General features: G+C 41.1%; 2 protein-coding genes across 5 annotated transcripts; both read right to left on the reverse strand.

Annotated features, from left to right (window-relative positions):
* Window positions 1–2,792: 2,792 nt before the first annotated feature.
* Window positions 2,793–31,810, reverse strand: LOC129776833 (zinc finger protein 271-like). Of its 3 annotated transcripts, XM_055782716.1 has the most exons (23): window positions 31,671–31,810; window positions 27,996–28,187; window positions 27,317–27,433; window positions 27,087–27,252; window positions 18,649–19,148; window positions 18,509–18,592; window positions 18,311–18,394; window positions 18,172–18,255; window positions 18,033–18,116; window positions 17,908–17,976; window positions 17,773–17,856; window positions 17,621–17,704; window positions 17,481–17,564; window positions 17,296–17,379; window positions 17,156–17,239; window positions 17,016–17,099; window positions 4,225–4,308; window positions 4,086–4,169; window positions 3,946–4,029; window positions 3,806–3,889; window positions 3,597–3,680; window positions 3,352–3,539; window positions 2,793–3,293 (listed from the first exon to the last, which is right to left on the reverse strand). In XM_055782716.1, the coding sequence occupies exons 4-22, from the start codon at window positions 27,149–27,151 to the stop codon at window positions 3,436–3,438; spliced, it is 1,998 nt and encodes a 665-aa protein (XP_055638691.1). In that variant the 5' UTR covers window positions 27,152–27,252; window positions 27,317–27,433; window positions 27,996–28,187; window positions 31,671–31,810; the 3' UTR covers window positions 2,793–3,293; window positions 3,352–3,435. The 3 variants fall into 3 exon arrangements, with proteins under 3 accessions (XP_055638691.1, XP_055638690.1, XP_055638692.1); XM_055782715.1 differs by lacking the exon at window positions 27,996–28,187; XM_055782717.1 differs by lacking the exons at window positions 27,087–27,252; window positions 27,317–27,433; window positions 27,996–28,187 and having other exon boundaries at window positions 2,794–3,293; window positions 31,671–31,806.
* A 5,776-nt stretch (window positions 31,811–37,586) lies between these two features.
* LOC129777803 (integrator complex subunit 1) lies at window positions 37,587–55,471 on the reverse strand. 2 transcript variants are annotated; one of them, XM_055784291.1, is made up of 4 exons: window positions 55,386–55,471; window positions 52,447–55,330; window positions 48,020–49,378; window positions 37,587–39,592 (listed from the first exon to the last, which is right to left on the reverse strand). In XM_055784291.1, the coding sequence occupies exons 2-4, from the start codon at window positions 55,306–55,308 to the stop codon at window positions 37,640–37,642; spliced, it is 6,174 nt and encodes a 2,057-aa protein (XP_055640266.1). In that variant the 5' UTR covers window positions 55,309–55,330; window positions 55,386–55,471; the 3' UTR covers window positions 37,587–37,639. The 2 variants fall into 2 exon arrangements, with proteins under 2 accessions (XP_055640266.1, XP_055640268.1); XM_055784293.1 differs by having other exon boundaries at window positions 52,447–55,326; window positions 55,386–55,456.
* Between the last annotated feature and the right edge of the window lie 16,618 nt (window positions 55,472–72,089).

The following is a 72,089-nucleotide window of genomic DNA, read 5'->3' on the forward strand; positions in this document are numbered from 1 at the left end:
CGTATACAATTCTTTTCGTTTTCACCGTGAAGTGATGTTCGTGATCAGGCCCATCATCTCGCGAAGAAAGCCAAGTTTTGGGCAGAGCAAAAACATCACAATTGAAGTTATGAATTAAAAATTTGAATGTATCCAATTATGGGATAAGACTACGGGGTCCATTCCGAGAGTCGCTCCACGACGTGACAGTCAATTTGCGCACGTGTTTGTATTCCGAGAATCGGCGTAATTAAAAAAATGCCAGGTGCAATGAACTCTTTTCATTTCTCATTGTACTTCCGAGTCACTCGACTCTTAGAATTGGGTGAGAATTGTCATATAACTCAGAAGGGAAAAATGTCACTTATACCGACTTGACTCTCAGAATAACCCCCTACGACAATTCCACTGTAAAACAGTGATATCTCCGACCTCTCTATTTAAATTACACATCAAGAGAGATAATCATTGCAAGGAGGGACCATGTTTGCATCAATTGTTGCAAAATTGTCTTTAATACTGGAAGCATTGAGATGACAATGGTTCTGATGGAGTCGGAAACATTAAAACACTTGAAGATTTAATCCAAAAGGTCAGACAACTTTATAAATCCCGATTGGGAAGTTGAGCTGGACGGAAAAATAGGGACAGTTGGGGTTTTTGATGTCCCCTCGAGTGCTGGGTCGTTCGAAGATGATCTATTCCCACGGAAGCCAGGAGGAACCTGATTTTGCTTGTCTGCTGCACTCGATTTTTTAGGCAAGCTAACAGTGGGTATCACCGGAGGGACTTGTTCTTGAGCTTTTGGAGTGGTCACATTTTTGCGCCGGGGATTCCCTTTGGAAATAACCGTTGTGCCCCCGCTAGCTGTGTCCGCTTCTATTTCGTCAACTGGCAACGTAGCGAAAACATTATGTGAGTTGATTGGTTGTTGTTCTAGAGCCAGTGGAGAAGCGCCCCTCAAAATTTCCGCAAAAGTGCGCTTCGAGCGTTCCTTCAAAGAGCGCTTCTGTTTATCCCAGTGACTCTTGTAAGTTTCACAAGCTGAGAGCTCATGTGGGGATCCCCCGCAATGTGGACATTTATGCTCAGTCGCACTGCAGGATTTCCCTCATGTTGCTCTCTGCAAGTGGCACAGCGCTCCTTGTTGGCGCAATAATCTGCTGTATGACCAAATGACTTGCATTTGTTGCAAGTCATGGGCTTTGTCACGAAGAGTCGCACTGGAAGCATTAATTTATCCACCATAAAGTAGTCAGGGAGGGCGGAACCAGCAAAAGTTACTCGAAACGAGTCGGACGGCGTGAATTTTTTTTTCTTCCCCATTCTGGGAAACTTTTCCAAGTTGATGGCAGTCTAAAATTTTAATTTGCTTCAAAAGGAGCTGTTTAAATCTGCCATATCCCTCTTTTATTATTTCGTTCGTCAGACCCGTATCTGTAATCACCCCCGAAATTTCTACGTTATGGTTGGGCACATATACGCGATATTCTATTACAAAACGATTATCGACAACAATATCGTTAGCGTGCTTCCGATTAGCCACGACAACACGCAGTTTGTTCGGTCTAACCTTTCTAATTTCGACCACGGAGGAATAATATTTGCCAGATCTTTAGAAATTTGAATGACATTCAGAGATTTTCCTTTTGGTTAGGGCCGGAAGAAAACAACCTATGGACCAGATCTAGGGGAAACTTCTGGATAGACCTTGACACGAGTAGAGGAAACAACTGAGGGGTAGGACGAGGTCGATTGTTGAGCGGGATCGGGAACAGTAGGGCTGGCAGGCAAGTTCGGGAATTGATCGGAAGCGGGAGCAGGAGATTGAGGGGGTGAAGAGGAAAGGTTTGCAAATTTTCTTGAGGGGGGCTTGTTTAGGTGGCTTAACTCTCGCTCTAAAGAGACATCCGAGGGGGGAACGCGTTTAAGCGACTTTCCAGCTCCCGTAGATATGGAGGGGTAGACAGTGGATTCAATCTCCATGTCAACAGTTCCTTCTTCATCTGCCATTTAAAGTGGCAGATGTACACTCTTTAGTTAAATTTTCAATTTTTTTTTTGTTTTTTATTTCTTAACCCAATAAACTTAACCTAATAAAATTATGTATACTTATTATGCACGCCTCACCAGCCTCACGCCTGCAGCTGAACCGGTGTATCGCACCACAGCACGATAATGGTGTCGATGACGAGAGGCGATAAATTCACCAGCACACAGCACACAGCGGCCGCGCTGCAGGCCTTCTTCCTCCTGCTTGTTGTGTCCGCTTCAATGCAATCCAGTTAAAATATAGGGAATCCCGTTATTGTGCACAATCACTTCACCAGCCACGAGAATAACGGTATCACTTCAACGATACACGATAACGAAATATATGCGTCCAGCGGCTTCGAACTTAGGAAGACGAATGATCACAATGTTATTTTTCATGAGATGAACAATTTAATAACTATGAAATGTCAAGCGTTTTCTAAACGCCCTAACTGCCTCGTTTTGATTGGCCCGATTTACGATTTTCCCCAACATAGACTTTAAGATCAATTTTGCCGCTTTGCAAATACATATAAGTCGGGGTTATTTTTGTTCCCACCGAAATCTGTTTCTCTAACACGGACTTCAAAACCAAACTGTCTGAAATGCTGATAACCATTTGCTACCATAGCGTCGATTGATTCAACAATATGCGTTGGACGTGCATGTCAAAATCGAAACTGAGTACCTTAAGTTCAACAAATCAAGCAAATTCGCGGTTCGAGAACTACGTATACATGAGAGATGCAATAATTTCAGAGGGATATCTAAAATACAATGATCGTTTGAGAATTCTTCCGTTCATATATTTTGGTAGTCCAAGGCATCATATCAAACGTAAAAGGAGGGTCATCAAATTTACTTGTAACGAAAAACAAAATCTATTACAATGCATGAATTGATCTTACATAGCAATTGTTCAAACTTTGTACATATAAAGCATTCAATGAAACTTCTTGTTTCATTCAATCAATAATTTAATCAATACAAACAAAAAATTACTAAGCCAATGGTAGTCCCACGTCAATCTTGCCTTATCATAGATATAATCCACCTTTTTTTTTCTAGCATAGACCTCCAACAACTGTGATTTTGTGCATGAAATGTCAGACAGTTTGGTATACGCAGTCGTTGTAATTCTAGGATCTGTGCTTCAGGAAATTCGAAGAATCGATTCAAACATGAGCTATGGCCACCAGCTGTATTAATTTCAATGGACAGTGTAGTTCTACGTCTCTCCGGTTATGTCCCCGACATTATCCACCAGTAGGGACATTTATCTGCAAAGAAATGATGAAAGAATGAATGGATCGTTGGATACAACTTTTTCTAACTAACCCATATGAGTTCGAATGTGCATTTTTAGTCTAATGTTTTTTCACACTTTTCACATTTAAGTGGTTCCTTTCATGAAAAATATCTTCAGTCAATGTTTACAAAATACAACACCTCATTCTCACTCGGTTGTAATTGGTCTTTCATCAAGCTTTCGTCCAAATCCAAATCACTTTTTCTTGGAGGTTCATCTGCAAGAAATGGCAATGATGAATAGATATAGTTATAGTTAAACATTCTCTACCAACCCCTATGAGTTCGAACGTGCACTTCGAGTGTGCATTTTCTTTTAAATGTTTTTTCACACTTTTCACATTTAAACGGTCTTTCTCCTGAAATAGATTGTTTCAATAGATTGTAGACGGTATTCACAGAAAATAACAAATACAAATAAAAATAAAGAGTAAAGGAATGACTCTGCTCAATGGTTAACAGTAATAAAACATGTTCTACCAACCCATATGTGCTCGAATGTGGTTCTGGAGTATTGAAGATATTCTAAACGTCTTCGGACAATGTGGACAGGAATAGGGACGTTCACCTGCAAAGGAACGACTCTGTTGAATGCTTCACGGTAGTGAAACGTATTGTACCAACCCGTGTGAATTCGAATGTGCTTTCGGAGCGTTGAAGGATCCCTAAACGCCTTCGGACAATGTGGACAAGAATAGGGACGTTCACCTGCAGAGGAATGACTCTGTTGAATTATCAACGGTTGTAAAACGTATTATACCAACCCGTGTGAATTCGAATGTGCGTTTGGAGCGTTGAATGATTAATAAACACCTTCGGACAATGTGGACAAGGATGGGGACATTCACCTGCAAAAAAAGGGCTTGCTGAATGGTTTATTCGATAGAACAATGTTTCATCAACCCGTATGATCCCGAATGTGCACTGTGAGTTCGTATTTCCGGCAAAATGTTTTTTCACACTTTTCACATTGAAACGGTTTTTCTCCTGGAATAGATTGTAGTCAATATTTAAAGAAAATGGCAAATACATTCAAAAATAACGAAGAAAGGAATGATTCTGTTCAGTGGCGTCGAGTGGAGTTCTTGCACCGATGCGAAGGAGTCTGGTTGCACACCTCCCCCTTCGGGATTTTTATGTTATGGAAACCTTAAGGTTGAAAAGAAACCTTCAAAACTTAAAAATTCAATTTCATTCAAAATATTACAAGCTTATTCAACATATACGAGATGGGCGAGCGCTCACGAGCCGCTCATTTGAGCCGGTACGTCAGAAAGAGCGTACGATCCACGGTTCTTTAAAAAAGAGCCGCGGCTCTCAAATGAACGGCTCTTGAATGAACCACGGTTCTTTTATGAGCCGTGGCTCTTTTTGAACCGCGGTTCATTTGAGAACCACGGTTCATAAAAAAACCGTGTTTCTTTTGAGAGCTGGCTTATTGATAAAGAACCGTGAATCGTACGCTTGTTCTGACGAACCGTGGCTTGCGGCAGTGCGGAAGAAATATATGTTTCCCATGCTGCTTTTCAAGCGGTTTCATTTATCTGTTTGTAAATTTTTTTGAAAGGACTAGACTAGTAGGACACAGTTATTTATGTAAAATGGAAATCCAAGATGGCGGACGTTACAAAATGGCAGACAGTTAATTTCGCCAAAACCCTATTAATTTGGGTATCAAATAAAAGGGCTTACCTAGTAGATCACAGTTATTTATGAAAAATGTTAATTCAAAATGGCCGCCATCCCAGAATGGCGAAATACAGGTAAACTTCGATATAACGTACATTTCACTTTCAAAATTGTACGTTGTATCGAATTGTACGTTATATCGAAGCATAATAAAGTGCCCACAAACGTAGTCTATAATACATTATTGTGTTGCTGTTTTAGTAAAGCTAATGAATAACTTCAATCAGAAGACGAAGCCAGCCTTTCTCATGGTATTTCCCTTCGTACTGTTGATTAAAGCATGATTCATTTAGAATCCGGAATCACAAAACCATCTGTATTTCGGGATTGATTGAAGGTACACAACTTGTTTTAGCATCACAATACAGATAATTTATTGTTCAATCAGAAAAAAAATATTGAATTTTTTTTCCTTAACACTTTGGAAATGTGTACGTTATATCGAGGTAAAATGTACGTTATATCGAGTGACGTTATAACGAGGGTACGTTATATCGAAGTTTCCCTGTATGATTTTTTTTTCAAAACCCCCTCAATATGGGTATCTAATGAAAGGACTTGACTAGTAGGACACAGATATTTATGTAAAATGGAAATCCAAGATGGCGGCCGTTATAAAATGACATACTACTAATTTCGTCAAAACCCCATCAATATGGGTATCAAATGAAAGGGTTTGCCTAGTAGATCACAGTTATTTATTAAAAATGTAAATCGAAAATGGCCGCCACCCCAAAATGGCGAAATATGATTTTTTTTCCAAAACCCCCTCAATATGGGTATCTAATGAAAGAACTTGACTAGTAGAACACAGTTATTTATGTAAAATGGAATTCCAAGATGGTGGCCGTTACGAAACGACAGACAACTAATTTCGTCAAAACCCAATCAATATGGATATCAAATGAAAGAGCTTGACTAGTAGAACACAGTTATTTATGAAAAATGTAAATCCAAAATGGCCGCCACCCCAAAATGGCGAAATATGTATTACTTTCAAAATCCCCTCAATATGGGTATCTAATGAAAGGACTTGACTAGTAGAACACAGTTATTCATGAAAAATGTAAATCCTAAAAGGTGACCGTTACGAAATGGCAGACTACATTTCTTCGGGAAACCCTATCATACCCCTATCATTTATGATAAATCCAACCCGCATATGGGTATCGAATGAAATGATTTGACTAATATAATACAGTTAATCATGAAAATATTTCATTCGAAATATTTTAAAAACGTTTGGGATATAAAACGAGGAGAAAACTGTGTCGTTATCGAAAACTGCTATATTTTCCCGACTGATAATTCGACATGATCAACATTTTATGGATCAAGAGAAATCAGTTCTAGTGATTATAAAAAAACTCTGCATAAATTGATTCCAGAGCTGGTAAAGCGATCTACAAATCTTGAGTCAGACGAATGAGTAGCCTAACAAATACTGCTAGATCCTGGCTTCAAGCAGCAAGGTTTTGGGGATAACAGAAAGTACAACTATGCACACCAGTCGTTGATAAGGATGCTAAAAATGACATCCATAGAACACATACCTACGAAACTACCACAAATCGTTGGTGATGAAGCGTTGTCACCTGTATGGGAGGAGTTTAATGCATTGGTTGGCAATCTTCGATCCTCACATGATCCAAAAGCTATTGCAACATCTATTGTAGATAAACATTTAGCGGAACCACATTTGCTGAGACTAAGCGACCCTTCGTTTTGGTGGAATGAAAGGAAATTTATCTCTCCGCGGCTCTTTCTTTTTTTTGAAAATATTATGTATTCCGGCGACTTCAGTACCATATGAGCGAGTTTTTCCGAAAACAAGACAAGTTTGCAGTGAAAGATGTAGTAGACTTCCATCATATAACATTGGAAAGATAATGTTTATAAATAAAAAAAAAGAATATCATTGTGATGGAAATATTTCAGAGAAAACCTTTAGTAAAGTAATATTTTTACTTTTCTCTGCACTGATTATTGTTTTAAACCTTATTTTTTACGTCTTCCATTCTTTACATATCCGAATAAACCAGTTCTTGAAAAGAGCCGTCGAGACGCTCAAATGAGCCGGCTCTTTTCATTGAGCGCACGGCTCTGAGCCGCTCACTGAAATGAACCGTTTTGCCCATCTCTATACTGTATGGTTCAAAAGATACAGTTTATTAAAATCAATTACAAACATATTAGAAATATTTCTGATCTTGCTCGACTCAAATCCAATCGACATATGCAAATGTGGCAACCTTGTCCCTTAACGCAAAACAAACGTCAAAATAATTCATCCGTATATATGAAGCAATTTACTCTCAAATTAGCAGGCCCGAAAGCAGTTCTAAATAATTGTTAAAATGTGAATCAAAATAAATATTTTATGTTATTTAATTTAAATCTTTAGGAACTATAGTTCTGACATCTACTCAACTATTTTCCTATAATTTTGTCTAGCACTTCCGCTGAAACTTTTTCAGTAATATAAAATCAATGTAAGATAGAGACCGTACTCAAAATAAATGCAACAGACAAAAATGATCACCAAAAAATCATTTTAAGTCGGATATTTTTGAAACTCTCAGGGAATAAATAAGGCACCTTGGACTTAGCGCTAACCATCAAATCCCGTGCAACACTTGCGTTATCTTTTTTACACACTATCATCCACTCTTTCTTCAAATCCTGGTTATTTTTGAGGACCTTCCCTGTTTTCCGGAGGTTGCCCTTCATAATTGCCCAGAATTTTTCAAATGGACTAAGTTCTGGGGAGTTTGGTGAATGTACCTCCTTCGGTCAAAAACAACACTGAACTTTCTTCAACTGGATTTATCTTTAACAAGGCGTGCGTTAACTGAGCTACAAAACCCAGTAAAATGTATCGATAATCGACATCATATTCAATTTGAAATCTTTTGCTTTTGCGAAGCTCGATGTCGTCATATCGAATTGCGTAGCAATGTTCTCACATTCGCACAACTCGATTGGATTTGACTCGATCGAATTTCTGAAATGCAAAATGGAGATCCGCTTGGGTCTCGATTCTCGGATTTCCCAGTACGAGTAATAATAGCTTTTTCAATATCGCTCGCCTCTGTGGCTTCGTATTCAACTGACAAGACCGACAAATTTTTGTTCCAACGCGATTGCGACATAATCGATTTCAAATAGTTCCTGGTAAGCTTAAGCTTCGAATACCTTCCTCATTAGGTGCAACCGATACAGTCGTAGAAAGAATAAAAGCAAGTACGTGAATTCCATTTGAGAGTTTTTTCTCCGTAATCACATGTCTTCGAAATCTTGATATTTCTGTCAGATGCTCTTTCTCCAAAACATCGTAAAATGAAAACAGCTTTCAAGCAAATTTCCAAAATCATCAAAGCGGACTATGGACTATGTATGGTGCAGTCTTCCGAAAAACACTAACGCATGTGCACGCGTAACATGAAATGAAACCATGTTTTTGCTTCACACGAACATGCTTTTCGCTAGTGTTCAATGTCCATCCAAAACACGTCCAATGATGCACAAACATAAACATGGACGGATGACACGCGCCTTGCGATGACGATTTGTGAAAGAAATACAACAAACCCTCCTTTACTCAATGTTCTGCATCTCGATACTCTCCAGAATATATTTATATCATTCTAAGTGGGTGATGGAGGAAAAATTAGCTTTAATGAAAGGTATATTGCACATAGAGACATATCAGTCACCACAGTAAACGGAGAAAAACGCTGATAAAAATTTATTTCACCATGAAACATTGTGGATTTGGATAACCAAGTTTTGGGTAATTTTTCATATATTCTGAACGAAATATGTGATTTATCTTGCACATTTGAATTTACAGTAATTTATGATTCATTTTAAGTGGAACGACTATGAATGTTTTTTTCTTCCTAAAATGACTTGGAAGCGCCTGCTTGGAATGAAAGCGGAATGAGTGAAATGGATGGGAATATACAGGAGGATAAATAGGCATATATTGGATTACTTGGAAAAAAAAGACATGGATGAATAGAAATAGCAAAGAGATGCTCGGGATGGAAAAAAAATCTTTTTTTGGTTGATGAGGATGAAAATGCGAGTTTTAGGATAAAAAGAATGAAAAATAAGTGGGTTTCGAGAGTTGCAATTTTTTATAAGGTAGACGCTGTATGAAAGCTGCATTTGTTTTGCCTTCCGTAATACCGTAATGCTTCAAAACCTGTACAGTTTACTACGATTATTTGGCAACCTAATAAACATAAGACACAATTTTATACGATAGCAACGGGTTCTGGTAAATTTAACGTTATATCTGAAGCATCCCAGCAATATATAATCATTTTCGAAATATGTCCGGAATTATGGACAATGTGCATGTTTAAGTGTTACGGTATTTCAAGAAACGGGCATTTCTCAATGATCTTTAGATAAGCATATATTTTAATTGCTTTCAATATTTGTGCTGTCACAGGAATAAAGTTATATTATACTAGAATACCAATGGATGTACGGAAAAAAGTTACATTCGAATTTTCAAACAGGATTAAAATTGTTGATTTCCACGAAAAACAACTACAGTAGAACCCCGATTATCCGCGAGCGGATGAACCGCGGTTACATAGTAAATCATTCGGCATTCCCGGAATTCGTCAGTGATGCTTTTTTGCTTTGGTCATTGCTTTTACATTAATTGGCCACTGGTGTACACGATCTTGTAGATGGGTAGTGTAATGATTTCTGTATTGATAAAACAGTTTTCATCTTAAAACATCTTTTTTTTTCGTGTTTGCACCTCATTTTAGGCCCATATTGCATTATCCGCGATTTTCGTTATTCGCGATTAGCTTGCCCGATTATTCCACGGATAATCGAGGTCTACTGTATATGCAAAATATTAACTCTATCGGTCTCCATTTACTAGTGTCGCACAGCCATCGAAGTTTGGGTTTATTGAAAAACGAAAAAAATTGTTAAAAATTTACTTTTGACACTTGGTCGTTTTTTCGTCTGAAATTTAGAATTTTGACGTGGGACTACGTCTAACCAGAGTATATGGGGGGTAAAATGGAAACCTAAACACAGAACATGCAGGAAACATTGAAAGATTCCGAATGCTTATAACTCGAACATGTCTTACTGGATCGGAAAGATGTTTGCATAAATTGATAGGGAATGCTTCTACGCTTCTATCGCAATTATTAAAATGTTATTTTTCATTAGATAAACAATTGAAAAATTAAAATGTTTAGCGTTATCTAAACACCCTAACTGCCTCGTTTTAATTGGCCCGATTTACTGTTTCCCTAACACAGCCATCAAAACCAAGCAGCCTGGGAGAAATCGACATTGCAAATACATGAATGTCGAGTACTGAAATGTGAAATGAAACAGAACCAAGATGTCTGGGGAAATCAGCTTTGCAAATAAATGCAAACTGCGAGTACTTTTGTGCAAACTAGAATATGTTTCCCTAACACGGTCTCCTAAACGTAGGAACCTGGGAAAATCGTAATACATGTAATACAATACAAATACATGATATATTCATATCATCAGGCATAGCAACTTCTCAGTATGGACCGGCAGCGCAGACGGAGCGGAGAAATGCTACTGGTGATTGAACCGATGTCGAACCGAAGACGCACCCATACCACGAACTTCGACGTTTGATTTGTATGTATGGTGCTACTCACCCGTGTAGTTCGTGCCCGACACCAGCAAAATATTCTTTTCGAGAATTCCTTCATTCATTTGTCTGAAACGTGCTGTGTATGTCCGGAGTCGTTCCGCTATATATGCGTATACACATTTGAAACACACGCAATAATATTTGTCTTGCATGAAACGTGCCGTGCCGGTTACGCTACGTGCCTGATAATATAATATTACCTTTACATGTCGAATCTCTCCATGCATCATGAAGCAGCGGGATCATACGGACTACGCAAAACAAATGATTCATATCCAATCAATGCAGCAAATCCTAATTTATAGGTGTCAGAGAGTGGAAGCCATGTGAATATTTAGTTAGCTAGATGTAGTGATCCCCGATAATCGTTCGATGATGATTTGTAATAGCAACAAGTTTTGACATGCAAATAAAGCACAACACAGCCACGCGCAACCAAAAAGACAAACTGTCCCATCGAAAAGCAGGGAAACAAACGGCAATTTAACGATGAACGGCATGGATTTGAATTATTTTCTTGGGGAAACTTTTGGGATTTTATTTTGTGCGGTCCCTATCCCCCGCACAAAAAAAAAAGGTTTGCTTGTATGCGTTTCAAACTTGTATACAGGCATCGAAAGTGGTGTACGATGTTGGGTACAGCTTTGATATGCCATCAAAAATTTTTGTTCCTCGCTTCGTATATTCATTTGGTGCCACAAAAGTGAACACTGTCATTCGGTCAAGTATTTGAATCATCCATTCATTTTAGATTATATATTCGTGAATGGTTATTTGCATGACACATTGTTGACGTAGGACTTCGTGTTTGATTTCTATATAGGGGGGTCACTCTACGAAAAATGTAACGTTTATTAAGAGTTTTCAAATGCATATTACGCAGAATCGTTCTCACGATATATGTTATAATGTATACCATTGAACGGTAAATTTATCCAGCATTTTTTTAGCCCGAGACATCAACAGTGAAAATAATAAAACAAGTGAACAATTTAACGAATAAGAGAGGTATGTTTTGCGAGTGGATGCTAAGGTAAACCATGTATTATACATTCTTTCTTCCAACTTCGTTTCCATGAATGTTGTATGTAACACAAATGAAATATTAATATTCTTCAATTCATAATTCTCAATGGCTCAATTCCTTCTATGATAGATTGAGCAGTAGAATCAATAAGACTTGATTGTGATAGTCTGCAAACGAACATTATTTCATCGAAAAAACTACTGCTCCCGATGCCTAATAATAAGAATAAGACAATCGAAAGAGATCACAATACCATAGCTATCAACTAAAAATAAAGCAACTTCATGATTTCATGTGTATTTTACCTCACAATATCACGAAATCGAGAGTATTTTCAACTTGTTTTTTTCGTTTCTTTCCCATAAATTTCATATTCAATGTAATCAATGAAGATATTTTTTTGTTTACCGATTCACATGTACCTCATCTACCTTTCCACCCTGTTATGTGTCCCACTGATATTCATTATTCATTTTAAGATAGACAGTTGAATTTCCTGCCAGAAGCTTATAGTCTTTCTCTGTTCGTTACAAACCGTTTCAAGGTTATGAGTACATACAACAAACGGCCCTTTTGACGTAGGATTACGTCTTTCGGGAACATATTGGGGTACAAATTGGAAATTGAAAATCGTGCACATTGTGAAAATTGTCCAATTTCAAACGCTTATTGCTCAGTTATTCCATGATGGATTGATGAGATTTTTGCGTCAATCAATTTCGGCACTCTATAACAATATTTTACATTGAATAAAATAATATATGTCATGACACTAACTATCGAATAATTGGAAAAACCTCATCCCCTATTCTAACGGAAATACCCACTTCTGATTGGTCGAAATTGACGACACATGCGGTGGCTCATGTACTTACAATTATTGGTCAGTTATTTCCTTATTTATTTACGAGATATTTGCTTCAATCGATCTGAGCACTCCATAACAATTCATCACAATTGAAAGAATAATGTATCGTATGAAACTAACTAGCAAACAATAAAAAAATCTCCAAACGGAAATACCTCGCTCTGATTGGTCGAAATTGAAGATACGGAGAAATCGGCACATCAAAGTAGAGGGAACTTTTGTTCCCACCGAAGTGTTTCCCTAACAGAGACATCAAAACCAAGCTGCCTGGGGGAAATCGGCATTGCGAATAGATGAAAGTAGGGGGAGCTTTTGTTGCCACCGACATGTGTTCCCTAACAGAGATTTCAAATTCAAGGTGTCTGGGGGAAATCAGCATGTAAATACCCTCGTGGTCGATAGTTTAACTAACGACGCACAAATGGATAGTGCTCATTGTAACTAGTGTGAGCATTGCTGATTGCATACGTGTTGGCGAATAAGTAGGGAGTGATGAATGAGTGTTCTTTTTTTTATTTTCGTTCCAATAAGAATCTTTCGATGGATTAATTGAAGAATGATATTTCAATGAAATGAATAGAACTTATGTTTGATAGAATATAAATAAAATTCAAATATGGAACTTTTATGTCGTGAAATTTCATATCAATGTTCAATTGATATTCGCATTGAGGCATGTTGCGTTGAGTTTAAAGCGAAAATGGAAATGGGTTGAGTAAACACTCAGAAAGTAAAAATAATAAATATAATTACGTTTTCCATTTCAAATATATTTCCTCTAAAAATTTTTTTTTCTGGTGATAAAACTTGATAATTGTGTTCGATGATGCTAATTATCTTATTTTACATTGATGAGTTTTTTTTTTCTTTACTTCATCCATACATTACACAGGAGCCGTGCACCCGTGACCGAGTGGTTAGCGTCTCACATCATCATGCCGGGTGTTCGGGTTCGATTCACGTTCTGGTCGGGGAATTTTTTGTCAGAGAAATTTCCTTCTACTTGCACTGTGGTCACGCGTATTCTAGAACTTGCCCCTCGGAATACATTCAAGGCGTGTTATTTGGCTTAAGAAATCTAAACTAAGTATTAATAAATTAATGCATACGTTGAGACGGCAAAAGTTCCACAGGGATCGTTAACGCCATTCAACAACAACATAACACAGGAGCCAGCTCGTCCAGGCCAACAGAGGGCTGCCTTTATCATATCTCATTCTACTTAGGCATATTCTATCGTGATACGCACCATCAAATGACTAATCACCATCTTTCTATCATTATCGCTCGGTTATGGACATTGGTAAAGTGAACAAACAATATCTAACAACCAGACAAAACGGCCCTTATCAGTGCCACCAGATCACTCTCGAAGAGTTTAGCAATGTAATTCTTTAAACATATCTAAAATCAGCATGTAACAGATAGCCTCACGGAATCCTACGTCAACTATGTGGTCGTGTCTCGGACACAACCCTCCCGTGACTTTTTTTTTACTATTTAGAGTTTCAAAAGAGTTAAACTAACAGATTTATGAACAAAGAAAATAATTACATTTAAAATAATCAAGTGTTCTTAAGAATCACAGTCGTACGTCAAACTTCCGTCCGCCATCCGTGCCCCTAGGCTCAGATCCTTTTACTTTTTTTTAATTCAATATTGACCGATATGACCGATTGATATCCGAACACTAGGCACCCTAAACCATACGTTCCATACCATAGTCTCAGTGTCGATTTTTGAATAAAAATCGAAAAAAAATTTTCGGGAAGACAGTAGATCTTGACGTTTTACGCAATTTGAAGACATTTGGAATCAGAATAATTTTTTTGGAAACCCCTTGGGTGGTTTTTCGATTTTTCTGAATTCTCTAGTTTAGCGCACCTGTGTCAAATCAGGTATTCAAATGTTTCAAAACACATAAATAAAATAGTCTTTTTCATGATTTACAGTAGTTTTATAGGATATTTTTACGGATTCACATGTTTTAAAGATTTAATCTGGATTATAACACTTACAAATATTGTAACCATCATGCTTGCGGAACAGTTGGATCAGATTTATACATCTAAATCAGTGATTTTTAACCGGTGGTTAGACACTTCACTCTCCTCTCTTGCTGCCATACAAATGAAACATCGATTTCTGCATTACTCGAGAATTAATCAAGCAAATGAAACCAAATTACCCAAAAAAAAATGGAGGTTTAAAGGTCTAATAACTGTTTCTATGGTGGTTAGACTCTCCTCCCCCCTCTCTAAGGGGGCTGCCTTACAAATGAAACACACATTTCTGCATAACTCGAGAACTAATCAAGAAAATGGAGCCAAATTTGGAATCTGAGGATTTTTGGGTACGAGAAATGTTTCTATGATAACACTCCTCCCTCTTCTGAAATGGAGAGGGGGTCCCATAAAAATAATACACGTATTTCAACAAAACATGACAATTGAAAATTTTCGGAAAACTCTGAAGGAAAATGGGAAAATTCGAAAAATTCAATTCGCATATTTTCTACAATTACATATTGACAAGCGTTAGTTCATTGTCAGTTCATTCGAATTTTGCGCTAACGAAATTGATCTTCGTTCGAAAGTGTAAATGGATTTTATTGTGATAAAACGCACTCCTATATCGTCTTCTATCTATATAAATAAAAATGGATCACCGAATGTGTTGATTAGAGCAAAACTCAAGAAAGGAATTGTCTGTATATATTCTTTCATATTTTCTGTATCAAACATTTATTCCATGTAACGGGGAAACATGTTATTTGTGAATTGTGCTATCAGAATAGCACTAGGAATTTTATAGTAAAAGGTAATTTTGAAGAGTATATTAGAAGATCAATCAATGAACAGTTCTGCGATTGGACCCATGAACGTGCGCTTAGTAAGAAAACGTGAATGTGATAACGAAACATAAATTTTAGGCGGGACGAAGTTTGCCGGGTCAGCTAGTAATGATATGAATTGTAAAGAGCCCTGATATCAATTGACGCTTATTTTGTTCAGAACAGATAAAGCGGATTTTTGCCCAAAATTTTAGACGAAGCACCTTATTTCATGATATGGAAGCATTTCTTCCATGCCAACACCGTGGGTTAAGTGGTGGTGGTATGGTGTCCAATTCACCTCTTATACTCTACACACTGCCGTTGCTTGAGGTGAAAAGGCAATAGAAGCTGTACACCATGTTTGAACATCATGTGAAACGTCGGTATCCAACAACGTATATCCAAACATACTACGAATAAAAACATGTCTCATGTGCAAACACAGGCACTTATAAGACGCGACGCGAGACAAGACATAATACTTATTGTTCTTACTTAATTAAACGAATTAAAATTTACCTTATGTCGACCGGTTTCGAAGCGCGAAGCTGCCCAACTGCGGCACAATGTCCGACTGATTACATCTTTATACGTGTAGCGTAGTCGTCCGAAGATTTAAGAGATAAGTCACTGAATTCTCAGCCCCGTCTAGTTGTACAAGCACGATGTGATGGGTGGATTGTCTCCATTCATCAGCGGCTTCTGGGAGTTGCTGATGAACATTGATTCCCATGCGTTAAGTTGTGAAGATTTTTGGACATATTTAATCAGCTTTGCTTGCTTCCAATCGATTTTATAGTCGAGGCTGGTGGTGTGTGCCGCTAATGCTGATTCGTTTGATTTGTTGTTCTCTACCGCTGTTTTATGCTCCCTTATGCGTACCTTTATTTTCCGGCGAGTTTGCCCGATGTATACAGCGGGGCAATTCCGGCACGGTATTTCGTAGATTTCGTTTTCTCGTCGGGAGGAATCTTGTCCTTCAGATTACACAATACATCACGAAGTGTATTCCCACTTTTGTACACTAGTCCTTGCATTTTGAGCGTGTTTGGGATTTGTGATTTAGGGGTACGAAAGGTAGAGTTATTTTGTTTTTAAGTCGTCTATCTCCGGTTATAGTGTTGTGATGTCTCGTGTGTATTTCTTGCGTTTGTATTTCGGAAAATTCTCTCAACAAATTCCATTCCATATCCATTTACTGTGGCCGTTTTGTAAATTTGTTGATGCGTTGTGGATACGAAAAAAATCTGATTCATACACACTTCGGCAGCAAGAAGGTAAGCCTCGATGTAATGTGTCGGCGCTTAAATATAATAAGTTCAAATACAGGTTCAAATTCATGTTTGTGACACAAAACTGTGAAAACAGCGTAAACTTCATCATCTGGTACGCAGTGTTTGATGTCGAACGCGGAAGACTGGTATGGTGTATGCCCAATGGAGAAGTGTTTCTAAATGTCCCTTACATTCAGAATTTTTTATAAAATTTCGGATCATTCCACACCCCTTAAAATTTGTACCCGAACCCCCCGCACCTCCCACTCGAAGCCACTGACTCTGAAAGGCTGAAAGGCAATAAAACATGTTCTACCAACCCGTATGAAGTCGAATGTGGCATTGGAGCACTGAAGATTTTGCAAACGCCTTCGGACAATGTGGACAAGAAAAAGGACGTTCATCTGCAAAGGAAACACTCTACTGATTCATTCATTGTAATAAAACATATTCTACCAACCCGAATGAGATCGAATGTGCCTGTGGAGAATTGAAGTATGACTGAATTCTTTTCGACAATGTGGACATGAATAGGAACGTTCACCTGTAACGAAATAACAATGTTGAATGGTTGATCAAATAGAATTTTCTGCAACAAACCCGTATGAGTTCGAAAGTGCACTTTGAGTTCGTATTTCCGACTGAACATTTTTTCACACTTTTCACATTTAAACGGTTTTTCTCCTGAAATAGATTGTAGTCAATATTTACAGAAAATAATAAAATAACGAATAAATGAATGACTCTTCTGAATGGTTCCAAGTATTAAAACATGTTCTACCAACCCGTGTGAACTCGAATGTGGCCTTGGAGTACTGAAAATTTTGTAAACGCCTTCGGACAATGTGGACAAGAATAGGGACGTTCGCCTGCGAAGGAATGACTCTGTTGAATTATTCATTGTAGTAAAACGTATCATACCAACCCGTATGAATTCGAATGTGCTTTTGGAGCGTTGCAGGATCACTGAACGCCTTTGGACAATGTGGACAGGAACAGGGCCGTTCATCTGCAAAGGAAACACTCTGCTGTAAAGTTCATTGAATGGTTTATTGGATAGAACTTTGTTCAACAAACCCGTATGAGTCAGAATGTGCACTTTCAATTTATATTTTGAGGAAAATGTTTTATCACACTTTTCACATTTAAATGGGCCATTTCCTGAAAAATATCTTCAGTCAAAGTTTAATAAATATAATACCTCATTCTCACCTATGGGTAATAGGATGTGGTTTTTCATTAAACTTCCGTCCAAATCCAAATAACTTATTGGACGTTGATCTGTATAAGAATGACTTTGCTAAATAGATCATTATAGTAGAACATTTTTTACCAACCACTATGAGTTCCAATGTGATCTTGGAGTGTTGAAGGTTCCTTAAACGCTTTTGGACAAACCGGACAAGAATAAGGACGTTCATCTGCAAAGGAATGACTCTGCGAATAGTTCATCGTAATAAAACATGTTCTACCAACCCGAATGAGATCGAATGTGCTTTCGGAGATGCCTAATATCTATGAATCGCTTCTGACACTGTGGACATGAATAGGGACGTTCACCTGCAAAGAAATTACTCTGTTGAATGGGTGAATGAACGGAATTTCTTCAACAAACCAGTATGAATTCGAACGTGCATTTTGAGTGCGTATTTTCGGCTAAATGTTTTTTCACATTTTTCACATTTAAATGGCTTTTCTCCTGAAATAGATTGTGATCAATAATTACACAGAAAATAACAAATACAAATAAAAATAACGAATAAAGAAATGACCCTGCTGCATGATTCACAGTGATAAAACATGTTCTACCAACCCGTATGAGTTAGAATGTGGCTTCGAAGCACTGAACTTTTTACGAACGCCTTCGGACATTGTGGACAAAAATAGGGACGTTCGCCTGCAAAGGAATGACTTTACTGAATGGATTATTGAATTCGAACGTGCCCTGCTTACATTTACGACGTTCTGAAGGTGAGTGAATTTCATCATGCGAAGCATCCAATTCAACTGTTCTTTGTGTTTTTGTTCCAGCATCTGGTATTGATGACATATTGTCGTCTTTATCCCTTTCGCGTACGATGAATACTTCTTCTTCGTTTCCTCTTCTGATTTGCATTTCGACAGCCTGTTCGATCGGCCCCGAATCCACCGCTGAGTCTTTCTCAAAAAATTTTTCATCATCTGACAGTTCGTTGTCATCAATCATTAACTCTGGATCCATCTTGATGTCAGTCGGTTCGATGTTGGGCAAAATTTGGAAGCAGCTCTCGGGAATGTTGTGGACGGTTATCAATTCTTGACGACATTTGTCGCATGTAGGATAACTGCTCAAATGGGAAGTGGAACTGCTCCACTTTTGCAGGACACTCTCTAGCTTCTGCTCTTGACTAGAGGGAACTAGCAAATGATGGAATTTCTCATTGCACATATTGGAGCAAAAATTGCATTGATCGCTGTTGACATGAATTATATTCGACATCAGTGTCATTTAAGATATCATCCAAAATATGATCATATCAATAACCATGCAGATTTCAAATATTTAATCGATTAACGATACAGTATTTAGTATAGTATAGTAAATATAATATTTAGTATATAGTTAAAGTGACCAGATGGTCAGATGTCTAACGGGGGACACAAAAAACAAAACGTTATGTATATACGTTATGTGAACATAAACCATAGTTTAGAGAGTCTCATTTATTCGTGAAACTCTTAACATGTGTCCTAGTGATTAAACCTGACTTGTAATCACTCAGTTGTGATTTTTCGGTGGTTTAGATTTTGTTTACGCCTCAAAATCTCTCACTCGGTCAGAGCATTTAGGTCTGGCAAGCACGATTCAAATTCTACAATTTTCTTCCAATTATCGAATGGAATGCTCGAAAATTCCAATCCATTTTTCATCGATTTTAGTGTTAACGTATGCATTAAAAAAATGGACTAATTTCGGATGGCGACGAAAAAAAACTACAAAAGATAATTCAATGGAACAAATTTTCCTTAAATGTTAGATTTATTAAGCCTACAACAAAAATGATTCAAGGCTGTTGATTCGCAGGAGCAGCACTGTCAATCAACTTGATGAGTTTTTCATACTGCCAGCTCCACCCCACAGCTAGGGAGTTGGACATTCTGAGGCACTTTGTGTCCGCCAGATATAGCCAATCTGGTATATACAATGACCTCTCACTGTCGCTCCTTAAGCCGGGAGATCGAAGCAACCGGTCAAATGATGAAGGAGAATCTGGCCAAAATGGACATTTTTATGCGGAAGCGTCAGACGAGACCGACCGTATCTGAGCAGCAAACAATCATTCAGAAGGAGTAGCTTGAGGTACCGGTGAAAAACTTCTTTCCGGTTAAAGAAGTGAAAAACTTCTTTTCGTACTCATAATGAAAGACAAAACGTACTTGATGCTAGAATTCAACGAATGCAAGGGACCGGATATTTTACGTTCCCCAGATAAGTGATGGAGACGAATATATCACCCACATCAAGTTCTCCAAGAACGTCATTCTCTGACAAACGAGAACGGAATGTTCAAGCCGCTGGGAGATATATAGTACGGAGTGCTTGCCGAAAGTTGCGAAGGTGATGTGGTCGAACCTGGGATCAGTCCATTATGCCAAATAATCACTGGAAAATTGATCGGCTGGAGATAAACCGCCAATCTTCCCAACATCCCCCGGCTGCGACCGACAGAAAACTTTTGGGCGAATGGCCAAAATGGAGAGACAGGTGTAACCCTGTCTCTTCCTGTCCCGTATACACTAGCTTATTTGACACGTTAAGCACTGATCGAACTAGGGGGCCAAAGATGAACTTTACTTGTGAGTGGAAATAAAACAACTTGTGAGTTGGTCAAAGTTCAGAAAAAAAAGGTCAAGTAATGAAAATTTTATTACATCTATTTATCCTGGTAAACGAACAACGGTTACTAAGGTTGCTCCAGGATACTACCTATCAACTACTTAGATCGCAGGTTACTACTCCAACACTCCTCCTTAACCTACGATCCCGGTCAATTTCATGAATTGAATATGTTTCTGTTTCGCCAAAGCCTTTGTAAATTTATCAGCCGGATGTTCGTGCGTAGGGATGTAGTGGAGCTTGATGTCACCTTTCTCAACAACATCCTTCACAAACTGGTAACGGATAGACACATGCTTCGTCCGGGGATTACATCCGTCGTTGTGAGTCATACATATTGCGGATTGATTGTCGCAAAATATCGCTATTGTCTGCTCACCGTCAATCTGCAGAAGAAGCTGCTGCCACCAGAGCGCCTCTTGTGTCGTTCTAGATAATGCGATGAACTCCGCTTCACAAGAAGACAAAGCCACGCATGAATGCCGCTTCACATTCCACGAGATGGCTCCTCCCATCTTCTTGAACACTTATCCCGTTGTTGATTTGCGCGTATCAGGATCTCCTCCCCAATCCGCATCTGTATAACCGGTCAACTGGGGATCGCCGTTCTTCAAGTACATTAACTTCTTGCCACATGTGCCACGAAGGTAACGCATAATACGTTTTACAGCCTCCTAATGCTGTCTTCCAGGGTTTGCAGAAAATTGACTCACCAAGTTAACTGCAAACGCTAAGTCCGGTCTGGTTGCTTATGCTGCATACAATAACGAACCAACCACTTCCTTGAAGGAAACCTCTTTCATCTCTTCTACTTCTTCCGGGGTCTTGGGGCACATCGACTTGTCTAGTTTATTGCCGGAATCCATTGGCGTTGCAACAGGCTTCGAATTCTCCATGTTGAATCTTTTCAAAACATCCTCGATGTAGTTTTTCTGATCGAGGAAAAGCTTTCCGTTCACTCGATCACGAGTTATCTGCAGTCTCAGGCAGAACTTCGCCTCGCCTAGATTCTTCATTTTGAATCTGGAATTCAGGAAAGATTTCAGCTTCTCTTTGGCTTCTGCATCATTCGTGAACACTAGAAAATCATCCGTATAGATTGTTACGAATAGCATCTTTCCGTCTTTCTTGAAAGTGAAGTACAGGCACTGATCTACACTGGAACGAATCAGTCCGAACTCCTTCAACGCTTCATCCAGTTGTGTGTTCCACACCCTGCTTGACTGTTTCAGCCCGTACAAAGCTTTTCGCAACTTGCACACCTTCGTGGGATCACCAACGTAGCCTTCAGGTTGTTCCATGTATATCTCTTCATCTCTGAGCTTTCCTTGCAGAAATGCAGTTACTGCATCAAGCTGCTCGATGTCGAGATCGTGTTGAACTGCCAACGCCATCAGCAAACGAATGGTAGAATATCTCACCACCGGAGAGTAAACTTCATTGTAGTCAACACCAGCGCATTGGGAACATCCTTTTATAACTAGCCGTGCCTTGTACCTTTCGATATCGCCATCAGCACCTCGTTTAGTCTTGAGAACCCATTTATTTCTGATCGCCTTCCTTCCTCGCGGTAGATCAGTCAGAACCCATGTACCGTTTTCGTCTAGCGCTCGAATTTCTTCGTCCATGGCCTTCTTCCAGTGCTGATGGTCCGCTCGATTCAATGCTTCAGTGTAGCTCGTTGGATCTCCGTCGTCCGCAACACCCTCATTGTCGGAATAATCATGTTTGCACTGTTCGGAAAGATTCTGTACAGCAGTTGAACTAAAGCATACAAAATCTGAATACTTGCCAGGAAATGAGCGCTCCCGACCGCTGGGCCTCAACCCTTGCTGCTCGTCAGCTGATCTTGAAAGTTGCGGTGGGAGCGCAAGATTAGGCACCACATTATTTGCAGAATGATCCGAAATGTTAGCCTGATCTGGCACAATTGCATTCATCGGTACTGCAACTTCATCTTGAATCCTTGGCGGAACGCCACCTCGCACGTCGCCGGCATTCGTTTCAACCCAAGTGAACAAATCCATGAACTCAATAGCTTCTTGTTGATCTTTCTTCAGCATATTTGATGGTCGTCCTTCATCCAAAATCACCACATCGCGGCTAATGATCACATCTCCAGAATCAGGATTGAAAATACGATACCCTTTTGAATTGTCTGCATACCCGACGAAAACACCTTCACAGGACTTCACATCGAATTTTCTCCTCTTCTGTTTCGGTACATGAAACATCGCACGAGATCCAAACAGCTTCAAATGCTTTAAATTCGGCTTTCGATTGGACCACGCTTCTTCGGGTGTAACCATACTCAAGGATCTGGACGGACTGCGATTCACAAGATACGCCGCTGTAGAAATAGCTTCTGCCCAAAATTTCTTTGGCAATTGAGCATCATTCAACATACAAATTGCTTTTTCGACTAAAGTGCGGTTCATCCGCTCGGCTACTCCATTTTGTTCTGGTGTATACGGACAGCTTGTTTGATGCACAACTCCGTCTCGGTGCATATTTTTCCGCATTCTTGAATTGACATATTCCGTTCCATTATCCGTGCGAAGTACTTTCAACTTTCTGCCCGTTTGCCGTTCGACGAGTGACTTGAACTGCTCATATACTTCTGCCACATGACCTTTCGATTCCAGACAGTACACGAACACTTTTCTACTTGCGTCATCGATGAAAGTTAGAAAGAATCGACTTCCTCCAAGCGATGGAACTTCAAGAGGACCGCATACATCTGAATGCACCAAGTCCAGTAGGCCTTCTGCCCTCGTGCTACTTGCGTGAAAAGTGTCTTTAGCATGCTTTCCTTGGAGCCAAGCAATCTTGAAGAGCTTCCTTCTTCAACACAATACCCTCTGCCATTGACATCAACTTCACCATACTCTGCTGATTGATATGTCCCAATCGTCTATGCCAGATATTCGAATCCACCATCAGGAAAGACTTCTCCTTCTTTTGGTTCAATCGATACAGACCATCTTCTTCCGTCACTGAAGCAATCACATCGCCATCGTCGTCCAAAACTTCACATTTCGTTGCCGTAAAAACGACCTTCAGACCTTTCTTGCAAATCTTGCTGATGGATAGCAAATTTGTAGCCTAGTCAGGAACTAGCAGTACGTCTTGAACTTCGATGCTTCCTACTTTGAGATCTAGCTCGACAAACCCTTTTGCAACGGACTTTATCGACTGATTATTTGCTGTATCAATCGAGTGCTCCAAACGTTCTTGCTTCTTGAAACCTTCTTCACATCTGGTCATATGACTACTTGCAGCTGAGGCGAAGTACCATTCTTCTTCTTTTCCTCTTCCAACAGCTAGCATCGCGTATAAAACCTTGCCTTTGTTCTTTGTTGGTTGCTTCTACGGACAATTTGCTGCGAAATGTCCGGGTTTCTTACAATTGAAACAATTTCCGTTCTTCTTCTCGGTCTTGGACTGTCTCGGTTTTTGATTCTGCTTGGTATATAACGCGCCCTCTGTTCCGGAGCTTTTCAACGGCCACTTCACGTCTTGAAGTATCTTCGCTTTCACGGTGTCGACCGTGAGCTCAATCCCTGAGGCTTGCAGTCCCATGATCATGGGGTTATAGTATTCTGGCAATCCTTTCAATAATAGCGATGCCAGCCACTGATCATTTACCTCGAATCCGATTTCACTCAGGTTTTGAGCAGTTGTTACCAGTTCGTCGACGTAGTCTTCAACGGAACCAATTTCCTCTAACTTCACCGACGTCAACTTGTCCAACAATCCGAAACGACGAATTAGTCCATTGTCCTGAAACGTTTTCTGAAGCTTTTCCCACGCTTCTTTTGCCGTATCAACGTTCTTCGCCAGACTATAATTATTCTTCTCCGAGTTTAGGCAAATCGCAGCTAACGCTCGTTCGCTCATCTCGGGATCGACCTCTTGACCTTGGGCCTGATTCTCGAATACACTTCACGGTGGAAACGAAATAAACGGCACGCCATTGAACTACGTTTTACGAGTTAGTGAAGTGTCGAAGATAATGATGAGTTTTCAGGCAGAATGAGCACTATTCAAATAAAAAATCATTAATGAAAATTAACCTCTTCGTATCAAACTGGTATTCAATGTGAGTGGAAAACTTAGTTTTCTTCGTGTGATATAATAATCTCATACACAAATTTAATCTGAAGATAATTTGATTTTATAATGATAAATTTAGTGGGAAATCAATCTCGCATCCAGATGTCGACACCGTACTGTTGTCATCGCGAATGCGTTTCGTACCGTTTCCATCGTGAAGTGTATTCGTAGTGTATTCGAGAATCAGGCCCCTTGAGTTGGCTTCACTGCTCGCCAGGAACCTTCTCTTATCAGGGTCATCTTCATTGCGAAAGCCCATGAAGCATAGTTTTCACGTCCACGCAGCTTCTCCATGTTTGAAAGATTTACAGGGTTTCCAAAGGCACGAACAACACCTGCGGGCCGCACGCCATCACCACCAGCCGGTAATCCTGCGCCACTGTTTGCCGTCCTCGTACTTCCGCTCGTATTACTTCCAACACCACTGCTCTTGGCGTGTCTCTCGGGATCATGGTTTCGGAATCGAAAATAAGCTTCTCTTAATATTCAGGCTATGGCCAGTTCTGGGCCCATAACCACTTGTGAGTGGAAATAAAACAACTTGTGAGTTGGTCAAAGTCTGAACAAGTAATGAAAATTTTATTACATCTATTTATCCTGGTAAACGAACAACGATTACTAAGGTTGCTCCAGGATACTACCTATCAACTACTTAGATCGCACAACTTTTCGTCTGACTCACGTTGGTCCCTGCGGTTCAATAGGGGACTTTTATAAAAAAACATTTTCTAATTTTGTTGCTGTCGTTTCCATTTGTCACTCTCTAAACAAAAAGTCCACTGTCGGTGCGATGAAACTAGCTCAACGTATTAATCTTTGGATGCATTCGAAGATCTCTTGAACAGTCTGTCAAATAAAAGTTTTTTTTGTGGTTCATCCATTTAATAAAATCAACATGATCAAATTGTAATATTGAAATATATTGATATCGCGGGACATTTTCGTTACTTTTGCCAAATGCAGGACGTAATCTTACGCCGGACATTTTGTTGAAATGCGGGACTGTCCCGCGTAACGCGGGACGTCTGGTCAGTTTAATATAGTACATTTTTACCAAAGCATGTTTTGTTATAAAACCAATTATATTTCTTCAATATTGGCTCAATAAAGTATAGCATTTTAATGAACAATAGCCGTTCACTAACAGGACTGCTTTTGACGTAGGACTATGTCTTTGATTTCTATATAGGGGGTTCACTCTACGAAAAATGTAACGTTTATTAAGAGTTTTGAAATGAATATTACGCAGAATACATTCACATACACCATCACCGGCAAATTTGACGTCGGCAAAATAAGTTCAAGAGAATAGTTGACGGGACGATGACGGTGACGCTGTTATGTAGCGCACTTTAATGTACGCCTTGTTATAGATAAGACCAGTTGAAGATAGTTCAGTTAGCGAAAGACTTCTGTATACGGCGGGTGAAAAACATTTAAGCGAGTGTCTTCCGGGCTGCGGCAACATGGGCAATTGTACAGCGAAAAAATATATCAATAAAATATATATACTAGGAGGATGGCAGCGATTATCATGCGTAGACTTAGGGCGATTACACATTATCCGGTTTCTGCCGGACCGGTTTCAAAAAGCGCCGCTGGGTTTGGACGGATAACCGGATAACAATGTGAAAGACACTTCTCACTACACAAAACCGTACATCTCTCACAAACGCATACATGCTTTTATTTATATAGTGGATTAACAGGTAAACATTGCTGCAAATATTCCGGTTACATGCAGCTGACTGCATGTGCACCTTGGTGAGCACATAGGGACAAATGTTGGAGTGGCACACCAGGAGCATGGTCAAAGTGAGACCAGGCCTCACGGATATTACGCATATACTGCATCATATCGGCGTTCATACCGTACCTATCGTAAATACTTCCGCCCCACTTCAGAATACTTTTACAAAAACTAACTTTAATCCAGTTGTGGTTTACTCATTCATACGCATAATTATTTTGTTTCCATGCTTCCACAAATAGCATGATTTATTTCACACGTTGCCACATATTTTTTCAACAGTCTCAGAAACACGGTTAGATAAAAGTGCAATTTGATGAGCCAATAATAAAAACATTCCGTAACAAGCCAGGAGCACTATTGTAAATATACATCAATAATGTGTTCACTTTCTGTAATTATCATGGAATTTTCCTGCAAGAGAATGTATGTCATCCATTCATTCTAGAGTGTTTTTTATTTCACTATTACAATAAAAAAAAATACGATTAAAATAACATTATAATTCGTTCAAACACTATTCCATTGCTGCTTCCGCAGATCCTCGTCCAAGAACGCGCTCAACATATGCCTCCTGGGGCAGGGGCAGCTTCTCGAGCCCATTTCGCATCACAGCTATCAATACGCGGATCCGGGGCAAAGAATTACCGAATCAGATAAGCTGGAATTTTGTTCTGGCAGAACCAATGCTTTGGCATCGGGCATGGGAACATTTTGAACTTGAGTGCCTCGGTCTCGTCGTTGATCGCGTTCCGGGTCAGGTAAAACTAGAATACCCAGAAATTCAGGAATAATTTCAAATAAGGGATGTTGCCTGTGAACAAAAAAATAGAAGTTAATTAAATAACTCGATCTGCTTGTCGAAAGACACCACTCACCGTTAATAACACAGTCCGTGGCAATATGCTCAATGATGACATCGTGCACCTGTGACCATTGCTTCTCTTTGAACAGAAACTTGTATCACAGAATTTGTTCCACAACACTGGTAGTTGCTGAAGAAGTGAAATAAAAATTTCAGCATTCATATCACTTGCAAATTATCAATTATCAAAATTATTATTGGTTTCAAAATCAATAAACAAACGTTAATAGCGCACACATACTATTACATGGGACGAAAAATTGCCTGAATTGTACTAATACTAACAGACATGGCAAACAACTGTCAATTCGTGTTGATGGCATGGAGCTTCGTGCTCCGCTTTTGGAAAATGATAGTGATAATGGATTTTCAGGTGCAGTAAACTCATATACAAAATAAGAATTATGAATGAAAATAAACTTTTTCTTAACAAATATGTTATTTATGTGATGAAGTAAACGTTCTTTTGCAAGTAGGGAAAAACCCCTGAACAAGAATTGTGTTTAATAATGGTTTTATATTATAATGATGAGTTTTTGTGAAAATATCAAGAAAAATATACAGAAATGGTTAAGTAAGGGTCAGTACTACGTGTTTAAAGTAATGAAATAACATGATGTAAAAATTTTCATTAAAAATTGAGCAACTTAAAACTGTCTTAAGGTCTAATAATCTTATAGAGGATGATTTACTTTCCCAAACTGATGTGTCCACCAGCCGTCGATACTATGCTACTGTCATCGCGAATAATACTTGTCCGGTCATCGGACAATGCAGTCGCAGTAGACGGCTGCATCACGGCGCCGTGAAGAGGTTGATACGGTCGAAAATTGCCATTCGGGTTTCAGACCGGTCCGGCAGAAACCGGATAATGTGTAATCGGCCTTATTGAGATCGGCATTACATCGCATCACAAAAATAAAACGGAATGAAATTTTAATAATCTTCATGACTCATATTCAATTCTTAATAACTCAATTTCTTCTATGATAGATTGAGCAGTAGAACCAATACGACTTCATTGTGATAGTCTGCAAACGAACATTATTTCGCCGAAAAAGCTACTGTTCCCGATGCTTTAGAGTATGTCTAACAATAAGGATAACACAATGGAAAGAATTCACAATACCATAGCTATCCATTAAAAATAAAGCAACTTCATGATTTAATGTGTATTTTATTTCAAAATATCACGAAATCGTAAGTATTTTCAACTTGTTTTTTGCTTATTCCTTATAAACTTCATATTCAATGTAATCAATGGCGGTATATTCCTTTGTTTACCGATCCACATATACTTCATCTACCATTCCACCCTGTTATGTGTTACACAGATATTCATAAATCATTTTCAGTTAGACAGCTTACAAACTGTTCGACGGTTGTGAATACATAAAACAAAGGGCCCTTTTCAGGGCTACTATTTGAAATTTCAAAAGAGTTAAACTACCAGATTTCTGAACAATGAAAAGAATTACATTGAAAATAACAACTGTTCTGAATAATCACAGTCCTACTTCAAACTTCCGTCCGTGCCCCTAGGCTCAGACCCTTCTACTTTTTAGTTGATGTCATATTCAATGTAAAATTTTGCTGAGGGGTAGTCGAAAGTAATTTGAGATGTAATAAAAATTGATTGATTGATTTATAGAAAATATTTTCCCCAAATTATATTCCATACCTGTTGTCGGACTCAATGGGCCTGATTCTCGAATACACTACGAATACACTTCACGGTGGAAACGGTATGAAACGCATTCGCGATGACAACGGTACGGTGTCGCCATCTGGATGCGAGATTAGTTTCCCACTAAATTTATTATTATAATATCAAATTATCTTCCGATGAAATTTTTGTGTGAGATTATTATATCACATGAAGAAAACAAAGTTTTCCACTCACATTGAATACCAGTTTGATACGAAGAAGATAATTTTCATTAATGATTTTTTATTTGAAAAGTGCTCATTCTGCCTGAAAACTCATCATTATCTTCGACACTTCACTAACTCGTAAAACGTAGTTCAATGGCGTGCCGTTTATTTCGTTTCCACCAGCCGTATGGCACCCGCCATGTTTTTGATGCCAACATCTCACACGTTAGAAGTATTTGTTTTCTTTAATAGCGAATTCGTTTTTAAAACTGAGTCAGTGCCACACTGACTCTGTAATAAAAAAACGTTTTCAGTTTCACGAATGCGGTGGTTTGTTGGTGTGCGTTATATAGTCTGATTTGTTTATATTTGCGACGACAAATGTAGTGTCGACGTCTGGTGGCGATATTAGTGATTCTGAGGTAAATTATTCTCTATCAGATAAGAAGGGCCAAGTGCAGTGTAAAAATATAAAAGTTTGAATGACATTTTTTACTTCATATTGTTTGATTACCTAACACATGTAGTCCTGACACTCACTTAACCATTTGTCGTAGCATTTCCTGTTTGTTCCACAAATAATTACTATCATAATATAAAATCATCGTTAGACACAGTTTTCGTTCAATGTTTCTGCGATATCGGAAAAAACCCTCTTATTTCATCACGTAAAATAAATATTCGATACGTTAAAGTAAATTTTCATTCATAATTTTTATTTTGAGAGCATGTTTATTCCTCCTGAATATCCATAATAATTTTCGCCTCCCAATGAAAGCACACGGAGCTTAATGCCGTCTACACGACTATACTCTTCAAAATCAGAATCCGAATTGGATTACGATTCCAATAATACAACAGCAAGAGCAGTAGCTTTTCCATTTTCATAGTCTTCATTTCTATATTTTCTAAAACAATACTCGGAACTTGACAGTTCAGTATAGTTGTATTGGTGAACCCGAGTGCCAACCCGTGAAGCATCTCAGTGCGAAACTAGCAGCTTTCGGGGCGAACTAGTGCGACACTGAGTGCGAAACTGAGTGAATAAAAAAACGTTTTGACAGCAGTTAGTGCGGCACTGGGGTTGAAACTGAACAAAAACGAATTCGCTATAAAACAGCGATCCGCGTTGACGGCAGTGAGCTTCGTTTACTAGTTTAGGGGGGCGTCAAAGAACAGCTGATTTTCAGTCGGAGTGAACGTTTTCAAAATTAAAATTATGAATGAAAATTAGCTTTCTCATATCAAATTAGTATTCTGTTTAAATTAAAAACATTTTTGTTTGCAGGTGGGGAAAAAGTCTCATATGAAAATTGTTTATGAAGACAACTTTATATTATAAAGAAAAAAATCAGCAACAATGTTGGAATTGTATGACCATATGGTTGAATGAAAGTCATAAATACGTGTTTCTAATAATTAAATAACATAATGTGAAAATTTTCATTCAAATTTTAAAATTTGAAAACCGCTTCGTGTCTTCTAATCTGGTAGAGATTACACTAACGATTTTGGGACCCAAATTATGACTCAAACTTGAAGTCGCCACCAGACGTCGACGTTATCGCGAATTACCAATTTACCACCATCTGACATACCCTGATGTCGATGATGAACTTTTACAGCAGAGGGATAGTGAGATAGGCGGTGACGGTAGGTAGAGTGAGATAGCGATAATCGTGTCATACACCTGGTTTCCACCGTGAAGTGTATTCGAGAATCAGGCCCAATGCAAAACTTCCAAAATGATTAGTGGAAACCTTTTGCTTATCCAATTTTACGATACAGTGTACAATGTTGACGTCTAGTGGCGGCATTCGAGGTTGGGATCCAAATTATTCTTTATCAGATTAGAAGGCCCGAAGGCAGTTTTAAAATTTAAATCAAAATATTCACTTGTTATTTAATTACTCAAAGCACGTAGTCCTGACCATTACCTAATTTATCCTATTCCTACTGAAACTTATAGTACGAAATGATCTCAAGACAAATTTCCTTAGAGGATTATCTCATCACTTGCCGAAAATTGATTTTCGTTTACTTAGAATACGAATATGATTGGGAAAAAATAATTTTCATTCATAATTCTTATTTTAAAAGTGTGTTCATTCCATCTGAAAATCTATTAGAGCCCCCGCAGACTGCAGACTAACTTGTCGGTCGATAGTTCAGTCGGCTTCTTAATCAGTACGGAGAGGTATGCATGTGCGCACATTACACCGATTCAGTTGGGTCGGTTTTCGCATCAGTAGGCCGATCCGACCAAACTGTCGGCTGAAAAAAAGTCTGTAGTGTGCGGGGGCTCTTATTGTCATTGTCGATCCCCAAATTTAGAATACAAAATTCAATGCCGTTCTCGCCCAGTCGGCGAACGACTACTATACTGCATATCAACAGACATAAAACACAAGAAAGCAACATCGCCGTAAACGTAGTGATAAATTTCGCCTTGCGATGGTGTGGTTTCCTAATCATTTCCCCAATATACTTACAAATTGTTGCAAATAAACGCCATTCCACGTCTCCAGTTTTATTCATTAAAATGATATCAAAGCTTTTTACTTCACAGAAATGCTACAATTGTCTATACTTCTGGAGCAAGCAAAACAAACTTGTTTGCGATTTGTATCACTTGAGCAGTGCTGCAATCTATTATCGCCAATGTCAGAAAAAGCCCGACCATGCACTCTTAGGAAAAGATGGTACATATGACAAATTTTATAATAAATATTACCAATGATTGGTCATTTTTAACAATATGAATTATTCGTACATATTACGCGATAAAAATGGTAAACAAATGTTAAACCAGCCAGTATAAGAGCCCCCGCACACTGCATACTTTTTATCGGCAGACAGTTTGATCGAGCTGGCCTGTTAGTGTAAAAACCGACCCAACTGAATCGGTGTAATGTTTGCATATGCTTATCTCTCCATATTGATTAAGTCGGCCGATCAAACTATCGGCCGCAAAATAGTCTGCAGTCTGCGGGGGCTCTAACCCAGTATGAAAAGTCGGTTCAGGTTGGTTTAACATAAGTTACAGTTACAGTTAACATAAGTTACAGTTCGAAGTAATGTAGTAATGCAAATGTAGTATTTGCAGTAATGATTGTAATATTTTGTAGAAAATAAATGAGTGTTTTTTTCATGCTAATAAAACAGAATTTTCTCTGCAACGAATATTTTCGAAGATACAGATTTTTGAAAGGAAAAGTACAGAAGAGAAAGATTTGTTCTATAACAATTTGTTCTTTGTTCTATAATCACCATAGTTCTATAATCACTATCTTCTTGTACGAGCGTAAGAAGATGGAAGAGCAGCACACAACCACTCTATAGTGTAGCGGATTAATCCACTGGAGAGTACGCTCTTGCAGGTGCGTACAGGTAAAATAACAGATATGGCTTAGTGCTGTGGTTCGCTGAAAAAAAGTGAACCGATGTGAAACATGCGTGTGGATTATATGTCGAATAGGGCTCTTGCTACACATACATGTGGAGCATATGTTGGGCAAACATCGCTTGTTTACGTTCGTAATTGCTTTGCAGCAGCAGTGGATTTGTTATCAATCGGCATCTTGTTCTTGATTTAAATATAGATGCGGTATTTCTACTAGCGCGAAATTGTTAACAACATTAACATAAACTTTGTGAAACAGTTAAGTAAGCTATTTCTTGAACAAAAGATTTTGTACGCATACTACTTAATTTATTAGCACTCATTTTGCAATGTTCATTAAGCGACTTTCCTTCTAGATTTGGATCGAAATTGGCGGAAAAAGGTTTATCAACATGTTCGGATCAAGATTAAAGTTATAGAGGCTCATGCTCACGTTCGAATGTTTTTTTGTATTTTCCATGAATTGTAACTGATGGATTTTCTCCGTTCCCGATCAATTTGCTTATAAACATATGTTAATTCTCCGCAGAGCAACCCGGAAATCATAACTGAGGGTTGGTTATTCTTTCTGACTGAATATATCATGAATTTGAACATAGTCAACCGCTATCTGCACACGAATGTTCATTATAGTTTATTTCTTCATGAGATCAGCATTCCAGGGTGAAAAGCAAAAAGCCTACATAAGAACACACTTCTCCTAATCTGGCTATACAATTGCAATGTGTAGTTTGCGCTGTTCCTGTAGAACTTTTTGAATAATCAATCTGCTTCCATTGATATGAATCATAGCCATAAAAGAAATTTCAAATTTTCTCCGTGTATTTCTCCGCTAAAAGTAAATATTTCTATGTAAAGACACATCGCATGTTATTAATATAGAGTAGCGCGTAATTTTGGTAACTATTGCGCTAAAATAATTATTTAAACAAAGCTCAATGTTGTCGATCAATATAAATCCTATGCAGTGATTTCTTTTGTCTGTCCAACAGATTACTAATACATATGCACGCTGCATGCGCCCTACAAGATTGCACTCTTCAGTGTACTCCTCAGTGTGACAGAGTGTAGATCAGCGCGCCTCAGTGCTGGACACAGGTTTCGCACACTCGAACTCCCAAGAGTAAGAGAGTGTGACTCACTCTCTTTATACATTCGACGGTGAAAGGAAAAGTGCATGGTGAGTGATGACTGTATCCTCAGTTTGGACATAAAAATCGCGCGCGGTGTATCATTTCAGTGAAAATGCCATCACTACCCACAAGCTCGTTCTCTGACTCCGTCGTAAATACATTACGAAATTATCTGAGCAGTTGAAAATGCAAAGGTTCTGCACAACGCAAATAACGTATAAGCGTACGAACACACTGGACGGCTCTCCCGCGCGGATTTTGCAATGACAGACCACCGCGGAGCCTCGATAATGGAATGTATATGACAAGACGGGTCTATGATACTAGGTGAGGCCGTTTCGTCACTAAGTTGGTTAGGGGAGCGGTATATGAAAACAGTACGGAAGAAAGCAGAAGAAGAATTATTTGCTTGTAGCGTGAAAGAGACAGACTGATCACGAGCGAGCTTCGGCACTAGCGTATTGTGTTTTGTTTACAAACAAAACACAGTAGACTTCCAAGATGGCTGAAAAGTGGTTTTAGCAAGTTGACCCACCTTAGGATATACTTCTACGCGCCTTGGTGTATGATATAAAACACACAAGGCGGGGCGGGTGTGTACGGTTCCAAAATCACTGTTGTACGGTTTCCCATTCGCTGCGGTGGCTCGATGGAGATGATGCGCCGCAACGGTTTTGCCAAGACGGGTCTATGGTACTAGGTGAGGCCGTTTCGTCACTAAGTTGGTTAGGGGAGCGGTATATAAAAAAGTACGGAAGAAAGCAGAAGGGGATTTTTTTTCCTTGAAGCGTGAAAGAGACAGACTGATCACGAGCGAGCTTGGGCACAAGCGTATTGTGTTTTGTTTACAAACAAAACACAGTAGACTTCCAAGATGGCTGAAGAGTGGTTTTAGCAAGTTGGCCCACCTTAGGATATGCTTCTACGCGCCTTGGGTTTTGCTAGAGTATTAGGGTGGGTTTAGACTAGTGATATATTCATGTGAAGAAATATGATGAGATTTATAGAAATCGCATCAACCGTTTACACTAGTGTGAACTTCTATAATGAATATATCCATATTTTCGGTGAATTTATTCACCTGAAGTAGAACTGCATCCAACTTTAGTGATTTCTCACCAGTGAGAAATTTACAAGCGATTACATATGCTGAATTTATTCAAGTTATATATACCTCGAATAAGTGTATCATATTTATTCTCACCCGTTTACACCCATTTTCACGTGAATAAATCCATCTATAGCTATAGATCTCCCTAATGTAAACCCGCCATTAGTGTTTATGCGCTTTTGAAAGGTGAAAATAAAGCAAGGCAATAACAAATGTACTCTCAGGTGAGCCAATACGTGAAAACCACTCTGCGGTCATGTAGCTGCGGATAATCGTATTCCATCTAAATTGTCGAGAAATGCAATATTTCAGATGTTTGTGATCAAGTTCTCTCTCCCTCTTGCTCAGGTAAACATCCCCTCTTCCGTTTCACATCATTCTGTCGTTATATACCGCCCCTCTAATCCGCGTACTGTCCAAACAGTTGTACCTTGTACCATAGACTCGTCTTGCATCCGTCTATAAAAATATAATAAAGGCAGATAGTGAAACCGTCGATAGCCGCTGAATGTGTTTTACATCAAGCTCCTGCTGCGACTTGTCATTGTGAAAACCGCGCGGTAGAGCCGTCTAGTGTGTTTCCACGCTGAGCGTTTCTCGCGGGACACAGTCCGCGTTGACCGAGATGGAAAATGAAAGGTGGGAAGATTTTTAAATCTGTGACGTCACAGATTTTGTTTATGTATGTTACTTTTCTTATAATAGTCCACTACATAGGAAAAGTGTTGTAAAAAGTAAAAATAAGCAGATGAAATGAACAAATTAGTATTTTTTCTTAAATCAATGCTAGCGTTCAAAATCATAGGGGCCCAACTGAAATTTTAGCAGAAACTGAAATTTCAGTATTGTTGAGGTGTTCTAAACTTTATTTCAATCTTATTTTACTTCTCGTTACATCGACCAAAAACGTAAATGAACAAAGTCAGAGTTACAAAATCGTTTTTTCCTTTGGCGGAAAACATTTTACAGCGCATGAGAAAAAAGTAGCAAGTTTTTTTTCCGCGTAAAATGCACTTGAAAAATAAATTGAATAGACTCCATATGACCTAAATTGAGACGAAAAGTTTTCTGCTTCCGTCCTAGTTTTAGACGAATGAAGTGTTCAGCACCCTAATTGTGGAAAAAGGAATTACAATTGCTAACAAGAGATAAACTACCATGAAGATGCTCTAAAATCCAAACATAGTAAAAATTAGAATACTAATTCTGATATAAAAGAAATAACAAAAATGAAACATTTTGGTTCGTGACATGTTCTGTTTATTTTTCAAATGATGAATGTAACGCGAAAAATAGTTTTTGGAAATATGTAATTATTTTCTGTATATCCTCTTTCAACGTTATTCGTTGACACATTCAATTTTGTACCATTTGAGTAACTGACTGTTATGCCTGGTATGTGAACTTCTTATCTTCCTGGCTACTAATACAATCAAAGTTTAACACAAGCAAAACCCGTGAATCTTCCCACCTTCTATTTTTCATCTCGCGCGTTGACGGCATTGAGCCTCGTATTACGAAATGGTGGAGTAGGCATAACAATATAGGTTTGCAAAAGATATGAACACACTTTCATAATAAAAATTATGAATGAAAATTATTTTTTTTGTCTTATTTATTTATTTTAGGCTCATTAGCATTTTAGCTGTAACAGAGCCGAATTCTAATCGTGTACATGTCACATGTTTATCATATATCTATAATTGGCACATTACACAGTTGCCATTTTTCGGCGTAATAGTATTCCTTCTTATCTTCCATTATCTTGTTAGACCACTGGACAGCGGAGACAGTTGATTGATCATTATTGAGTTATTTATAGAACAGCAGCCCGATGTATCTTGCAGAGCAGAGAAGTTGTATGGATGAATCGATCTTATTTGTTGCGTGGACGTAATTATTCTATAATAACACAAAGATGGTCAAGGAGGGCCCTGAGTTTTGAACTCACGATCGATCGCTAACTAAGCAAAGGCGCAACCAATGTGGCTACGGAGACCCCCCGATGAAAATTATTATTCACAATCAAATTAGTACTCTATGTATACGAAAATCACTTTTGCTTGCAAGTATTGGAAGAATATCATACAAAAATGATTTCAAAAGATAATTTTATATTATTATATAATGGTGAGTTTTGGTGAGAATATCTGAAAATTCATTGAAAATAGTTTAAATTAGGGTCAGAACAACGTACTTCTAGTATGTGAATAATGCCAAGAAAAAAAATCCATACTAATTTTAGCAATTTAAAACTGCCTTAGGGCCGACTATTCTGATGGAGATAATACAAGGGACAGACATACAGCTGTACTAGCGCCGTACGTGTACAGCGTTATACTTATGACAGACATACAGCTGTACTTGCGTTGTACTTCGAAAATTGTATGTCTGTCACCATGTACAGCGCTAGAACCATGCAAGCAACTCGGTACAATCGCTGTACCTGTACCGACCTGTTTTACCGCTGTACATGGCTACAGTTGTACTGTGCGCAGCGCCATAGACGGTTAGTGGAGGGTAGCATGAACAAGCAGAATCAAATCACTTGATAAACGTTCTTTTCATTGACTTTCTTTTAAGTTAATAACTCAGATTGGAAACTTTTTTGTTGTGTTTGATAGTTTAGACACTAAGTTGATTCTAAAAATTATTTCGCCGTGAACTGTAAAAGGATATTACAGTTCACGGCGAAATAATTTTCAGAATGCCGTGGGACATTCGAATACAAACAAATCAAATAGCAACAATAATTTGGTACACTTAACTTTATTAATCCCCCGCGCAGATACATCACTGTGATCTGAGGTCCTCTCAGCACGCATGCTGCTTCTTGAGGGCCAGTACGCAACGTCTAATCGACGGGTAGGTGTTGATCTTGCAGCTGATGCCCAGATTGAACATTGTCGTCATGATTTGCGGCGCGTACTCCTGCAGACACAACACATATTCGGTGGCCTTGTCGAGCGCCGTTTGAACCACGGCCACGTCTTCGTGGTAAAGACACTGCACAAACGACGTTAGCGCAGTGCTGTTGGTGGAAAACTTCCCCGGACTCTGCTTGAGCCAGCGTGTGACCAGTCCGTGAGCCGTCTGGCGCACGGCGCCCGATGGGTGGACAAGAAAGCGAATAATTTCGTCAAAAACATCCTCTAGGAGGTTAGGTCGCTTCACTGTTAGTGCATCCACTTCGAGCAGTGGGATGGAAACGTCCTCTATGTCGCGCGATCGGAGAGCGTGTGACAGCTCAAGCCAGTGCTGGGGAAGTATTTCGTTCTTGATGTAAGGGGACATCATGACAACGACTGTTGTGTGGTCGTTCGGATGGCTTGTTTTTGGCTTGATATCCTTAGAGGTTCCTTGCGAGGGTTCTTCCGGTTCGTATTTGATCGCTGCTACCGAGGAGGACGACTGCCGTATTCTAAGCATCGAGAGACCTTGTACCAGCAGTTGAAGCGATTGAAGGTCGTAGTGCTGCTGAGCAAGATCGTTTAAGAGTTCGTAGTAATTAAGAATGAACGCGATAGCTGTTTTCGAGTTAGCGCCAATATAAGCTTGAAGGAGCTCCATGAAACGGTATATGAGCGTGTAGGTCTCCTTCACATTACCGTGATTCCTCAGTAGAGCAAAGTAGCAATCGAGAGCATTCTGGAGGCCAGATTTATAGCTGTCGTCGAAAACGAGCGGTTGAAGAAGCTCCAGAATCCCAATAACTTGATGGAATAGATGAAAATGATACTCGGATCGCAGCACATGAAGATCCATATGAGCTCTTCCCTGCAGCAGCGTGGCTAGAAGTGATAGTTGTCGCAGCATCAATACCGGATGGGAAGCGGCCAGCTTTCTCACAATCAGTTCCATCTCGGCGGACATTTGCTGGAAGTCCCGTGGGTTCGTGAGACAAGTAATCGTCGTAATGATATAGTAGGCAAATTTATCTCCAACGCAGCCCGTTGCATTCCGAACGTCGGCATCGTAAACACCGTCGATATGGGGCATTAGGAATTTCATCGGTGGAATGTTCAGATACAACTGTTGAAGAAACTTCTTCGAAGAATTATTCTTCTTTTCCAGCGCATATCCAACCATAGCATGTAAATGTTCCGATTTGCGAACAATACACTGAAGTAGAAGTTTAACTCGTTGACACATTTTCTCTTGATCGTCTTCCGCCAATACGTAATCGACGAAGGTTTTAATTTGCCGCTCGTTGAACGTTACAATATACTCTATCTGCTCATGCTTGGGAACCGACTTGTCTCTTCCCTGCCAAAGTTTCGGATTTCTTGTCATCGTATCGATAAAATCCAAAACCGAACATGGATCATAGTTTGGGTTGAAACCCTCCATTAGAATATCCACCGTCTGGTGAAGAGTGGACCAGCTGGTCTGATGACTCATCAGCGAGAGAAGATAGGGTCGAAATTGGGGCAGCGTTCGATTGAACAACAAATCCATTTGAATCTCCTTGTTTACGTGAATCAATTCGGAATCGGCACTAGCTAGCCAGTCCACCAGCAGACCTCGTTTGTCGAACTGCAGTTCGGGATTTTCCAGGGCGATTCGTTTGCCACCTTTGAGCAGGGTGGAGATAACGTTAAGCATCTCATCCCGGCTTGTCTGGCGGAGCTGCTGTTTGCCCTTGTGTTCCACTTCTGAAGCTTTGCTGGTGGTCAAAACTTGCAGTAAAGTCTGCGACTGGCTTTGAACCTGGAGCGTTTCCTTCTGAGCAACCTTGATAAGCTGTTGGCGTTTACCCACGAGTATCTGAAAATAAGTTTTTGTGTAATCATTTGCAGCGAACCAAAAGGGCCTGGCTGGGTAAGGAAATAAAAAATTCACCCGAACTAAATCACCAGCTCTATGGAAAATATTGTATAGGGTAGCAAATGAGATGTTTTAGCTATTTTTGAACCTTTATGCCTATGAATCTATGGTGAAAACGTACTTTAATTTTTTTGGCACGCCATTCTCAATAGCTTCGAGATAAAAACTTGAAAAAAAATACTGAAAGTGCATATAACTATGGTGTATCGAGAAATATTATCAAAAAATGTTCATCAAAAATTGAAGTACTAAAAAAAATTAATAATCGATTTTTTTTTAAGATTCAAAGATTCAGTTTTACTCTAATTCGTATTTCAATGTATTCCTACACATTTTCAAAATATGTGTGATTTATTTCCTGAATTTTAACAATGTTGCGCGGTACAAAAAAATATATATTTCCAAATTTTGATTTTCTTTTTAATTTTGAGCAAGCAAACCATTTATCACGACAATGTCATGCGAAAACAGAATAGAAACTGAGAGAGGTTGGCGTCGACATCATGCCTCATACCGTATGACTCATACGCACTTTATATATAGCACTTTATGTTTAATTTTAGGTTATGATTTCTATACTCATGATTTTTTATGCTGGCTACAAAAAGGCGACCATCTTAGCAACCCCTTGAGTAGAAAGCAGTAGATCATAAAAAATCCAAATCCAAGATGGCCGCTGTTAGAGGCGAATGAACTGCAAAGTTTAAAGCCTCTTAAAAATAAAGAAAGAAAGAAGAATGGCCGCAGTCACAAAATGATCAATTTTTTTTTATTAACTCCAACTCCCGTATATCAGTTATATGGATATGAAATGGAAAAATATAATCATCAAAATCATAAATAAACCAATTTAAAAAAAAAGTTCAAATGTACTAATAATACAGCTAATGTACTAAAAACTAGAAAATAAAATAATTTTAAAAAATTCCCCCGCTCCCAATAATTATTGTATTATATTAAAAGAAAACAGTCGGAAATTCGACAATATATTAGTCACATATCGTAAAACATTCGAAAAAAAACTATGGTCTTTTTCCTTCGTTACTTTGTAACTATCAGTCCCAGTAATCAACGTGTTTCTTACGAGAAGTTCAATGTCAGTCCTTAGAAACCGACACGGGGCTCAACGTGTTAAGTTAAACGGTTTCATTGTGATTAAACATACTAATAATACAGATAATGTATCAAAAGCTATAAAAAAATTAAGCAAGTAGCAGTTAGCAGTCAGATGAAGCGCGGTCATCTGTGTGGGAGGAATTCGATGCATTGGTTGGCAAACTTCAAGCCTAAGGGAAAGACGGGGTAAGACCGCCCGGTGGGGTAAGGCGGACCACTTCTAGTTTTATCAGAAATCCTCAGTACAGTAGAACCCCGATTATCCGCTAAATAGTCAGGCTAGGTCACCGCGGATAATGCGATATACGAGGTGTAAACACGAAATAAGTATATTTCAGCCTGAAAACTATGTTTTATCAATAAAGGAATCATTAAACTATCCATCTGTAAGGTCGTGTGCACCAGTGGTAAAATAATATAAAAGCCATAACCAAAACAAAAGAGCAAGTCTTTAAGTCACACTGACAAATTTTGGGGAGCTCTATAGAATTACTATGGAACTCGCTTTCGTGGATAATCCGCACCGCGGATCATCCGCTCGCGGATAAACGGGTTCCACTGTATTTTGGAAAATATGCTACGCAAGAAGCATTAATAGCATATTTTTGTCATTTCGAAACACCTTGCAACACTTAAGTGCACGGAATATCAAAATTGTAAACAAAATAAAGTTTCCGTCCATTACGGTTGCAAGCGATCTAATTTTCAAGGTAACCAAAATAAGGATTCCTCCAGCAAAAACTGTATATTCCGTTAGTTTCCATTATCCCAGTCCTTCTGTAGATTGTTCCGGTTCAGCCTGCGTGAAAAGGTATGTAAAATATAATATAAAATGCGCGTAAGGTGCAAAAAAATGCATGTCGCGGATGTAATGGACGTAAGATAAGCTGAATATGGCTAAAGCGAAAGTGGATAACGGCATGTCGATCAGGACAGCATCAGTAAGTTTTGGAAGACATAGAACCACCAAAAAATCAAAGGCAATAAATCACGGACGATGAAGCTCGGATCCATTGATCCAGTTTTTTCCACTACTCAGGAACAAGAACTGGTGGAGCATTTGCTGCAGCTAGAGAATCGATTCTACGCCATCACAATGCGAGATGTCAAGGAACTGGCATTCGAACTGGCTGAACGAAACAACATATCGAATCGGAACTAGAAATACCTACTTCGGGTCATTCAGACTTCACGTGAACATATTTTGAGAGATTTTGAGGCCCACGTAGATAATCGTCCTTATAAATACCGAAAATTTGGTACATTTTTCCCGAATATTTTTAAAACTCTGCACGTGGAATATGGATGGCCTTTTCAGAAGCTTGTGTGTAGTTTATGAACAACTCTAAACATTTAGCACTTTAGCACTAGGCTAAACTGTTTGAAAATAGCATCGCTCCGTCTTACCCCATCATGGTCCGTTTTACCCCGCGGGTGGTCTTGCTTACCCCGTCAGCAAAATAAAAAGTATTTTTTATCATTTCAAAAATTAATGAAAAAACGCCAAAAATGTTATACAATCAACTGTTACACATTTTTTAGTAGTAGATTATTATATACTCAATTATATGCAGCACAACAAATAGGGCAGATTCTGAAAGACGTTTCACTGAAAATTGGTTTTCTTAGGGGGGCGGTCTTACCCCGTCTTTCCCTACATGATTCAGAAGCTGCTGCGAATGAGCGAATGAGTGAATGATTTTCCTCGATTACAGAATATGTTTGCAGTGAAAGACGTAATAGACTTTCATCAGATAACATCGAGAAGATCATGATTATAAACAAAAATATGCAATGATCATGATTGTGAAGAAAACCTACAATAAAGTAATATTTTTGTTATTCTATGCACAAATTAATGTTTTAAACTTTTATTTTACGTCTTCCTTCTTCACAGATTTGGATATATCGCTTCTTGAAAAGAGCCATCGATAGCCACTTCAGATAAGTATTTACTAAACAATGCGTTTTAATGTGTATTTCCCTCTTTTTTCCAAAAATGACTTCACAAATTAATAGCTTTCAAACCACTGAACGGATTAAGATGATCAACATAGCAAATTAAAGCATATTAGCTATCCTTTCTTGGAAAAATATTACGTTTGCAGAAGATTTGGATTTTGTTTTAGTAATTATTGATTGTATTTGTTTTTATGGTTTTCATGGTGTCGATACATAGGGCACTATATATATTTTTTTTCTGAAAACTGAGGAATTTTTTACATAACATATCCAAAAACAAGGGAGGCGTTATTTTTTGTTCTTGATTTATAATTTTTAAAAATTCACCGATGGTACGAAAAATAATTTTTCCTCTTTTTCTTAAATTTACTTTTTTTTTAAAAAAACATCACTTTTGAACTGCTGGGCCGATTTAGATGACCGATATATCAATTTAAAGCCAATGAGTTGGTTTGTCATGTCGTACTTTGGTTTTAGTCGCATGAATGTAGTCTATTCGCATAGGAATATTAAACGAAAACTGAAAACATGTTAGCTTTGAAAAATCATAACTCGAAAACGAAAAAAATGTTACCCCTCTGATATTGACGTAGGACCACGTCTTTCATTTCTATACCGGGGTGTAAAATCAAAGTTTCGAAAACGAAAGCGTTACGCCGGAGACCGAGATTTTGAGTGTTAATAGCTCCTAAACAACTGAACGAAATGGTATGATAAACACTTCATTCGAAAGATAAAATGTCTACGCGTTCTATACTTGTTACTTTCTGATCCAAAAACTTGTTTCAATAGTCTTAAATTTGCTTTCAAAATAGGCTATTGAAATCACCAATCGGTATATAAGCGAGCGCCGCTCGGAAATCCACTCAGTTCTAATTGAACAGCGATTGGAGCATGTTGTCGCTGTTGTGGTGAAGCTCTTCATTTATCATGAAAGCGCGGATGAACGGTGTCACCAAGAGCCTGTTTGTGCACCTTAGGCCAGAAGGGAATCCATCAGGAGGAGAGTGATGCTACAAACGGATCCCCGGGAAGATCTCGAAGCAGCCGCTACACAGACACACATACACGCACGGAATTCTTTCCGTTTGGATCGAGAAAGATCCGGAAAATAATCTGCCAGTTCCTCTAGGAATTTAAAAATACATTCATGTGAAAGAGTTAATTTGAATGTTTTCTATCCATGTAACACTGTGACCAAATATGTTTCAATCAAGTGCTATTAACAGATGGTTATCGAGTTAGCATTAACCACTGGTGGGCTTCCAGTATCGAGGAAAATGTGGAAATATCTAATCGTTACTGAAAATAATCTGCCAGTTCCTCTGGGAATTTAAAATTACATTCATGTGAAAAAGTTTACTTTAATGTTTTCTATCCATGTAACACTGTGACCAAATACTTTTGGTTTTCTGATTTTTCAATCAATCGCAATCAACAGGATAGCTTCTGAAGATTATTCTTCCCCAACAGTAGGATATTTCCGTATCCAATATTGGATGCATAAAACCATGTGCCTCAAACGTAACGCTCTCGTTTTCGAAGTTCTCCAAATATTCATTCATTCAGAATGAATTCAGATTCAACTTCATACAAATGATCTCTAAATCAACGATAGTCCTACGTCACCCTTGCGGTTATACCATAGATATAACCCACTTCCTGCTTTTGGATATGTTATGTGAAAAAGCCTCAGCTTTCAAGAAAAAAAAAGAAAAAAAATTATGCCCTTGGTCCCGAAACCATGTAAACTAGGAGAACTAATCAAACAAATTGAACCAAAATTTGCATATGGAGGTTTTAGGAAACAATAAATGTTTCTATGGTGCTTCGACACACCTACCCCCTCTCAAGGGCAAGGGGGATGCCACACAAAAGAAACACAAACTTCTGCATAACTCTAGAACTAATCAAGCAAATGAGGCCCAATTTGGGATGTGAAGGTTTTGGAAAATTCGAAAAATTGTCACTCTTTAACGCTCGTAAAATTTAGTTATGAGAAAAAAAAGTTTTCACTCAAAAACGAAATACATTGAGAAAAAATATAATTCATCAACAAAATTCATTTTTTTATGAATAAATGTTAGAATACCAAAAATAAATCAGGACACTCCAAAAGCATCTCAAAATCAGGACATATCCTGCTAAATCAGGACAGATGGTACCTCTAATAGCGAATTCCTTTTTCAAAACTGAGTTAGTGCCACACTGACTCTGTAATAAAAAAACGTTTTCAGTTTCACGAATGTTGGTGTGCGTTATATAGTCTGATTTGTTTATACAGGTAAACTTCGATATAACGTACATTTCACTTTCAAAATTGTACGTTGTATCGAATTGTACGTTATATCGAAGCATAATAAAGTACTCACAAAGGTAGTATATAATACTTTATTGTGTTGCTTTTTTAGTAAAGTTAATGAATAACTTCAATCAGAAGATGAAGCCAGCCTTTCTCATGATGTTTCCCTTCGTACTGTTGATTAAAACATGATTCATTTAGAATCCGGAATCACAAAACCAGCTGTATTTCGGGATTGATTGAAGGTACAAAACTTGTTTTAGCATCACAATACAGATATTCCATTATTCTATCAGAAAAAAAAATTGAAAAAATGTTTCCTTTACACTTTGAAAATGTGTACGTTATATCGAGTGACGTTATATCGAGGGTACGTTATAACCAAGGCGCCTCTATATGTACCAGGTGAAACAATCATATGAAATGCACTTTCAGCCATATTGGAAATGCTGTCGGTATTGTTTACAAACAGCATCAGAAAGCTGCCGGCGGCTCTCTAAAAACTGCTACGACGCTTATTCGAACGATGCCTACTATGTTCGGGTTTCGCGAATTTATGTGAAAAAGAAAGAATGATTTTGTAGAATTTCATTCTCATATCCACTACTCTTGCATGTGAAAATGCAAAAATGGCGTATCCTAGCAATAACAAAACAAACAACCCCCGCTCCACAAACCGTAATCCCCTTCTTATTGAAGTGATGATGTTGCTTCACCTGTTCTACATTTATGCAAGCGCCTTGGTTATAACGAGGGTACGTTATATCGAAGTTTCCCTGTATTTGCGATGACAAATGTGTAGTGTCGACGTCTGGTGGCGATATTAGTGCATGGGAGATATTTTTTTTTCTATCAGATCAGAATTTCAGAAAAAAAACCGCGTATTCCATCACATGAAATAAGTATTCGATACGTTAAAGTAAATTTTCATTCATAATTTATGTTTATTTCACCTGAAAATCCATAATTATTTTCGCCTCCCAAAGAAAGCAAACAAAGCTTAATGCCGTCTATGCGAATATACTCTTCAAAATCAGAATCCGAATAGGATTACGATTCCAATAATACAAAAGCAAAAACAGTAGGTTTTCCATTTTCATAGTCTTTATTTTTAGATTTTTCCAAAACAATACTCGGAACTTGACAGTTCAGTTTAGTTGTATTGGTGAACCCGAGTGCGAACCCGTGAAAAATCTCAGTGCGAGACTAACAGCTTTTGGAGTGAACCTAGTGCGAAACTGGGTTGAAACTGAGTGAATAAAAAAACGTTTTGACAGCAGTTAATGTGGCATTGAGTTGAAACTGAACAAAAACGAATTCACTATAATTTAGTGGATCTGTATCCACTGTAATGCGAATTAGAGTAGTACTGAATCTTTAAATCCCAAAAAAAAAAAAAAACAATATTTAAGTTAAATTTAAGGTAAATGATTTTGGTTTGTCCAGTCGAAAATATGATCATGGTTTGTCCACTTTTTTGAATGCTCTAGTTCAGCGCACGTGTGTCAAATCAGGTAATCGAATGTTTCAAAACATAAATAAATTTGTCTTTTTCATTATTTACAGTAGTTTTATAGTATATTTTTACGGATTCACATGTTTTAAAGGATTATGAAATCCACCTTCTATTGGTGTCAATGCGCCCTTCATTTGAGATAACTTTTAATCAATCACCAGATGACTATTTGGAACGTATTCAGACGCTTTCTGGATTATAACTTTTACAAATATTGTAAACATCATGCTTACACACTATTTGTATCATATTTACATAGCTAGAACATGGAACTAATGCATTTCGATGACCTCAAATCTGATCATGATTTCGCGCATAGCAGAAATGAAGTTTCTCTGTGTTGAGGTGAACACTTCCCTAGAGAAGACAATATTCTGAAGAAAGTCTAAATTATGAATGGATCAATATGATGACAGTAAACTCAATCAATGAGAAATGCAGCATCTACATAAAAATTCGAATTTTTCCATTCAAATATGGTGATTTCTAAAACCGGACAAACCATGATCAAAGGTGGACAAACCTTGATCATAATTTCTTCTTGAGGAAAAACGTTCAAAAAGGTAAAAATTTGAATAATGTCAGCGCCTTATGGTATAGGGGGTCTCCGTAGCCACAAAACTCAGGGCCCCCATTGACCATCTTTGTGTTGTTACAGAATAGCTACGTCCACGCAACAATCATCAGCGATGGAGATCGATCCACGGTCGAAATAAGATCGATTCATCCATACAACTGCTCTGCTCTGCAAGACACATCGGGCTGCTGTTCTATAAATAACTCAACAATGGATCAACGACTGTCTCCGCTGTCCAGTCTCAACTGGATAATGGAAGAACAGATAGAAAACTCTTACGCCTAAATGGCTACTGTGTAAATTTGTACCATTTGCAATGGTATAGAAGGGAATACTCTAACGCCGAAAAATGGCAACTGTGTAATGTGCTAATTATAGATATGATAAATATGTGACATGTGCACGATTAAAATTCGGCTCTGTTACAGCTAAAATGCTGCTATTGAGCCTAAAATAAACAAAAGGGATAAAAAAACGCCTTATGGTAGTTTTAGCTACTATAGAGTTGGGGCTTTTCAAAAAACCCAAGCTAGTCTTGATTCTTGATGTGATTTTCATAAAGAAAAATCGATTTGCATTTACTAGTTGAGTGAAAACACCCTAAATCGGAGAAACCAAGATTATTTACCCTATTTCAATTTTTGATGAAAACAATTTTTGATAATATTTCTTGATACACCATAGTAAGATACACTTTCAGTATGTTGTTCAAATTTTTATCTCGAAGCAATTGAGAATGGCGTGCAAAAATTGAAAAATACGTTTTTCACCATAAATTCATAGACATAGGGATTCAAAAAAATAGTCAAAATATCCTATTTTCCGTAGAGCACCTGATTTGGTTTGGTGGCATTTTTCACATCCTCACCCAGCCAGGCCCTTTGGAAACAATACCTGCAACAACACTGTGTTTGATGTCGGATTCATATATTTGATGATTTCGTCCAAAACATGAAGGAGAAAATTTAAGTTTTCAAACTTTTCCGGTGCGATATCCAGCAGCGAGCGAAACAAGCAACACATCTGCGGATTTTGTATCCAATTCTTAATCAGATACTGTCCCTGGGAGCTTTTAATCAGCCGTCCGAGATAATTCAGTACCTTATTCGCGGTGTACTCCTGCGACTTGGCGGACTTTCCCGCACTTGTCAGCCGCTGAATCAGCTTGCGATACTTAGCCATGTTTGGTTTGCTGATAGCGGGATGCGTCAGAACAATCTCCACAGCTTCCTCGATTTCTTTCGACTTGGAACCAGACCTACTGTGCTCGGAGACAGTCCTGGTTCGGGTTTTATCGCCCAGATCGATGTGGAGCGGCTCCATGACCGTCACGTTCATTATCGGAGGATCCCCGATAGGTCGATTCTCTAGCTCTAGTGCCTGAATCGAGATGTGTCCATTTTTGGCACCTCTGGCTTGTTGAATCTCTACCAGCTGCGCCAGATAGTTTTTGTGCATGATTGCATTGTTCACGGCATCGAACTGTTCGATTACAGCTCGATCCAACAGTGCCAACAGTTTCGACATCGAATTAATGGGTGTGCCAAAGTTTTGCACAAAAAGCACGATCTGATCGGGTGTTAAACCTAGCAGCGCAGCATCCACCAACCGCTCGACGTTACTTCGTATCATTTTCAGCTTCAACCAGTCCGGCAGAATCTGCACCGGTTCGGATGTGTCGATATTGAAGGCTTGCGGAGGGGGCGCTCCCTCCGGGAACCAATAGTCCAAAATTTGCGACGCTACCGGAATATAGGTAGAATGCGTTAACAGTATCACGAAGGCTTGAATTATGTTGAGGTGAATGTGGCATTGGCTCTCGTCCGCAAATTGCACCAGCAGTAAATCCTGGTACTCCGCGAAGGCCTGCGTTATTTTGAATTCCCTCAACTTGATGAGGAAGTTGTTGAACATAACGAACAGACAGTTGAGCGTTTGCACCCGTGCCTCGCTCTGATCGATCGCGGTAGGAATGATGTGCGAGAAGATGGTACTGCGCTCTACAATCAAGTGTGACATATCCATCACGTGTTCCAGCATATCCGGCTCCGAGTCCATAGAAGTATGGGCTGCGATGAATTGTATGTAAACCATGACCAGTTCGGGTGAGTTTTCGACCTGGCAGGCAGCTCGAAGCTGTACCACCACGTTAGGCCGAGCGTAGATAAAGTGGGGAATTACTGGTAAATATCGGAGCAACCAGTCGGAATTGTTGCTCTCGATGGGTATCGATTCGTTTGGATCTTGAAAAACCTGAAACAGAAGAAGAAATTGAATTAATTTTATTTATCTATTATTCATTTATCTAACATCGTCTAAAGAAAATCTGCATCACTTTCTGCTTTTAGAAAATTCCTTGAAACCCATCAGATGTTTTTCATATGAAGATTGTTTCTGACCGATGCTGTTAATCAGTTTCTGTTTAAATAATTAAATCAAACCTCGAGCCTGCATATCAAATTACACGAGAATAGGAAGGATAAAAGGAATCCCATATGAAAGTAGCTCAGATTATACTGATCACGAGGTGGATAAATTCGGGGTTTCAATGAGTTAAAGAAGGTATTATTAATCAACAAAATTGTAGAAATGGTTCTTACAAAATGATTCCAAACATGACCTATACTAAATGCTTCTCAATATTCAAACGAGTGAGACAGAGCTAAGAAAAAGAAAATGCGAGATGTTCATTATTATACATAATAGTAATATTTTATCTCTAGAGTAATTTATAGAAAGAGAAAATGAAATTACATTTCCATATGTTGAACAAATACATTATTCACGGGCAACCAAGTATTCCTCCTCATCTTTGAACCAGCGTTTGATTCAGCAAATGAATCATGGGATGAGTCCGAATAGTTGGTATTGAAATACCGAATCATCGAGATATAATCGCAAACTTGTCTTTCTAAAACATTAATTAAAAGCTTAATTAAAAGGAATATTATCTCATACACTGTATTAAATTTACCTACATAACGTTCAAACGTCCGAAATTATGCAACCGATTTGAAGTTCAAACGCAACTGACATGTCTCTTATTAACGAGAATGAACTCTTTCACTTCACGGAGTTTATTTTTACACGGAACTGTCCGTGACAATGATGATATGGATGATATACACAAAAAGATTAAGTGAAGTGTAAGTGACGTGAAAGCGTATGTGACAATGGTGTTCGTGATCAGGCCCTGCTTGATTTAGCCTTCATCACTGAGCCCGATGTTGTTAATCTTCTTGAGCCATCAGCACCACTACTGGAGATAGACCAACATCACAGGCCGTTCATCATCAATCTGGACGTTCAATGCAACTCGATCGTAACGTCTGATCACGAATCTTCTCCACAATCGAATTTCAGGCTTTGTAACTACGGCTCATTAAACGACTTTTCTATTACCGACTGGCAACAAATTGTAACCGGAGACTCCGTAGATGTATTGGATGATCGTCTTCTTCTTCTTGAATGGCACTAACGTTCCAGTGGAACTTTTGTCTTCTCAACGTAGCATTACTTGCGTCATTTTTATTAGTAGTACTTGGTTGCGATTTCTATTCCGAATAACACGCCTTGAATGTACTCTGAAAGCTCTAGAATACGCGCGACCACAGTGCAAGCCGGAAGAATTTTCTTTGACGAAAAATCCCCCGGCCAGAACGGGAATCGAACCCGATATCTATGCCAAATTACACGAAACCGGTTATCCACGGGTTCCTCCCCAACGACGTGTGGCGAGGCGTACTTCATGGCAACCCTGGTGGAATTCTCAGTTACGCAACTAACGGAATGTACTGCGTAAGTCGCGCAAACGATATCTGAATAACCGAACAATCGATAGTGAAAACAGCCTCAGACAGCTTCCTAAAGGTTAGCCACGAAGAATACGCCAAACGAACGCAAACAAACCTGAAGCAAAAACCGGTGGAGTTGTAGAAGTTCGTCAAATCACAGTGGTCTAGTAACCATATTCCGGACAAAGTGGGATTCAATGGGATCACTGCTAGTACTTCTCTTGAACAACACGAATTCACCACCATTGCTTCCAACGAGTATCAGTCGCATACAGAAAAATGACTTCAACATTACAACACAGCAGTTCACACTAGTTGTTGTCATGAAAACCCTGGAAAACATTGATGCATCAAAAGGTCCTGGAGCAGATGGCATTCCTCGGCCCCTTTTGAAGTATTGTGCTAGACCACTTGCTTAGCCGATTTCCTGCCACGCCGATAGCCACGATTGCTCCAATTCACTAAGCAGGAAATCAAAATCAAGATCGAGAATCACCGTGGAGTATCGCTTTTCTGGGGGGTCTCCGTACCCACATTGGTTGCGCGTTCGCTCAGTAAGCGATCGATCGTGAGTTCAAAACTCAGGACCCTCATTGACCATCTTTGTGTTGTTACAGAATAACTACGTCCACGCAACAATCATCAGCGATGGAGATCGATCCACGGTCGAAATAAGATCGATTCATCCATACAACTGCTCTGCTCTGCAAGACACATCGGGATGTTGTTCTATAAATAACTCAACAATGATCAATCACCTGTCTCCGCTGTCCGGAAGAACAGAAGGAAAACTCTTACGCCTAAATGGCTACTGTGTAAATGTGTACCATATGCAATGGTATAGAAGGGAATACTCTAACGCCGAAAATTGGCAACTGTGTAAGGTGCCAATTAAAGATATGATAAACATGTGACATTCGGCTCTGTTACAGCTAAAATGCTAATGAGCTGAGTTTCTGAGTATCTAAAGGCGCGTCCACATTATGCCGAATGATGCCGATCGGCCTATACCAGGCGGCATATTCGGTTCGTTATGTAATGAGGACGCCACATCGGGTGCACGAAGCCGAAGCCTCATCGGATGTACGAATCCGTCACGAACACACGAAGCACAATGTCGTCAACGCTAATTTACTTCGTTTTGTTTTGGTTCGACTTTCTCGAACCGGACCCACTTGTTTCGGGTTGGGTTCGGTTTGTTTCGAGTCGGTTTTCGGCACGTCGGGCGGTACGTCCACATTTACTCGGCTTTACCGGGCGGCCAAGGCCGCTCGGCGTAATGTGGACGCGTCTTAAGTTTCAACACGGGTTTGTCTAGCACCGATCTACTACCACAAAATATAAAATTGTATAAAAAAAGAAACACCAGATAGTCAAACCAGAAGAGCCCACCGGGTCACGTGGGGCCCCGAGCCGCATGTTGAGTATAGCTGTGCTAGAAGATGACTCTTCATCCTCTTGATTCAAATCAAATAAATAAAATTAAAAAATTACATCGAGTCAACAATCAAACACCGGTGCGCTTACCTTCAATAATAGCTTCAGTCCACGTATTGCCGATTGGCGGGCCTGGTTCGAAAACGATGACAGCCGCCTCAAGAAATACTCGAGAACCTCGCAAATCGTCTGATGATCGCCACTTTCGTCCTGAATCACTTTCTGCAGATAGAGCAGCAGCTCCGCCTCACGGCTGTTCTCCACGATGACGGTGCCCGAGTTTGATAGCAAAAATTCACACAAACACTGGACGGGGAGATGGTTGAAATCACCATCACTGTTCTGCACCAAATCGGCCAACCACGGCATCGATTGAGAGGTTCCATGTCGTTGAATTATTTCTAACAGCAGGTCGGGCTTACGGCTGCGACACAGCAGATGGCCCAGCCGATGAGTCACATTCAGAGATTGGATCTGTTCCAAAACTTGGTTGGGTGGACGACGCGCTACGCCACGGGGATCCATCAGTATAAGCTGCGACAGAAGCAGACTATTCTGCTCCGTGATGATATTGGAAGCGAGGTGATTCTCGAACTCCAGAATTTGGCTCTTCTCGGCGGCAGCAACCTGTAGCTCCTCGTCCGAAAGTTTCGTGGGACCAATCTGGTTGGTGATGCACATTTCCATCAGTGTGCGCAGCATTGGATATTGCTCCCAACAGAATGACCCAAACATAGAGGGATTGTGAGCCGATATGAGTAACAGTATTATCCATGTTTTCCAATACAGGGAGGAAATGGCCAAATTCGGAGGCTCATAGTTCTGGGGTAAGACTATATTGTCCGGATGGTGATATTCGGACATTTTAAACAGCAGATCGATTATTTCTAGATTCGCCACTTCCAGCGGCGGATAATCGATGTGTCGAAGAGATCCTGCTCGACGAACAAGCTGCTCTATAATTTCCATGGTGTCTGGTATAGTGAACGGAATTTCCTTCGTAATTCCTATCAAAATGATACGCAACATTGAGTTCTGCTGGAGAGGAATTTCCGATACCACTCTCAGGAGCGGAGCACGTTCAGGCTCAGGGGGCCACTGATCCCCCTTCGCATAGGCTTCTGGGGTATCTAGCAGAAGTATTTTGTGGAAAGCTAGTTTGAAATCGTTCGGAGAAGGTTTGTATACGATTGGAACGACTTCATGCATCCATGTCAGGGCATCGAATTGAATCAGTGACATCTGTTGATAGAACGTGGTCAAAGCAGGGAAACTCTTCGGTTCCCTTCCGCTTCTGATTGACGCGTTAGCTTCCCGGACCTGGGGAGACACCGAGAGAAACATGCACAAACAAACCAGATCAACGATGGAATGAAAAATTCGGTCACGAAACTCTGAGTTCGCCACTTGTGGAGTCAAATCCGCACGGTTCGTCAACAATGCCTTACAAAACACCATCAAATGGATATCGTAACGTAACATTTTCACCAATTCCCGAAGGAACACCCTCAGTGTTCGCAGGACATCTTCACGCTGCAGTAAACATTCTTGATAAATCTCAGCGAGGTGTCGAGCCGATTCGTTCGGTTTAGCCTGAAACATAGTAGCAAGCATACCCATGTTATTAGGATTACGCGCGTTCGAAAGTTCGTTCTGGACCACATATTTCAGCATTGTGGTTAAAATCTCCGATTGGCAGTTGATCATCTCTTTTAAGCAGATCATGAAAATGTTTATCAGCGGTTTAGTTTTGAGTCGCATCTTCACCAGGTTTGATAACACCTCGTGATCCTTTGTGCTTTGACCAGTTACATTATAGCAGATAAAAGTCAACAATTCCTGTGCAGGTTTCATGAGCTTTCCATTGTGAATCCACATCTCTAGACGTGGTATTGCGAGTGCTCTCACCTCCGGAATTCCACAAGCAAGAGAAAGATACTTCAGAAAGGTTCTTGTCGAACAATCGGGGGCTTGTCTTCTATTCAATTGATCTTTCGCCCCTTCAACGATTAATTTCTCCACCTGATCTTGAATATGTACGAAGCGTGGAGGATTCGCATCTGGGTCTTTTCCAAGTGCGTCACCAAACATTCCACTATCCGTCGAGTGTTCGTCATCAATGGAAAGATTATCTCTGGTGTTCGGATTCAGGGTACTCAGCTCAGGTTGAAGCATCCATTTGGGTGGAATTTTACTACCGAACGCAGCTACGCAATTATCCGTAAGTGGTGCACACTCCTCGTAATCGACCCAAACTCGGTCGTTGATAGCATCGTCGATGTATGTCCGAATTACATTCTCTGGCCATTGTTTCTTATCGCTGTATCCTCTTGCCAGCAGATTACAAGCCAAAATATGAACCGTTGGGTTGTTCCGCCCTTTGAACGAGTTTTGACTGTCCCTCTTCAATACCGATAGCAAGGCAGCCGTCACAGTTTCGTTACAGAATAAATGAGGCCGTACTTTCGCCAAGTAGAGCAGGGACAGAGATAGAATCGACTCGGATTTAGATTTGGGAGACACCAGCAGTTTGATGGCGCCACAAATGTACCCTACAACGCTGTCACTGTCTTGTTGATCGATCGCAGTCAATACCGAGGACACTAGATCTACCGAGTCACACTCCAGTGCCATCTGCTCCCAGTACTCTAGCACACTACTAGAACTCGAACTGTCTCCTCCTGATGAAGATTTGCTAGTTCCCGGCAGTATCGACGTTAGCGACGAGGAACCGCTGGAAGCAGCAAGCTTCATCTTCTTGGCAGCGACGACACTAGCGATTGCCGAAGCTTCCCGCTTCCGTTCCGACACTCCACCAACTACGCCCTTACCCTTTCCATCATCTCGTGAGCTGCCACTCGATTTGGACCCCAAGGCGAAAAGTTCGCTCTGGGGTAAGCTGATAGGTTTTTTCGATGACCGAGCACTTGAGCTCGGTTTGTTACGATCCATAGCTTGTTGCTTCCGTTGCTATCTGCAATAATGCAACGAATAAGTGATGCTACTGCAGCAATTGAAAATGAAAATACCGATTTTAACTAAACCGTCCGTGTTTATCTGGTGTTTACGACAATTTCTCGTTCCAATTTGAAAAGCAATGCCGTAAAAGGTGGGCTGACAGTTAAAATACACTCAGAAAATTGTTCATCGAATATAACGCACAGTGATACAAACGCGAATTCGTACGCCATCTATCAAATTTCTTTTCACTACTTTTAAAAGTCGAAAACATTTTTTCGAAACATTCTACATATTTAGATAAAATCATAGTGTCACATGAGAGTAAAAAGGTATGCAGAAAGATGCTTTTTTATTTTTCGAAAAATGGTTCTATATTAGTTCTAGATCTAGATTATGTATGAAAAATACCTCATATTCGTAGGGTAGTTGAAATTTTATTTCGATTTCGATGGCGTTGATCAATCTCAGGATTCCATTTTTAGAATGAGTAGGGATACCATCTGCTCTGATTTAGCAGGATATTTGTCCTGATTTTTATATGCAATTCAATTTTATAGACGAATCATTATTTATTTAATTTTTTTATATTTAGTTTTTAACTTTCTCATTGGTGACTGGTTTTGGCATTTTCTACAAGATCTGTCGGAAAAATCGGAAAATTTTCGGAAAACTCTGAAGGCAGGACGGAAATTGAATTCTACAAATACATCATGATAAGCGTTGAAAGTCTATTCGATGTTTGCCCTAACGAAATTTATTTTTGTTCGAAAGTAGAAATGGATTTTCAGGGTAAATAACACTCTTATATCTTCTATCTACATAAATAAAAATGGAAGGCCAAATGTGTTGCTAAGCGCGAAAAAATTATTTTGTTGTATTCGTTTCTTCTCGTAGATCAATGTTATGTTATGCTTGAAATTTTGAAAAGCTTTGAGAGAAAATGTGAAAAAAATAATTCCCATATGTTTTTAGTGACATCGTTGTTAGTCCAATTGGATTTCGCGAAATTGAGCTTAAGCTAATTAATCAAGTGAAGCAAAAATGGCAATTAACAGGTTGAATAACACGTTTTAAAAATAATGAATGAAAATTTACTTTTTTGTATCAAACAGAAAAACAAATAAATCAAAAATCTTGAGCGAAAATTGTGTCTGAAAATAAATTTCTATTATAGTTCGCCGGATCAGCTAGTACACTACAGTGTCGGACAAAACATAAATACCACTGCTCAAGCAAAAAAAGAAAGTGACAAAGCTTTGAGAAAAAATAATCCAATCCATTGCTTCAATATATTTATAATAATTTATTTGCATTGTTCAAGAAATTTATAACATCTGTAGTTAAAACAATAGTCATTCATTAAAATATGCCTTTTAAGCATACTTACCAACGAAAATGACGCAACAAAATTTGGGAGCAGTTTCTCGTTTCGGCTGTTTCGAGTGTTGTTTCGAGGTATTTTGTGTTTTTTGGTAAGTATTTGTCATGTAAACAAGAAGTGTGTAAGGTTTTAATTCTCGAATTTTAGTTGCATTCAATGAAAAATGGGTCGCGTGTATAATTGCACGGAAACACAGCGGATGGTCTTCCGCAAAATGTCCAAGGCAGGCAACAGCCAACGCGAAATCGCAGAGTACCTGGGACGATCCAAAGCCTTCGTGTTTAATGCCCTCCACGACCGTAAAAAATCCGAAACGAAATGGCATGAAATGAAGTTGAAGAACAAATACCAAAGTGAGGTATGTGATTAATATATATTCTTTTTTTTTTGTACCGATAGAGAAGTTACGATTTTTCATCTTGTTCTCATTTGGCATTTGGCAATGACATCCAGAAATATCAAGACGGGTGCCAAGCGTATTGACAAAGCATCGTGCAGCCGTTTCCGAGCAACAAATCAAGAGCCAGAAATCAATTAAGAAATTCGTGAGTATTTCGAGGAAGAGACGCTGTCCAATGTTTTGATGTTTCCGGAACAGATATTCAGTTTGGACCAAATAGCGATAGGTACAACATCTAAAAAGGAACTGGTAATTAACGGAATTAGGAAAATGATGTTTTTGCCGGATGAAATTAGGACCAAATGGTGCTTTAAGTAAATAACGTTTGCATTTTAAAATGGACAAAAATTGCCGATTTTTCATGGGTTTACCTTCACACGCACTGACGAAAATACATATGCAGCATCAATCATCAATCAACCCATGAGTAACCCATGAGTCAGCAGAAAAAAATTGACAGCACTACCAGTCGAACTCTAACCGTGATGACCAAAACAGTGAAACTACTCCGTTCAGAAGTGTGATCAAAGAACGGTACCCCGCCGCGTCCAATACGTGCAGCACTTTGTGGACGCCGGATACGTTCGTTCCGGCATCTACAACATCTTGGCACTATTGGACAACAATCAGAGCATCAAAAGAAAACTGGGTTCCGGACAGCCGACGACCCTGAGCGACAAGAAGCTCCCAAGGATGCTGAAGAGGAAGATCGATGGAAAAGATGCTATATGCGTGCGCTTGGCAACCGGCTTGGTGCAACCGGCCAAACAGTGAAAAAGTACTTTTCGAACATGGTCATACATGTCAGGAAGAGGAAGTCCCGTTCAATGGTCTCGGAACTGCTGGCAATGACGCAGCGGCAGCGGCTGAATAAGATGGTGAAGTCGATTTTCCCGGCGAATCGCGACGTGGCGTTGGTCATGGACGACGAGACCTATCTCACCTTGGGTGGCAACGACTGGCAGGGCACTTCGTATTTCACTTCCCCCACAATAGAAGTGAGCTCCGAAGTGAAGTTTATTTCACACACCAAGTTCACCAAGAAGGTGCTGATGTGGCTGACAATCAGCAAGAAGGGGATGTCAAAGCGATCTTGCAATTTTTGATACCATTTTTATAATACATAGCAGTACTCTCGATTTTTCCTCCAAATGGACCTCAGTTTCTGTAATCACTCTATCATCGGTCTTAAATTTCTTGCCAGCGAGCATTCTCTTCAGGTCTGCGAACAGAAAATAGTCGCTGGGAAGCAGATCTGGAGAATACGATGGATGCGGAAGCAATTCGAAGCCCAGTTCATGCAATTTTGCCATTAAACACGAAATTCGTATTTTTCCATTTTTTGCACAATAACAAAAGTTTCTTCACTCTCATTGCTGCAACTCACAAACCAACCCAGCAAACATTAATTCGTATAATTTTGCACGTGCCAAGTCTTACAAGAAATCCGAATAAATCATAATCGCATATAATATCAATCGAAGTATTGGTGTGTTGCAAAAGTTTTGGAAAGGATGGATCAATACTTATGCACTGCTTTCGGGGCCACATGTATATATTAAACAGTGGTCGGTAAATGGCTGAATACAGCGAACATATAACTCATTATGATGATCCATTTATGATGGTAGCCTATGATTCAGCAACTCCTATCTCTACCTCCCCGTGGTACCGACTGGGATACGAGCAACCTTCGGAAAGATCGAGTAACCAACCTCGGTGGGACCTTAGGTCGTATGCAGACAGAGAAGGGGGCACTCGGGCCCCAAAGCTTAAGGTGTGTATACGATCCGTGCCGATAGCTGAATGGTGGAAGGGGCGATACAAATATGAAGCCGCGAACGGACCCTGTGGGGTACCGGGGCAAACCTCACAGTAATGTTGCCCTTGCTGTGGTATGGCAGGGTAGTCCACAGTCGACCATATATTTTCCCTAGCGACTCGTGGGAACCACATGAAAAGCAAAACCAACCCAATGCGAAGATCGAAGCGTATTCATCACCCTAAGAAGTGTCCTTGTTGTGTTAACTCAGTGGCATCGTCGTCCTCATCGTCGTCCTCATCGTCATCATCGTCCTCATCATCATCGTCCTCGTCCTCGTCCTCGTCCTCGTCCTCGTCCTCGTCCTCGTCCTCATCGCTATTCCCTTCTCCGGTTATAGATATAAATCCGGATGAAGAATCGAAGAGCGAGCAGCAGTGGTCTGACCACCCATTAGCACCGTCATCGCCATCCGAAATGACACAAGACCCACTGTACGAAGAATCGAAGAGCGAGCAGCAATGGTCTGACCACCCCTTAGCATCGCCATCGTCATCCGAAATGACACAAGACCCACTACACGTGGAATCGAATAGTGAGCAGCAATGGTCTGACCACCCCTTAGCAACGCCACCCTTATCAGTATCATGGGAACCACTAGCATCGTCATCCAGAGTGATGCAACTACCCCAGTCCCCTTCTGTAGACATAGAGTCGTTTGATACACAGCAGACGATCCAATTAGACTCTCTGAAAGAACTCAGAGTTGTCCTAGAGCCGATAGATGCTAGTCAATATGATATACAAACCATAAGACTATCTAGAACTGAAACAAGAATGTTCATCTTGCACCACTACGACATGGGTGATTCAGTGTCGGACACCCTCTTGGCATTGAATTCCACATATGGACAAACTGTTACTCGTAGAACGGTTACGATGTGGTACAAAAGGTTCGATACCGACAGGAACTGCGCGGATCGTCCACGCAAAGGCCGTCCGAAGGCAATCGATAACACAGCAACACTGCTTGCTGATGTGAAACAAAACAGCCAGCAATCTACGAGGTCTATGGCCCAGAAATACAACTGTTCGGCAGCGACTGTTATGCGAACGTTGCATAAACTAAACTATGTGCCAAAAAGAATGGGATACCACCCACACAAGCTAGACCCAGTCAACCTTGCAAAGCGGGTGAAACTAGCCCAACGACTACTCAGACAAAGTGAACGAGACCAGGGTATGCTCGATAATTTGGTCACTTGTGATGAATCTAAGATACCCATGTTTGCGCCTCACAGAGGCATACATTGGATCGTAAAAGGCGCCATGCCGAAGACAATCGCCAAAGACAGGATGAATCGCAAGTGGAACATGCTCTGTGTGTTTTGGGATCGACGAGGCATTATACACTGGGAATTGCTAGACAAGGGTGTATCTGTTAACCGTAAACGATATCAGAAGCAGCTGGAAAAGGTGGCTGGTATACTGGGAGTGAGTAAACATAGGCCGGTACCCCTACTACACGATAACGCTCCGTGCCATAGGGCACATGAAACGATAGATAAGGCGAGGAGCCTGGGATTTAACATATTGAACCATCCTCCTTACTCACCAGACATCAGTCCATCGGACTACCATTTATTCAGGTCATTGAGTAATAAGCTTAGGAATAAACTCTTCAGGACTAAGGACGAGATGAGCGCATTCCTAAAAGAGTTCTTCGATAGCAAGCCTCCTACGTTCTATGCCAGAGGCATAGATTCCCTACCTGCGAGGTGGAAGCGGGTCATAAAATACGGTGGTAAATACTGCTTCTAGGTCAGTGTTATGTCATGTATGTTATGTGTTGTGTATCGTCCAATAAAAAAGAGAGAAGCCCCCCTAAATGTGTGGGGCTTCTCTCTTTTTTATTAAATTCCCCTGCGCCTTAATCTATGCAACACGCATTACATCTGGTTCTACGGCTAAGTCCCAGAAACGAGGTCATAAGTCGAAAAAATTCTAAGTCCGAACAATATTCTAAGTCCAAGAAATATGTTCCCGGATCACCCCCCATCGGAATCCGACCCACACCCGGCACTGGTACTGATTACGGTGTCCCAAGTTGCCCCGATCGAACGAGGTGTCTCTGCTAGCGGTATAAGCTGTGCACCATGTCCTGGAATGCAAAGTAGCATGTTTTGGCAAAGTCCCCCCCCCCCAGCACAGCACAGCACAACAGTTTGTTCAATTTCTCACTGCGCGACCCAGCACGCAGTACGTGTAACAATGCCCCATCAGCATCGGCGCGGCACAGTAGCTTGTGCAGTATTGCCCTTGCGATGCGCTATGTGATGGGCGGGTGCGTCGTGTCCCGTAAGAGAGAAGTCCCACCGTGGTAGCTTAGTGCTGCCCGCGCTGGCTGCTTCTCTCTTTTTTCATTAAATCGCATTGCGCCTGGTAGTATGCAATCGTGCGTGTGTGTGAAATCATCCCATGGCCGGGAATAACAACTGTCAAGTGTTGTCCCCCAGCACAACACAGCACACAACAGTCTGCGCGAGCCAACGCCCGCAGTACGCAGCATCGGCGATAAGTACGATAATGCTATAACACCAAGTGCGTGTGTGAAGCCATTCCCCTCGCTGGATATTACTTTACTTTTTTTTTATTTCATCCTGCGCCTGGTAGTATGCAACCGCGTATGTGTGTGAAACCATTCCATGTCCTGGAATGACAAGTCTCAAGTGCACAACACCCGCACACCAGCACCCGCAGTACGCAATGTGTAAAACACTGCCCCGCCGACAATAACACTAAGTCCCAGAAAGCGTCCAAGTCCCCCCAGCATACAGCACACAACAGCGCTGCGCGAGCCAACCCCCGCAGTACGCAATGTGTAAAACACTGCCCCGCCGACAATAACACTAAGTCCCAGAAAGCGTCCAAGTCCCCCCAGCATACAGCACACAACAGCGCTGCGCGAGCCAACCCCCGCAGTACGCAATGTGTAAAACACTGCCCCGCCGACAATAACACTAAGTCCCAGAAAGCGTCCAAGTCCCCCCAGCATACAGCACACAACAGCGCTGCGCGAGCCAACCCCCGCAGTACGCAATGTGTAAAACACTGCCCCGCCGACAATAACACTAAGTCCCAGAAAGCGTCCAAGTCCCCCCAGCATACAGCACACAACAGCGCTGCGCGAGCCAACCCCCGCAGTACGCAATGTGTAAAACACTGCCCCGCCGACAATAACACTAAGTCCCAGAAAGCGTCCAAGTCCCCCCAGCATACAGCACACAACAGCGCTGCGCGAGCCAACCCCCGCAGTACGCAATGTGTAAAACACTGCCCCGCCGACAATAACACTAAGTCCCAGAAAGCGTCCAAGTCCCCCCAGCATACAGCACACAACAGCGCTGCGCGAGCCAACCCCCGCAGTACGCAATGTGTAAAACACTGCCCCGCCGACAATAACACTAAGTCCCAGAAAGCGTCCAAGTCCCCCCAGCATACAGCACACAACAGCGCTGCGCGAGCCAACCCCCGCAGTACGCAATGTGTAAAACACTGCCCCGCCGACAATAACACTAAGTCCCAGAAAGCGTCCACGTCCCGGAATGCAAAGTGTCAAGTGTTGGAAAAGTCCCCCGCACAGCGCACACAACACAACAGCGCAACAGTTTGTTTAATTTGTCACTGCGCGAGCCAACGCCCGCAGTACGCAGTATGTGCATCGGTCCGGCACTGGTATTAAGTCCAATTCGATAACACAATAACACCAAGGCAACATCGAGGGTAAGAATGCGCGTGTCAAGTGTTGGAAAAGTCCCCCACACAGCGCACACAACACAACAGCGCAACGGTTTGTTGAATTTCTCACTGCGCAAGCCAGCACTCGCAGTACGCAATGTGTAAAACACTGCCCCGCCGACAATAACACTAAGTCCCAGAAAGCGTCCACGTCCCGGAATGCAAAGTGTCAAGTGTTGGAAAAGTCCCCCGCACAGCGCACACAACACAACAGCGCAACAGTTTGTTTAATTTGTCACTGCGCGAGCCAACGCCCGCAGTACGCAGTATGTGCATCGGTCCGGCACTGGTATTAAGTCCAATTCGATAACACAATAACACCAAGGCAACATCGAGGGTAAGAATGCGCGTGTCAAGTGTTGGAAAAGTCCCCCACACAGCGCACACAACACAACAGCGCAACGGTTTGTTGAATTTCTCACTGCGCAAGCCAGCACTCGCAGTACGCAATGTGTAAAACACTGCCCCGCCGACAATAACACTAAGTCCCAGAAAGCGTCCACGTCCCGGAATGCAAAGTGTCAAGTGTTGGAAAAGTCCCCCGCACAGCGCACACAACACAACAGCGCAACAGTTTGTTTAATTTGTCACTGCGCGAGCCAACGCCCGCAGTACGCAGTATGTGCATCGGTCCGGCACTGGTATTAAGTCCAATTCGATAACACAATAACACCAAGGCAACATCGAGGGTAAGAATGCGCGTGTCAAGTGTTGGAAAAGTCCCCCACACAGCGCACACAACACAACAGCGCAACGGTTTGTTGAATTTCTCACTGCGCAAGCCAGCACTCGCAGTACGCAATGTGTAAAACACTGCCCCGCCGACAATAACACTAAGTCCCAGAAAGCGTCCACGTCCCGGAATGCAAAGTGTCAAGTGTTGGAAAAGTCCCCCGCACAGCGCACACAACACAACAGCGCAACAGTTTGTTTAATTTGTCACTGCGCGAGCCAACGCCCGCAGTACGCAGTATGTGCATCGGTCCGGCACTGGTATTAAGTCCAATTCGATAACACAATAACACCAAGGCAACATCGAGGGTAAGAATGCGCGTGTCAAGTGTTGGAAAAGTCCCCCGCACAGCGCACACAACAAAACAGCGCAACAGTTTGTTTAATTTGTCACTGCGCGAGCCAGCACTCGCAGTACGCAGTGTGTGCATCGGCCCGGCACTGGTATTAAGTCCAATTCGATAATACAATAACACCAAGCCAACATCAAGCACAGCACAGCACAACAGTTTGTTTTATTTCTCACCCGCAGTACGCAGTGTGTATAACATCGACAACGGCGCGTACATGACTATTGAAAAAAAAAAACAACACATTCACACATTGGTCACACATCATCATCTTTACCTACGGGAAAACTGAAACTGTTGGAAAAAAGTTCAACTATTGAAAAAATGTCAACTATTGAAACAAGTAACCAACTATTGAAACAACCAACACCTTAGGCACGGCCCAAGTACAAGTACGAGTTCAATAGTAGGGTTACCCCCCATCGGAATATGACCGACACCCGGCACTGGTACCGATTGCGGTGCGTGAACATTTCCCGACCCAGCATGGTGTCTCGGCTAGCGGTACAAGTCTATCCAAGGCACTCCTATAACGATGCCCCCAGTGTGGTATATACCCATACCGAGGCAACGTTGGTATGACCATGTTTACACTATTGTGGGGAAAGTTGGTGAGTGAAAAGTTTGAGGCATAACTTGCGAAGCTTGTATGGATGTTCGGTAGTACGATGCCGTACGGGTGGGGTCAAGTTACTGTCGGTAGGGTCGAACGTCTATCGAATCCAGTGAGTCTGGTCGGCACCAGGGAGGGTAAACCTTTTGAGCTTGTATCGAATCCAGTGAGTCTGGTCGGCACCCGGGAGGGTAAACCTTTTGAGCTTGTATCGAATCCAGTGAGTCTGGTCGGCACCCGGGAGGGTAAACCTTTTGAGCTTGTATCGAATTCAGTGAGTTTCGTGTGTCGAACCCCTACCCTCACTACGTGGTGAGACGTACGTACTCCAGTGTGTGGTGTCGTGTCGTGCGTTGAACGTCGAAGGGGCATAAGGCGATTGTGGCTTTCTCGTGTGCCATGCGAACCCTGTGCAGTACGGTGTGTCGAACATTGAAATACCTCCCATGTAAGACGCATCGCATCAGTGCAGCTAGTAGCACCACACGGGTAGTTACCGCTCTCTCGCTCCGAGTTTTTTTTCTCCATTGTTATGCCTCCTCAGCGTATGCTGTAGGTATGCAGTAGGGGAAAAAAAGCGTGCGCTCGCTCGCTCGTCTGTGTGTGTTGGGTCGTTTACATCAATGTGGTGCAGCTACCTCGTGATAAGCGAGCGTGGACATGTGAACAATACCCCCTCTCACGCTTTTATGCGTGCTAGTAATTGTGTATGGGAATCTTTTGGCTAGTGTATGGCTATCGTGTATGCGAACGAGGAACGAATTTACCGAGGATGAACGTTGTGGTGATGTTGTGCGAAGTTAATATACATGCTAGACATAAGATAGGCATGTGGATGGGTCGTATTCGACTGTAACACGGTGCGTGAGCGATGATATGTGCGGGTAGTCACACTGATCGCGCATAGGATGGCTTCTATTGATTTGTTTCAAAAGAACCTTCCTCGAGGTGCACGAACTTTCTCAACACTTGAGATGCCTTATGCTAGACATAAGATAGGCATGTGGATGGGTCGTATTCGACTGTAACACGGTGCGTGAGCGATGATATGTGCGGGTAGTCACACTGATCGCGCATAGGATGGCTTCTATTGATTTGTTTCAAAAGAACCTTCCTCGAGGTGCACGAACTTTCTCAACACTTGAGATGCCTTATGCTAGACATAAGATAGGCATGTGGATGGGTCGTATTCGACTGTAACACGGTGCGTGAGCGATGATATGTGCGGGTAGTCACACTGATCGCGCATAGGATGGCTTCTATTGATTTGTTTCAAAAGAACCTTCCTCGAGGTGCACGAACTTTCTCAACACTTGAGATGCCTTATGCTAGACATAAGATAGGCATGTGGATGGGTCGTATTCGACTGTAACACGGTGCGTGAGCGATGATATGTGCGGGTAGTCACACTGATCGCGCATAGGATGGCTTCTATTGATTTGTTTCAAAAGAACCTTCCTCGAGGTGCACGAACTTTCTCAACACTTGAGATGCCTTATGCTAGACATAAGATAGGCATGTGGATGGGTCGTATTCGACTGTAACACGGTGCGTGAGCGATGATATGTGCGGGTAGTCACACTGATCGCGCATAGGATGGCTTCTATTGATTTGTTTCAAAAGAACCTTCCTCGAGGTGCACGAACTTTCTCAACACTTGAGATGCCTTATGCTAGACATAAGATAGGCATGTGGATGGGTCGTATTCGACTGTAACACGGTGCGTGAGCGATGATATGTGCGGGTAGTCACACTGATCGCGCATAGGATGGCTTCTATTGATTTGTTTCAAAAGAACCTTCCTCGAGGTGCACGAACTTTCTCAACACTTGAGATGCCTTATGCTAGACATAAGATAGGCATGTGGATGGGTCACATTCGACTGCAACGTGGTGCGTGAGCGATGATATGTGCGGGTAGTCACACTGATCGCGCATAGGATGGCTTCTATTGATTTGTTTCAAAAGAACCTTCCTCGAGGTGCACGAACTTTCTCAACACTTGAGATGCCTTATGCTAGACATAAGATAGGCATGTGGATGGGTCGTATTCGACTGTAACACGGTGCGTGAGCGATGATATGTGCGGGTAGTCACACTGATCGCGCATAGGATGGCTTCTATTGATTTGTTTCAAAAGAACCTTCCTCGAGGTGCACGAACTTTCTCAACACTTGAGATGCCTTATGCTAGACATAAGATAGGCATGTGGATGGGTCACATTCGACTGCAACGGTGTGCGTGAGCGATGATATGTGCGGGTAGTCACACTGATCGCGCATAGGATGGCTTCTATTGATTTGTTTCAAAAGAACCTTCCTCGAGGTGCACGAACTTTCTCAACACTTGAGATGCCTTATGCTAGACATAAGATAGGCATGTGGATGGGTCACATTCGACTGCAACGTGGTGCGTGAGCGATGATATGTGCGGGTAGTCACACTGATCGCGCATAGGATGGCTTCTATTGATTTGTTTCAAAAGAACCTTCCTCGAGGTGCACGAACTTTCTCAACACTTGAGATGCCTTATGCTAGACATAAGATAGGCATGTGGATGGGTCGTATTCGACTGTAACACGGTGCGTGAGCGATGATAGGTATGGGTGGACATATCATTCGCGTGTAGGATAGTAGATGCTGAGCAAATCATAAACTTTTGAAACAGCCCAATAGCGATGCCCTTGGAAATTCCTATGGTGTGGCTATTGGTGTGTTGCAAAAGTTTTGGAAAGGATGGATCAATACTTATGCACTGCTTTCGGGGCCACATGTATATATTAAACAGTGGTCGGTAAATGGCTGAATACAGCGAACATATAACTCATTATGATGATCCATTTATGATGGTAGCCTATGATTCAGCAACTCCTATCTCTACCTCCCCGTGGTACCGACTGGGATACGAGCAACCTTCGGAAAGATCGAGTAACCAACCTCGGTGGGACCTTAGGTCGTATGCAGACAGAGAAGGGGGCACTCGGGCCCCAAAGCTTAAGGTGTGTATACGATCCGTGCCGATAGCTGAATGGTGGAAGGGGCGATACAAATATGAAGCCGCGAACGGACCCTGTGGGGTACCGGGGCAAACCTCACAGTAATGTTGCCCTTGCTGTGGTATGGCAGGGTAGTCCACAGTCGACCATATATTTTCCCTAGCGACTCGTGGGAACCACATGAAAAGCAAAACCAACCCAATGCGAAGATCGAAGCGTATTCATCACCCTAAGAAGTGTCCTTGTTGTGTTAACTCAGTGGCATCGTCGTCCTCATCGTCGTCCTCATCGTCATCATCGTCCTCATCATCATCGTCCTCGTCCTCGTCCTCGTCCTCGTCCTCGTCCTCGTCCTCGTCCTCATCGCTATTCCCTTCTCCGGTTATAGATATAAATCCGGATGAAGAATCGAAGAGCGAGCAGCAGTGGTCTGACCACCCATTAGCACCGTCATCGCCATCCGAAATGACACAAGACCCACTGTACGAAGAATCGAAGAGCGAGCAGCAATGGTCTGACCACCCCTTAGCATCGCCATCGTCATCCGAAATGACACAAGACCCACTACACGTGGAATCGAATAGTGAGCAGCAATGGTCTGACCACCCCTTAGCAACGCCACCCTTATCAGTATCATGGGAACCACTAGCATCGTCATCCAGAGTGATGCAACTACCCCAGTCCCCTTCTGTAGACATAGAGTCGTTTGATACACAGCAGACGATCCAATTAGACTCTCTGAAAGAACTCAGAGTTGTCCTAGAGCCGATAGATGCTAGTCAATATGATATACAAACCATAAGACTATCTATTGGTGTGTTGCAAAAGTTTTGGAAAGGATGGATCAATACTTATGCACTGCTTTCGGGGCCACATGTATATATTAAACAGTGGTCGGTAAATGGCTGAATACAGCGAACATATAACTCATTATGATGATCCATTTATGATGGTAGCCTATGATTCAGCAACTCCTATCTCTACCTCCCCGTGGTACCGACTGGGATACGAGCAACCTTCGGAAAGATCGAGTAACCAACCTCGGTGGGACCTTAGGTCGTATGCAGACAGAGAAGGGGGCACTCGGGCCCCAAAGCTTAAGGTGTGTATACGATCCGTGCCGATAGCTGAATGGTGGAAGGGGCGATACAAATATGAAGCCGCGAACGGACCCTGTGGGGTACCGGGGCAAACCTCACAGTAATGTTGCCCTTGCTGTGGTATGGCAGGGTAGTCCACAGTCGACCATATATTTTCCCTAGCGACTCGTGGGAACCACATGAAAAGCAAAACCAACCCAATGCGAAGATCGAAGCGTATTCATCACCCTAAGAAGTGTCCTTGTTGTGTTAACTCAGTGGCATCGTCGTCCTCATCGTCGTCCTCATCGTCATCATCGTCCTCATCATCATCGTCCTCGTCCTCGTCCTCGTCCTCGTCCTCGTCCTCGTCCTCGTCCTCGTCCTCATCGCTATTCCCTTCTCCGGTTATAGATATAAATCCGGATGAAGAATCGAAGAGCGAGCAGCAGTGGTCTGACCACCCATTAGCACCGTCATCGCCATCCGAAATGACACAAGACCCACTGTACGAAGAATCGAAGAGCGAGCAGCAATGGTCTGACCACCCCTTAGCATCGCCATCGTCATCCGAAATGACACAAGACCCACTACACGTGGAATCGAATAGTGAGCAGCAATGGTCTGACCACCCCTTAGCAACGCCACCCTTATCAGTATCATGGGAACCACTAGCATCGTCATCCAGAGTGATGCAACTACCCCAGTCCCCTTCTGTAGACATAGAGTCGTTTGATACACAGCAGACGATCCAATTAGACTCTCTGAAAGAACTCAGAGTTGTCCTAGAGCCGATAGATGCTAGTCAATATGATATACAAACCATAAGACTATCTAGAACTGAAACAAGAATGTTCATCTTGCACCACTACGACATGGGTGATTCAGTGTCGGACACCCTCTTGGCATTGAATTCCACATATGGACAAACTGTTACTCGTAGAACGGTTACGATGTGGTACAAAAGGTTCGATACCGACAGGAACTGCGCGGATCGTCCACGCAAAGGCCGTCCGAAGGCAATCGATAACACAGCAACACTGCTTGCTGATGTGAAACAAAACAGCCAGCAATCTACGAGGTCTATGGCCCAGAAATACAACTGTTCGGCAGCGACTGTTATGCGAACGTTGCATAAACTAAACTATGTGCCAAAAAGAATGGGATACCACCCACACAAGCTAGACCCAGTCAACCTTGCAAAGCGGGTGAAACTAGCCCAACGACTACTCAGACAAAGTGAACGAGACCAGGGTATGCTCGATAATTTGGTCACTTGTGATGAATCTAAGATACCCATGTTTGCGCCTCACAGAGGCATACATTGGATCGTAAAAGGCGCCATGCCGAAGACAATCGCCAAAGACAGGATGAATCGCAAGTGGAACATGCTCTGTGTGTTTTGGGATCGACGAGGCATTATACACTGGGAATTGCTAGACAAGGGTGTATCTGTTAACCGTAAACGATATCAGAAGCAGCTGGAAAAGGTGGCTGGTATACTGGGAGTGAGTAAACATAGGCCGGTACCCCTACTACACGATAACGCTCCGTGCCATAGGGCACATGAAACGATAGATAAGGCGAGGAGCCTGGGATTTAACATATTGAACCATCCTCCTTACTCACCAGACATCAGTCCATCGGACTACCATTTATTCAGGTCATTGAGTAATAAGCTTAGGAATAAACTCTTCAGGACTAAGGACGAGATGAGCGCATTCCTAAAAGAGTTCTTCGATAGCAAGCCTCCTACGTTCTATGCCAGAGGCATAGATTCCCTACCTGCGAGGTGGAAGCGGGTCATAAAATACGGTGGTAAATACTGCTTCTAGGTCAGTGTTATGTCATGTATGTTATGTGTTGTGTATCGTCCAATAAAAAAGAGAGAAGCCCCCCTAAATGTGTGGGGCTTCTCTCTTTTTTATTAAATTCCCCTGCGCCTTAATCTATGCAACACGCATTACATCTGGTTCTACGGCTAAGTCCCAGAAACGAGGTCATAAGTCGAAAAAATTCTAAGTCCGAACAATATTCTAAGTCCAAGAAATATGTTCCCGGATCACCCCCCATCGGAATCCGACCCACACCCGGCACTGGTACTGATTACGGTGTCCCAAGTTGCCCCGATCGAACGAGGTGTCTCTGCTAGCGGTATAAGCTGTGCACCATGTCCTGGAATGCAAAGTAGCATGTTTTGGCAAAGTCCCCCCCCCCCAGCACAGCACAGCACAACAGTTTGTTCAATTTCTCACTGCGCGACCCAGCACGCAGTACGTGTAACAATGCCCCATCAGCATCGGCGCGGCACAGTAGCTTGTGCAGTATTGCCCTTGCGATGCGCTATGTGATGGGCGGGTGCGTCGTGTCCCGTAAGAGAGAAGTCCCACCGTGGTAGCTTAGTGCTGCCCGCGCTGGCTGCTTCTCTCTTTTTTCATTAAATCGCATTGCGCCTGGTAGTATGCAATCGTGCGTGTGTGTGAAATCATCCCATGGCCGGGAATAACAACTGTCAAGTGTTGTCCCCCAGCACAACACAGCACACAACAGTCTGCGCGAGCCAACGCCCGCAGTACGCAGCATCGGCGATAAGTACGATAATGCTATAACACCAAGTGCGTGTGTGAAGCCATTCCCCTCGCTGGATATTACTTTACTTTTTTTTTATTTCATCCTGCGCCTGGTAGTATGCAACCGCGTATGTGTGTGAAACCATTCCATGTCCTGGAATGACAAGTCTCAAGTGCACAACACCCGCACACCAGCACCCGCAGTACGCAATGTGTAAAACACTGCCCCGCCGACAATAACACTAAGTCCCAGAAAGCGTCCAAGTCCCCCCAGCATACAGCACACAACAGCGCTGCGCGAGCCAACCCCCGCAGTACGCAATGTGTAAAACACTGCCCCGCCGACAATAACACTAAGTCCCAGAAAGCGTCCAAGTCCCCCCAGCATACAGCACACAACAGCGCTGCGCGAGCCAACCCCCGCAGTACGCAATGTGTAAAACACTGCCCCGCCGACAATAACACTAAGTCCCAGAAAGCGTCCAAGTCCCCCCAGCATACAGCACACAACAGCGCTGCGCGAGCCAACCCCCGCAGTACGCAATGTGTAAAACACTGCCCCGCCGACAATAACACTAAGTCCCAGAAAGCGTCCAAGTCCCCCCAGCATACAGCACACAACAGCGCTGCGCGAGCCAACCCCCGCAGTACGCAATGTGTAAAACACTGCCCCGCCGACAATAACACTAAGTCCCAGAAAGCGTCCAAGTCCCCCCAGCATACAGCACACAACAGCGCTGCGCGAGCCAACCCCCGCAGTACGCAATGTGTAAAACACTGCCCCGCCGACAATAACACTAAGTCCCAGAAAGCGTCCACGTCCCGGAATGCAAAGTGTCAAGTGTTGGAAAAGTCCCCCGCACAGCGCACACAACACAACAGCGCAACAGTTTGTTTAATTTGTCACTGCGCGAGCCAACGCCCGCAGTACGCAGTATGTGCATCGGTCCGGCACTGGTATTAAGTCCAATTCGATAACACAATAACACCAAGGCAACATCGAGGGTAAGAATGCGCGTGTCAAGTGTTGGAAAAGTCCCCCGCACAGCGCACACAACAAAACAGCGCAACAGTTTGTTTAATTTGTCACTGC

Source organism: Toxorhynchites rutilus, chromosome 3, assembly GCF_029784135.1.
Source record: "Toxorhynchites rutilus septentrionalis strain SRP chromosome 3, ASM2978413v1, whole genome shotgun sequence".
Lineage (NCBI taxonomy): Eukaryota > Metazoa > Arthropoda > Insecta > Diptera > Culicidae > Toxorhynchites > Toxorhynchites rutilus.

What these genes read in the sequence shown, in the direction of transcription:
- LOC129776833 (XM_055782715.1), bottom strand. Translation starts at nt 27,151, where the DNA reads ATGTTCCCATGCCCGATGCCAAAGCATTGGTTCTGCCAGAACAAAATT. An exon ending in ACCTTCAGAACGTCGTAAAT is followed by an intron (nt 18,593 to 18,648) that starts GTAAGCAGGGCA and finishes ATTCCTTTGCAG; the next exon opens with GCGAACGTCCCTATTTTTGT. An exon ending in GCACATTCGAATTCACACGG is followed by an intron (nt 3,890 to 3,945) that starts GTTGGTACAATA and finishes GTTCCTTTGCAG; the next exon opens with GTGAACGTCCCTATTCCTGT.
- LOC129777803 (XM_055784291.1), bottom strand. Translation starts at nt 55,308, where the DNA reads ATGGATCGTAACAAACCGAGCTCAAGTGCTCGGTCATCGAAAAAACCT. An exon ending in GACTGAAGCTATTATTGAAG is followed by an intron (nt 49,379 to 52,446) that starts GTAAGCGCACCG and finishes CTTCTGTTTCAG; the next exon opens with GTTTTTCAAGATCCAAACGA. An exon ending in CAAACACAGTGTTGTTGCAG is followed by an intron (nt 39,593 to 48,019) that starts GTATTGTTTCCA and finishes ACTTATTTTCAG; the next exon opens with ATACTCGTGGGTAAACGCCA.